Genomic DNA, 72089 nt, shown 5'->3' on the forward strand with positions numbered 1-72089 from the left:
TTGAGTATATTTTATAAGGTTTGGATTAAATCCCTTTATAAATGTGTATATGTAGCTATGTTAAATAAAGTTGGTTTTCATAGCTGATAGTTTCTTACCGAGATTTTTGTCTCACGTTTTTAAATGTTTTAATATTTTTAGGTGAGAAAGTACAGGATATAGAGAAGGTTACCGACCGTTTAGGCGGGGTTTGGAAGTTGGCTGCTTATTGTGAGAATTATGGTTAGAACTTTGGTAGTTCAATTGTAATATAATGGCGTTGGATAATTTGGAGACTCTTAAGTATTGATTATGATCTTTCTATTTCACGCCCGATGTCGATTGAGGTCGTTTAGGGTCGGGTGTGACATCTCATCCCCCCTCATTTAAATCGTACGAGAGTTCAATCAGCAAATCCACACTTGGGATGATCCACCATGGATTATCTAGATAACTTTCTCGGTATATGGGTTCTCTTTAATCCAAATGCCCCTTTTCATAATTCGCAATCGCGTATCCCGCAACCACATATTGCTTCGATTTTACAAGATCCTTTGAGAAAGCCTAATTTGGAGGTGCAGGACAAGTCATTTGCGAAGGTCCTTGCTGGGAATCTGGATCCGACTCCTTGCTCGTCTGCTGTGATTTCTGATATTGGTTGTCTTCGGTCAGTTCGAATTTCTCAATCTGCCTATGATAGGCGTGCGGCCCTTTGCTCCTCATCTCTGATTGGCAGGTTAATCTTAAACAAAGGAGATGCACCATGGACGGTTCTTTCTCTTAAGGAAACTTTAACAAAGGTTTGGGGTTTGAAGGATTCTTGGCGACTGATATCTATTGGGAGTGGCTTTTTTCATGTGGTTTTGGGATCCCAGGAGATCAAGAATCAGTTGCTAGCGCGGGGCATTATCAATACTAAGCCAAGTACTTTCCGTTTACAACCCTGGGTTCCGGACTTTGACTCTTATGCTGAGAAGTCTACAAATGCTCATGTTTGGGTTAGATTATATTCTCTTCCGTGGGAGTATTGGGATCCTCAAATTCTTTCGGATATTTCAAAGGGTATTGGAGAGCTTATATGATTTAATAATACTACTCTTGAAGGTGAGTTTGGTCATTATGCTAGAATGTTAATTGATGTGGATTTGATGAATGAGCTTCCTGTTAAAATGGGTATTGAGAGAGAAGGAAAACAAATTTGGATAGATGTGGTGTATGAGAGATTACCAAGCTTCTATAAAGTTTGTTCAAACATTGGCCACATGGCTTATGACTGCAGGAAAAATAAAAAACCATTGGAAAAGGTTATAGAGGCTCCGGTTATTGAAAGAAAATGTACAATGGTTTCACAGGAGAGGAAGTTTGTGAAAAAATCCTAATGCAATTCAGACCGAGGTGCTTATTCAGCATGCCACTTCACGGATTGTTTCTGAGCTTAGGCCTCTTGCTGATACTGGTTGCGTGGCGGAGGTTGTTCTACTTGGTAGCCTGCAGCTTAGGAAGGAGGATGAATACAGTTGTGATGAAACTGATAGGCCAGATTCACCTGGAATGGACAATATTCTCACTAGATATGAGGGAGCTAATTCAGCATCTGAATCATCATCTCGTACTAAATCCTGGGCTGATATGGCGGAGGAGGATGACAATAGCTAGAACACAGTTAGCACTAAGAAAGTAAGGCAGAGGGAAAAAATTATGACAACAACGGAGAATTTGCCAGCTCGAAACACACGAGCGAGTAAACCTCCGGTCCGTTTTAAATGATCTTTCTTTACTGGAATTGTAGGAGTATTCTTAATAGGGATACTCAGGGTTACTTGCATCGTTTGTGTTCTCTTCATAAACCAGATTTTCTTTGTTTAGCTGAGCATATGGTGGAGTTCAGTTTTGTTAATGAGGCCTTCTAGAGAAGGCTTGGTTTGTCTTTAATTGCTATGAACAATAAGGAGCTTCCAACTCTATGGGTTTTTGTAAAGATTAATTCTTCCATGCTTATCAATATTTGTTTCAGACATGAACAGTTTGTTATTTTGGGTTTGTCTAATTTAAATACTTTTGCATGCTTTGTTTATGGGAGCGTTTGGGCAAATAGATGTGCCACTATGTTTGTTGATATTTTGGCTCATCAAAATAGGTTGAATGGGTATTGGGTGCTTCTTGGAGATTTTAATTCTGTCCTTGGATCTCACGAGAAATCGGGACGGGCTCCTGCTTTGCATCCTTATAGGGAGTTTCGTGATTTTATTGATTCTGGTTCTTTTGTTGATGGTCCTACTCATGGGGCCTTTTTTACTTGGTCTAATGGCAGGTCTGGCTCTACGCGGGTTGAATGTCGTCTAGATAGAGTTTTATTATCTGCTTTATTCTCGGACTTTTGGGAATCGATTTGCAGTTTGGCTTTACAGCGACATCACTTTGACCATTACCCTTTGATGTTTAGCTGCTCCAAGGGGAATCGCCCTATCTCTAGATTTAGATTTCAGTCTATATGGATTCTGCATCCGGGGATTAGGGAGGTGATTGCTGATTTTTGGAATCTAGCTTACCTCATATGCAAGCTTCATGCGATAAACTCAGGCGACTTCGGTCGGTGCTTCGTCACTGGAATAAAATGGTTTTTGGTAACATTGATATGTGTCTCACTGATGCTGAGACAGATTTGGCCCGTGTGTAGGCAGAAATCTCTAAGAATGGGTTTACTCCTGAACTACATCATGAGGAGATGAATGCTCATGCACACTTGGATAATATTTTGCATAGAAAGGAGGCTTTTTTGCGTGACAAGAGCATAGTTAGATGGCTTAAGGAGGGAGATCGAAATAACAGCTTCTTCCATCGTGTTGGGGTTTAGTGTCCTATAGTCAATTGTTGCGGGAGACAAACTTATTGTAAATGAATTGTTCTTTATATCATTTGTTTTAATGAGATATATGTTTTATAACTATATAAAGGCAATCCCTTTTAAGCACTGAATAAAGTCTAATAAAAGGAAATCTGTAAGTTTGTTTAAAGTGATTATAAAGTGTTTATACAAGCATGAAGTGAGACAAAACTTTATAATAAACTAATAAACTTAAAACCACCCCAAGTCAAGTGATATGTTTAGGATTGATATATCACGGTTGAGACTTGTATGTAACAATGTCTTCTGTCCGACAGAAAGCTGATCTCACAAGCTTCATATATATAGATATCTGGACAATTACATAGATCCGGTGAAACGTTGTTCATTAGGATTGAGGATCCGATTTGAGATAACAGGATGGGTAGATTCATCCTTGTCAACTGTTCATCTCATTGGTATTACTAGGTATAACTAATCCTCAGATTCAAAAGAATGTTAATTGGTCATCCTGAATTACTGAATGTGAGACTTTGATCCTGCCGTCCCACGATCCTTAATAGAGATGACTCTGGGGTGTGAACTGCAAAGGTTGGGTGTCACAGGAAGTAATGTCAGGGTAGTTATACATTGGATTGAGCATTTATCACTCCCGATTAATGGGAGATACATCCAAGGATCGCTTGTGGAAGACTCGACTCTAAACCCTTGCAAGGTGATAGCTTAAGAGTAGAAATACAGATTTCACTTAACCTATCTTTTTGAGTTGACTCGGCCAAGAACAAGTAAAACGAACGTCTCGCTATATGTGACTTGACATTACCCATAGTCATCAGATTCAGTTCAAGGATGTAGTTGATAAAGGATTGTATTATACCGTAACTAATACGGAAGGGTTAACGACAGAATCAACCTGTCTTCTTAACGGACTATGGGGGAATGATTACAGACTTGCCAATAACATACTCAGTACATCATTCCGTTATGCAAGGATTAAATATAATTCTTGAAGAAATTAATTTAATAGTTGCATACGGCCAGAAGTAGTAAGAACCTAATGGATCACACATAAGACTTGGAACCAAAAGAGAGATGGATATGATTAATAGATGGAAGCCCAATTGAGCCCAGTAAGGCCCAAATATATGGAGGGGGGCGAAATTTGTATATAGAGATAAGGAATTGATTTTATTCCATTAATCCTAATTTGATTGGGATTATGAATTAAATTAATTAAGAGATAATTAAATTAGGAGTTTTAATTGGATTAATATACTCCTATTATTATCCAATTAGGTTATTTATTATTATCCTAAATATATTAGATATATAGTGAGATAATAATTAGGAATCCTTTTCCGAATTGGATTCCTATTAAGTAACCTATTCCTATCTAACTAGGGTTTAGATTCAAGCAACTATATATACCCCCTCCCATGTGAATTTCGACCAAGCCTCTAACCTCCCCCTATAGTGATTTTCGAAATTACTAATTAGAGAGAGAAAAAGAATTCCCATCCCCTAGTTCGTGGACAAGAATTCATACGGCATTCCATCGATTGATTAATCTTATTCATCCCTCTTTCTCTTTGATCTTGTGTTGGTTAATTAGAGGCAATCTATTTTGGTTGCATCTCATAAGGGTTGATTTCATCTTAACCTCTCCGTGTTAAACTTTGTGGTTGGAATCTCGGAGAATAATTGTGGGCGCTTCTTTAACAATGGTAGATTGTTCATCGAAAGGTATTCCTTCTTATCCCTCTTTATATGAAATAACGATTAACGGATCCTATGGTTAAAAGGAAATAGGCTAAAAATTTTATATTTCCGCTGCTATACCTTAGCCCTAATTTCCTTCACATCGTATGGCATCTATTCGAGTTGTTGCCTCTGGGATTTCAGTGCTTCAAATTGAGGATGAGCTGGTCTTTAATCCGAATCAAATTGGGACACATATTGCTGAATTTTATTCAAGTCTTTTTAAAAATGATGAGGTCTTTCCGCAGAATTATGATCTAGTTTATAAGGTTGTTCCACATCTTGTCTCTGACTTGGATAATGATTTTCCTACTCGTTGCCCGGATATGAATGAAGTTCGTATGGCAGTCTTTGCAATGGATAGCAGTAGTTCTCCTGGACCTGATGGGTTTTCTAGGGTCTTTTTTTAGTCTTTCTGGGATATTGTTAGTGCTGATGTGTTTACTGTTGTCAAAAGCTTTTTTATGAGTGGCATGATACATCATGGCCTGTGCTCTAGTATTATGGTCCTTATCCCGAAGGTGGAGGGTGCGACATCTCTTGATCAATATAGGCCTATTGTAATGAGCAACTTTAGTTATAAAATAATTGCAAAAATTTTGGCTGATAGACTCACTTCTATTCCATCTCGCATTATTTCTCAGAATCAATTTGGATTTATTCTTGGACGAAGTATTCACCAATGCATTTCGCTTGCTTCTGAAGGCACTAATATGCTTCATAAAAAGTGTTTTGGAGGGAACTTAGCCTTGAAGGTTGACATCAGAAAAGCTTTTGACACTTTAAATTGGAATTTTTACGGTTTTGGTTTCTCTATTCAATTCAGAGACTGGATTCTAAATGTTTTATCTACATCTCGGATTTTAATATTGAACAATGGAGCCATTAGTGGATATTTCAGATGTTCAAGAGGGGGTCGACAAGGCGATCCGATGTCTCCTATATTGTTTGGTATTGCCGAGGACTTTCTTAGCCATTGGTTGCTTCACCTCGTCGACACTGGGCGACTTGCTCCGATGCAATATACTTCTGCAAAGGTGTTTCCGACTCATTTATTTTATGCTGATGACATTCTTCTCTTCTGCAAGGCCTCTTCGGGTAATCTAGCTGTTATTAAGGGTGTATTTGAGCTGTATGGATCTATCTCGGGTCAGTGTGTTAGTTGGAACAAATCTCAATTATTTCTGGGCTCCTTTGTTTCTTCTAGACGTGGAAATTGTCTTGCTGATATTATTGGTATTCATGAAGGGTCTGTTCCATTTCGCTATCTTGGAGTCCCTTTGTTTTTTGGTTTACCAAAGACACGACATCTGACTAGTTTAATGGACAGGGTGCTTGCTCACTTTGCTAAATGGAAAGGGCATTGTTTGTCTATGGCTGGTAGAGTGACTCTGGTAAATTCTGTAATTACTGGTAACTTCATTCACTCTTTTATCATTTATAAGTGGCCCTCTGAACTGCTTACACATATGACTAGGCATATGAGGAATTTTATTTGGTCTGGGTCCATTAATTGCAAGAAGCTTGTCACTGTCCCTTAGAAAATTTATTGTCAAAACTTCAAGGATGGAGGTCTTGGAATCAAGAATCTGTCTATTATAAACAAGGCGTTGAATGGAAAGATGGCTTGGGGTCTTCTTCAGGAAAAGTCTCTCTGCTTTAACTTACTTAGAACTCTTTTTCTCAATAAAGCGGGACAGTCACGGCATTATATCATGAATTCTTCTATTAGGGGCTCGATAAAATCCATTTATTCTAAAGTTGAGCATCACTATTTTTGGTGGATTGGTCAGCACTCTGAACTTAATTTTTGGAATGGGGCTTGGATGTGTCCTTCGCTGACTGCACAGGTTGGCCTATCTGCTAGTCAACAGCGCCGTTGTTTTGATTTGGTGGAGGATTATTTGGATGGTAATAATTGGCATAATCTGCCCGTGTTATGTGGAGAATAGATTGCGGAATATTAAGCGGGGTAGGGACGATGTTGATATATGTGTTTGGAAGCCTGCTACGAGTGGGGTTCTAACTGTTAAGCTCATGTATGCTTGGCTTAGATCTCCTCCTACTCAATAGCCTTGGAGTCATTTTTTAAGGTGTCAAAGTGTTCCTCCTGCACACTCGCTTATTGAATGGCGGGCTTATCTTGGGTATTTTCCAGCACATGATCAGCTTCATTTACGCGGATGTCAATTTGTTTCTCATTGCAGTTTGTGCTCGTTAGATACTGAAACATTGGACCACCTTTTTGTCTCCTGTCGGTTTTCCAAATTTATTTGGCATGGTATTAGCTCATTGTTTGGAAGACGAATTAACACGGACTCGACTCTTAGGAATCTGGTTGATTATGTTGTTATTCAATGTTTCAGTACTCAAATCGCTGATTTATGGGCGGCAGCAATTATTAATACGATTTGGGCTTTATGGCTTGCTCGTAATAGGTCCATTTTTGAGGATGCGATGGTTGATACTTCTGTCACGTTGAGACAGATTTGGGGAGTTGTTCGTGAATCTGCTCACACTGGATGGGGTCCGTTTGGAATTCGCTGGTTGAACTTCAAATCTTAGGTGAGCTCGGGATTGAAAAGCGTCTTCCTAAGGCTCCGCACATTACTCCGATTTTTTGGCAACCACCTCCGATCTAGAGTTCTTAGGTAACTTCAATAAGAGAATCAATTGGAGCAGTGAAGAAGGCTGAAAAATAGGGGGGAAATGGGGAGAAAAGAAGAGCCTCGTACTGCTGAAATGATGAGTATATATGGAATTATAAATTTACTTCAAGGATCTGATTACCTTTTTCAGATTTACGTTGCTAATTTAATAAAGAATATCGTGAGAACAATCTTTTTAATGTAATGAAATCTGAAGGACTAAATACCTTGAATTTTATAACTGGATGGATTGGTAATCATGACATTTTGCAGGGAAATAAGTATTTCACCTCTTGAAATGTAACTATTTTATTCTGAATTAGAACTAAATGCGTATAAGCTTAGACTAGAATAACATTGTTATCATGAACTGAACCAATAAGTCATATATTCTTATATATATGAGTGGTTAGTAAAAGAGGGATTGGATTAAGATCAATACTGATGCGTCTGTCATGGGTGCTCCTGGTCCTGGGTGTTGCGGAGGTATTTATCACTCGCATACTGGCATGTGCCTTGGTGCGTTTGCCTTTCCGATTGAAAGTTCCTTTGCTTATCTTGCTGAACTATCTGCTGCTGTTTACGCCATTGACATGGCTATCAGCAAAGGTTGATGGAAAATTTAAAGCGACTCAATGTATGTTGTGCAGATGTTCAAATCTAAATCTTGTTCGGTTCCTTGGTTGCTTAGACAAAAATGGTTCAATTGTTTAAATCATATCAATTCTGTGGCTTTTGTGGTGTCTCATATTTTTTGTGAAGGAAATCATATTGCGGACTCGCTTGCAAATTATGGACGAACGGCAACAACATCGACTTGGTGGGATGTTGTCCTGGATTTTTGTGGATCGGTCTTTTTTCATGAACGTGTAGGACGTTGCGTTTATCGCTTTTCCTAATTCTTTGGCTTCATTTTATTCTTTATTCTTTTTGTATTATGGTATTTATTTACTCTTTTAATAAATTTGGTTCGGGAATTTTTTGGGTCTGTGGTGGGGGTGCCAGCATACCTAGGATGTTCGCTGCTTACCCTTTCTCGCTAACCAATCTTTAATAAAAAAAAATCCACACTTGGGATCCAAACGAGTCAGTCTAGTTTTCAAACTATTCGAGTTCGGTTCAGTCAAAGCTCGGTTAAAATTCGGATCGATTGGGATCGGCTCGAAAGCACATGAGCAGACTCGAGAGTTTATATATATATATATATATCATTGATTTTTATTTTTTTATTTAAATCATTTTAATTTTGTAATTTTTATTAGTTTTTTTTAATTAGTAACCATACATAAATATTTGGTTCAAAATTCAATTTGGCCTTTAGCTCTAGCCTATAAAAATATGTGTTGTTTGAAAATCAAAATACACAATACCAAGTCACTAACCCTAATCAACAAAACTCCAAATTACAACCTATGACAGCTTTCGTTGTTCAATTTATACAATGATTATTGATTAGAGTGGAAGATTTTTAGTTTCTTATCTGGGTATAGTGTATTTGGTTATGGGAATACATTTTTATGAATATGGTATTTCCATGTCAATTCTTCACCAATTCTATTCGAATTTTAGGTGTAGAATCACACTAAGTTTTATGTATACATCTTTTAAGTTGTTTTAGTGCTAATTTGTTGAAAGAAGAATAACGCTTAATTTGTTGAAATCTAGAATTTTAAATTTTTAGGAAATCTAGATTTTTGTTCAATTTTTTTTGGAAATCTAGAATATATATAATATATGAAAATTAATATTATAATAATAAATGATTTATAGAAAGAAAAAAATTTGAGTTGAAAATAAAGTGATAGTTGGATAAAAATTACTATAGCAACAACATAAATAGAATTAATAAAATATATTTTGATGGGACTTGGTTTCTGAATTTATGACATTTTATTTATTCTCTATTTTTCGAATAAAAATAAAATATATTTTTATGAGAATATATTTTAATTATTAAACACTTGTTTGTTTGATTCATTTGTTTTATTTACTATTTGCTCAAAGATATTAATTAATTGCAAACATGAGTAGAACTAACTCGATTCGTTGTCCTATCCATATTTAATTTTTCTATTTTTGGAGTCTGACTCTTCCGCTGTAACAAAAAATAGATGTTAAATAATTTCCCTTTTAAAATAGTTATATCGTACTCATTATCAAATGTTTCATATCTTATGAAACAGTAAAAAAAGTTTTTTAAAAAACTAAATAGAAATTAAACTACAACAGTATTTTTATTTATTTTATATTAAGTTTAATTAAAATAATAATATGTATAAAAAATAAAATTATAGGTTAAATTACACTCATGTTTCCTAATCTTTGCTTTTATTTTTATTATAACCTCTGAACTTTAAAATCAAATATTATGACTTTTGGACTTTTTACTTTATTAATATAATGGTTTCTTCTAACATTGATCAAGATGGCATCTTCAATAGACGATAATTCTTCAGTGTAAAGCTGATGAAAATCATATTCTAAAAAACTTTAGTTCTTAAACTTTTTAATTTTAATATCATCTAGATGTTGTTGGATTAAGGGAGAAAAATTAGTCTTTTTAAAATAAAAAAATCGGTTATTTATAAGGGGAAAGTTTTGAAAACTGTGATTTGGAAAATTGAAAATTAAAATTCTTTAAGAAATGTGGTTCTAAACAACTTTAGTTCTTGAAACTCTCCATTTTGATATTGTCAATAGTCATTTTGACTTGATAAACGTTAAATTGAAGCATTATGTTAGTAAAATACAAAGTTCAAAGGTCATAATGTCAAGTTTTGAAGTTGAGGGATATAATAACAATAAATACAAAGTTCAAGGGTCATGAATGTGTTACCATATTAGACGGACAGGAACGCCTAGAGAGTTAGAAGCCATCAGATTCATTCAATAGGGATATTGCATTTCCTCTAACATGTGGACCAATATGAAGATCTCCACACCCTACTCGGATTAAATCCCACTAGATTTGCATAAAATCAACGAAGTCCAGAACGGGTAGGATCCAACTTGCTTAAAATATCTTATGAGGTCTTTTATGACGGTAATTCCCTGTATATGTGCCTAAATATCACACAATCAAGGTACATACTCATATTCTCTTCAATTACTCTCAAATCGCTCAACAATCCATCCTACACATAATTGACTTAGGCATCAGGATGGGGTCGCCTATCAAGGGCCTATCTCTGACCATCTTTTTTTATCTTATTTCAGGCATCAGAAAGATCTTGTTAGTCATTAGAGTGTTAGTATACATAATCCATAATATCAAATTGCTACGATGAGCGTGGACGGAAAAGAAAATGACCATGACTCAATAACAAAACAAAAACTGCATCCCTGCTTCCTCCCAATAATTGGGCCTTTTATGTGATGCCAACAATGATCCCATCCCCCTCATTCAAATCACACTAGAGACCAATCAGCAAGACCGTAATGACATAGGTTCTTTTAAGCTTGCTGATAGAGAATTCATAAACTTAATCACCAGGTAACATGGTGTAGTAGGCCACCAATGAGCAGACGACAATGGTGGCTGAGCTAAAGGATAAGTTGGGTGCAGCTGAATAAGATATCTCATTAGCAAAAAAACACAATTCCTCATCTTGTTCTACTAGGAATAAAACAGACCATGATTGTTCGGTTCGTAGAAACATATCTCAAGAGTACATCAGGGACAATGCAAGTGGAAGACCTTGTAATAAATGCCCCCTACTCCAAAAAGTCGTAGAAAAAAATATTTGTTGTTCTCGTCTTCATATAGTGAGCGCAGCTAAAAGGAATATTTCGAGGACGACCACTCTCCTTATGGCCTGTAACAGAAAGATGGGGAATAAGCAAAAACCCTTATCCGAAAGAAGAAATATGATGAACTATCCCTCTCTCCCGCTGCATCGGACCATAAACATGGGACATAGAGGACCTCAAGTGAATCTGAATCTCCCCACCACCATAAAAAGCAGCCAATAGATCTAATTTCATTGAAAGACCTGGTCGGGTAAAGAAAACTTTAGCTAATGGGTCCTATAAAAATCGACAGGCAAGACCCCAAAGGGTTTCCCCTAATAGCGAAGAACCTAAAATATAACATAGAACGAATCCATGTCGGATCTCTAGGGAGAATTTCGAAGCTCTTTAAGAATGGAACCATGTTCCTTGATACCTGAGTGATAATGTCCGCCCTGAAACATGAAGGACTAAACAAGAGATATTCCCTAGAAAAGAGGGCTTAAGAGGAATAAAAGCCCGCCTCCAAGATATATATGCATACAGATAGCGTCTTGAGTATTCCCTCTTACGATCCGCCACATGACACATAACAGGAATACGATGTCGTCTCGTAAGAGCTCCACTTATGACCCGCCATAGTTGAAGATACGGTGTCGTGCCACGGATTCTTATAGACACCCGCCTAAGAGGGGATTCGCATCATATGGCAATCCGCCTCTAGATGAAACAGGTGATTATATGGCGTAACTCGCTATCGTTTAACTAGCATTAATGATAGCTCAGAACCTGCCAAAGCTTGGAGGTTAGAGGATGGAGTTAAACTACATTGAAAGAGCATTACTCTTCATTAAAAGGATATTAAAGAGAAGGTTATTACAGTTCTCACTCAAACCTGTATAAATACCCTTGTAACATGACAAGAAAGGTACACTGACACACTCTTCTTAGCTTTGCTTTGTCATTACAGTTTATTCTCTTAAGAAGTTTACTGACTTAGGCATCGGAGTGCCCCCGGCCGATCCCAACAGTGGCCTCACAGGGATGTTGGTCCCGTGTGATTAGTTCCAAGGGGGGGGGGGGGGGGTTAGGAACTAATATAACTTTTTCGCTAATTAATCTTGCTGACTTAATAATTTTGGTGAGTCTATTAACTCAGCTTTGGTCAGCTTGGCCGATCTTAATGTAAGACAGCTTTAGTCAGATGCTGACTAAGACTGTTTCACTTGAGAGTTGGGAATTGAAACTTTTGTGGTCAGCTTCCAACTCAGCACTCCAATTTACTCAGTGTCAGCGTCAAACAGTTTATATGCTGAGTAAATATAACAAGCAATACATTCACATATATATATTTGAGAGAGTTAGAAATTACTCAGTATCACTTATCCTGGTTCGGCCTCTCCGCCTATGTCCAGTCCCCAGAATCCTCCGGGCTTTTAGAATCCAATACTGAGCTCTTTAAAGGTAGAGCACAAACCGATTACAGGCAGTTGAATATGCAAGAGTACCTTCCTCTATTCGTCTACTCAACTCCTACTAAGCGCTACAACCCAGCACTTAGATTTCTCTACCACTAAGTACTTAATACCAAGTACTCAGCACACACACTCTCAATATTACAATTGATCACAAACTTGTTCCTTTTAAGATAAAGAACACTTTAGATGATTACAGACAATCAATCTAGCATTTACGCAAAGAATAGAAGGTTGGTGTAAGCTTTCTTTCTTGTTTTTGAGTGCTTTGAATTTGTATCTTTCTCACTTGTGATTTTCTGTAAATCGGCAATCTTCCAAATGATATCTTTGTCCCTTTTATAGTTGAAATGTGAGGAACAAATCATTTGAAATTGATTTGTCCGTTGAGTCCAAAACGGCTCTTTTGGGGGGACAAACTTCTGGTCAGCTTCAGATGTGCAGGCCAATCCTGTCTTCTGAATTCTTCAGACGTCAGACTTGTCTTCTTCCTACAGACTTTGTCTTCTTGCGACAGTTTGTCTTATTACATCGAACAGTTGACCCATGCATCTTGGAATTTGGCTTTTGCGTAATTCAAGGCTTCTATTATTGGTGCAGACAGTTGTCGAATTTGTCTTTTAGCTAACGGATCATTCATGCTGTCCTGAAGATCACTCAGCTTCACTTTAATAATCATTGTCTTTGATTTTCACCAAATTTCATACTGAAGTCTTTTTCCACTCAGCTTCCATGGTCAGCTTCGTTCTGTAGGATCTATTTCTTGAAGCAGACTTCTTTCGTGCTGAGCTTCGTTTCACTCAGCTTCTTTGATCAGCTTCATTCTGAAGCTGTTGTTCTGAAGATGACTTATCTTCTCTTATGCTGAGTTGCTCTTCACTCAGCTTATGTTGTGTTCTCATGCTGACTTTGTCCTGTCTTAATCTTTATTTCTTTTTGCATTTATATTTATACTCAATATTGAACAAACGGATTAGTATAATTAAATCAAAGCACTTAAATTTAATTGTCTCTTAATCATGGATTAAACTTAAATGATTTTGTCAAATCAAAATCTTGCGGAAAGGTGTTTCAACAAGGGACGCTTTGCGGTGTTGCTAAATCTACACAATATCACTGAGATGACCCCCCCCCCCCCCACTCAAGGAATCATATACCCCTCTTTAGAGAGATATAATAGGACTGATGACCCAATGACCTATGTCAAAAATTATCGAAGAGCCTTGGAAACCACCAAAGCTATCGATGTGGTCATATGTTGTCTCTTCCCCACCATTTTAAGAGAGGTGGCACCATACTAGTATGAACAAAATGTCCAACGAGTTCACCCAACAATTCATCATCTCTACTCATGAGAGTAAAACTATATAATATCTCAATTACCTTATATACACTACAAAAAACATAGGCTTTACCGACGGAATATATCTTCTGTAGCAGCAGTTTTTTCTGTCGCTATAGACTTTAGCGACGGTTTTCAAAACCATCTCAGAACCGCTGCTACAACAGGCGTTGCTACTCTAGCGACGGTTTATATGAGCCGTCGGGGTAAGTTTCTATAGGAACGGTTAGATTCTGGCGGTTTTGCGATGATTTTCTGACGATTTTTCGACGGTCTTGCGACGGATTTGAATTTTCACACAAACGGTTTTGTTACGTTTTACTGACGGTTTTGTGTTTAGATGCGTTTAAAACCTCCTCCAGACCCCTTTTTTTAATTATTTTTATTTTATATATAATATTTTTATATTTTTATAATAAAATATAATTATAAAATATCTTTAATGAATCAAATCAACTAAATTTTTTATCCGAAAATTATAAATACACTTTCATATATTATGTAACGGAGTCGATTTTCATTTCTTATACTATATATCCAAAATTGTCAAATTGATAGAACTACTACAACAATTATCAAAACTAATTCACTATAAAGTAAATCTGTCAATACAAATAAGTTCTTGTCAAATTTAATAGCAAGATCACCAACTGATAGGCGTTTGTGCTGATCTGAAAGCTGCGTAATTTCTTCTTCAACAACCTCCTTCAAGGATGGACCTTGATTGTCCTCTTTTGGCTCTTCCAATATCTGATTATCAGGTAATATGGCACAACAAAGAAATAATTCAACATGTTGGGTTTGTTGAACAAACCTAAAATGCAGAGCTCCTCATAGGCAACCCAAAGTATAGGATCTATATAGTCATTTGAGATAAGTTCACAGCAACAAAAGTAATGGAAGTCACAAGCACCTGATATCCATGAGAAAGATGACCTCCATAATTCTATCATGAGCTTTCAACAATGCAGTGTCTACATTTGAAAATTCGACAGACACAGAAAGCGACTGCACATTCAGTGCAACAAAAAAAGTGAATAACGAGTTTATTATGGTAAATATGCTAACAAATTAATGCAACCACTTTCTTTCTTTAGGACACTGCTCGGGCTGCATTTCGCTCTTTCTCCAAGTATAAGTAACTCTTAAAAAGTTCCACAAGTGACAGTAAGAAAACGTGTATCTACCTCCCCACTTTGCAGGATCCAACCAAAATGCTTCGAGTGCATGCTTCTGAAACAAGGTATCTGCCATGTCAATATACCTGAAATTGGAAGTTGCATATATAGGGAGTTCAAAAATAAATTATACAAATGTCAATTGTAAGAACCAATAGATTATTGTTTAGTTCAGATGGTCAATACGTCACCTTATACAAATTCAGATAGCCAAAAGATAGCAAGTTAAGAGGATTAACGAGACAAACTGTAAGTTCATAAAAGAAAAAAAAGCTTACCAAGTCACAAATTGCATAATGGCTTAGCAAGAACCGCAAAGGATGTAACTACATGCCCTATCCAGATACCTAATCCATTAACAATGTGTAAATGTTAAGTCATGTCAGGAAATTGCAGCAGATTCCCCCTCAAGCCGAATGATTTCACCGATTAGGGTGTCATGTCCAACACGGACCAGTTCATACATAGCAGCGCCAGAAATGCCATCCGCAACCACGACTGTTCCAGATAAATATCAAATCAAGTTGTCTTGGTGAAAGAAAATGAATGAAAATGAAACAAAATATAGAGCTGATAGCTATCAGTTGCATTCTAATTCATTTTGCAACATTGATACTTAGAAACAAAATGAATGGCTAAATTGACTAGTGTTGATATAGGAAATTCACAATGGAAGTACATTCTGAATTTAGTTCTAAGACTGAGTTTTACAAGAAAAGAGGAAAGCCATGACTACTTATTATACATACCATGAAGCAAATGTTTTTGAGCTCTAGCAAAGGAGTGCTCTGTTTTTCTTTAGTATCGGCTATTTTCTCAGTTGTCCAGGATGTGATAATGTGCCACATAATAGGCTCTTCATGGAAACAAAGGCATGACACGAAGAAACAAAGAACTAAATTAAGTAGAATTATGTCACCTTGATTTCCAAGGGAATTAAAAATTGTAAGTTGAGGAAAAGATGATCAAAACAAAATTCACAATATTCAGTGAGGAAAGAAAATATGAAATGCCACAACCAAATTATCAGAAATATTTAACCACAAATCATGTCACTTGTGACATTGCTTTTAATTTTTGGGTTACAATGTGATATTTCTTTTTACCATGAACGACCAACAGGATACCATGAACTACGTACCAACTTGTTATTTCCCAAGGCAAGGAAGATCTTCATCTTAAAATCTCATAATAGAAAAGGAACAGTAGCGCTAACCTCAAGTAGATGAAGTTTAGAAGCATGACTGAGAAGAACAAAAGCGAATTCGCCTATTTGTGCCAGAGACATTCCAGCCTACATCATTAATATGCCGTGAGTCCGAAAAAATGGTACTTAATTGCCATGCCAAGTAAAAGGATATTCAAATTCAGCAAGCATATCATATTAGCAAGGAAATTCAGTAAAGGAAAACATAAAAAAGGACATGATAGTTATGGAGTAGACCTGGAGGAACTGAAAAAGGGATCAGAACCCTTGCCTCCTCATCCGATCACTTCAACGGAACCCTAAAACCTGCCGACCAAACAAATGCAATAAAATTGCTAAGGTTTAGAGAATTAGAACTTGCCTTAAATTAGTCAAAACCAGTCCATAATGATATGTTGAAGAAAAGAACAGAATGAAGAAGAATTATAGGCGATAGAGATTGGAGAGCAAATCATAGATCACACGAGTAAATTGCCCCTCACACAGACTAATCAATGATGTGAAGTCACTTTGTAATGGAAGATTGGTAGAGGATTTGTGAAATCGCCGGAAGATTTGTGAAGCATACAAGATGAAGTCGTGAATTTGAGGAAGATGGAAAACGTGAAATCCGAAAGTGTGATAACACACAAACCTAATGAATCAGATTTTGGGCTTTTTTCCTTATAAGTTTTGAGGCTATTTAGCTATTGGGCTTCTAAGAGTTGAGCAAACTGTTATTTGGAGGTTTTAGTAGTGACGCTTTTTGTAAGTGCATTTAAAAAACTGTTGGTATAGATGTATTTTTTTTGTAGTGATAGGAGCCAATAGAGTCGCTCAAATTTTGGGTGGAACAGTTTTAGAGTGTAAACCTTCAAATTTGGAATCTTAGTGTTGATGCAGCAGTATATGTCATGACATCCAACTACAAAAATGAAGCATTGTCCTAAAAACTTACTACTCGGCATCCCACAACCTTCCTAGACCTAATGCGGCGAACTAGGAATTTTGTCAAATAGGATAGTCATAAACTAAATCCCTTTCTAAAAAGATTTAGTTCTAAAGACCATTTAACTCCATAGCAAAACTCTAAACACCATTGACGAGGATATAGAGACAGAGATCACCGCATGCTAAAAGAGAAGTTTGAAATGAACTTTATACCCCTCAACACTCCCAAAAAAGAGGTCCTTTATTGGATAAAAAATAATAAGCAAAACATCGACTATTGAAGAAGTCTATTCGATAAAGCAATAGAGCCTATTGCAACTTCCACAAGGGGGAAGGACATAGCATAAAGGACTGCAGACAGCTAGCCATTGAGCTATATAAACTTTCCGAAAGAGGGATATTGGATCACTTCTTAAAAAAGGAAGCAAAGACACATGCAACGGAGAGGAAAATATCTCCAATAAAAGAAAGAGCACCTCATGAGGTAATTAATGTCATCATCAGAGGACTCCTGATGGATCATATGACAAAGAGAAAAAAGGCATATGACGATAGACAATGACTGCGGGATTCTACATTTGAATTCTCATTCAGTCAATTAAAAAGCACGCCAAGATAGTCCTATGAAGACACCTTAGTCGTAGACATGGTGATCGAAAACTTCACAGTCCAAAGGGTCTTGGTTGACATGAATAGCTCAGCCAATATCATCACCCATAAGGCATACAAGGCTTTAAAAACTGATGCAAACAGAATGTTGCCCACCCTCTCCCCATTGGTCGGAATAAACGGCCACACGTGTTGAAACACAATTTCCACACTGATTTTGATTATGACAAAAATATTAAAAGAAATTAATATTCTCATAGTTAGTAAAACATTATAATTAAATGTTGATTTATTTGGACTAATGTTTCTGTTAAGTATATGTTTGATTATATGAAATTAAAAAAGGAATATACATAAAGGCATTGAAATTGGATCAAAGGTCCAAGGACCAAACTCAACCCAGTAACTGGAAGGATCTAGAAGCAAAGCCTATGCCACAGGAATACTTATTTCAGAAGAAAGAGATCAAGGCATAAAAGACAAGATCAACGTTGACTCTGGACCACTAACACTGCACCTCCATATAAAAAAAGAAGTACAAGGAGCAGACGGCATGTCCCCTGATCAACTTGGAATCTTTACCTCATTTGTGTAGACAGTTAGACTGCCTCTCTTAAGATCCAAAAGCATGCTGTCTCCTGGACGCTACGGAACAGAGAAGCTCAATGATTGGTTGAGTGCACCGCGCAATGTTATCAAACTTGGACCAGACCGTCCGGTTCGACCGGTTGAACAAAGAACTGACAGGATCTCCGGTCCGAATTAAACTGGTTTGTTATATTTACAACAAACCGTACAAAACCATAATCAAACCGGAAATCGGCGGTTAGACCGCAAATCGATATGACTCCGGTTTGATAGAAAGAATTTCATGCACACAAGATTAGTGCGTGAACAGCTTCCCACTACGCAAGTGATTGTTCCTATGAGTGTTGACCCATTATATATAGCAATTATTTTAGATTGGTTTCCCATTCTTTCGATGTGGGATCTTTTTTTATACTCTCCATAGCAAATCTCATCTCCTTAGTTTACTTTTTCCTTTTTCAGTTCTTTATTTTTTCTTTTTTCACATAATTCTTACCTTCTTATTATTTTTTTCTTTTATAGCACTTAACTTCTTATTCTTAGTTTTTTAGAAAACAAAAAAAAATCTTATTATTAGTATACCATATTATATATTAGATTATATAATTTATAAAAATAATTTAAAATGATATGTATATATATTTAATATATATAAATATTATTTATTTATTTATTACATCATGCGGTCCGACCAATCCGAGCCATCTGATCCGATCAAATGACCCATGATCCAATTATAAATCTAGTTTGATGTCCGGTCCGGATCTGATAACATTGGCACTGAGTACTGAGAATGAAAGCGACAGAAGAGAGCCTTTCCCTCCAACGATTATTTTGAAATTCGAATTGACATGCCTCAAAGTGTCAATATAAAAGCCCCATAATCTGCTCATTTTGGACTTGATCATCAATGCTGAAATCTAGAGAGAATTATCCTTGAAGTTCCAAAAGCAAAAGCAAAAGCTCATACACATTTATTGTATTCATTCGTGTAATAACTTATAGTTTTGCATTGTGTTATGAGTAAGAACAAACTTATCAATAGCTTAAGAAGATCAGAAGCTCTTATGTTCACTTTGGTTATAAGTGAATAGCAATAGAGGTAGATAGATAGTTGAGTGTTGAGTGTAAATGATGGTACTTTGCAGAGCCTCTATATCTATTGTAAGGGTTTGTGCTCTACCTGTTGGAAAGAGTTCACTAGTGGATTAAAACCCAAAAGACGGTATTCTGAGGACTGGATGTAGGCAGGAGGCTGAACCAGTCTGAATCGATGTGTAACTATTTTTCTAACCCTTTCCTTCTAACATATTTATACTGCTTGCTTTTGTATTTAAATCTATAACTTGTGCTTCTGACTATTATACTCAATAGCGTGTTTAACTAACTTACACAGAGGCCCTTCCAGTTAAGTGGCCTAGTGTTTAAAACATTCAGAAGCATAATCAAGCTTTGTTCCTGACTAACGCAGCAAACAAAGTTTGCCTCTGATTTCGAGTTTACCTTGTGCTATTGAACTAAATTTTGTGAGAAATTTATTAAAAGTTTAAATTTATCCAATAGTTCCATTCACCCTCCCCCCCTCTTTTTAGAACTAGATTCTATATCACAATGGACCAACAACACGGTCCTCTTACTAGGCAACATTAAATTACGGGTGGAAGTTGGAGATGAACATTCTGAATGGAAAACTAAAACAGAGTTCCTCGTGGTAGACATCACTCTCCCATACAATGCCATCATCGGCAAACCCTTGTTTTCGGAATCCGATGATGTTATCTCTTCTATGTGATGCTTAGCATGGAAAATACTTGTTGAATAAGAAATGGAGACAGGTTAAGGAAATCAGAATATTGCCAAAGAGACATATGTTGCCTCACTCTAAATGAAACCCAATGATGAGGAGATCCGGGAAAAGGAAAGAGAATGAGTCGAACTAGTTGGAGAAATCGAAACTGTTTGGCTGGCCAAGGGAAGGTCGGAAAAAGTGGCAGGTGAACTCCAAGTAGAGTCAAAAGAGAATATAATTGAAACTTTAAAACAAAATATCTCAGCATTATAGCCAATTCATGTGCCCCGAGCATTATTTCTTTTACTCGAGTGTAGAAGTACTCAACGGTCTCTCACCATACGATCACTAATGAATATGATTCACAACTGATAGGCTTGTGTTAAATTAAGAACGAGTTAAATAAGGAAATAACATCACTCCTTATTAAAAAAAATCATGATCTACATACACATAGTAAGCATATACCTAGCCATATTAGTATAGATATGTTTATTACTACTATAAGATTCTTTTTTAAGGGTTATAGTGCCTTTGTGTCAAGGCCTCCCAATATATCTTTTGCACCTCTTGCTATCGTTTGGGAGAATAATGGCCCTTCATCACATGGTAGTGACACTGTTAGCTTTCACACGTTAACAACAAGATCGACCTTAATAAGAATCGATATGTTGATGATAACATTATAATCCAATGTTATATCCACCACCATGAACTTTGATTTAACTATTTGTCGTCATTTATCATCTTCAAACTCAATAGAAAGCACTATGGTTCCAATAATTGGTACCTCGATGTTCGATGGTCCCGCCAAAGGAAAATTATTCTCATGTATTAGCTTATAAAGTATCTTCATTTTCTTTAAGACTTGCAACGTTAATAAATTTACTGAACTTCATGTGTCTATCATGATCCTGCAAAATATGAACTTATTAATGATGGCATAAATGACAAAGCCTTATTTTGCGAAACTCGAAATGATGGCTGCATATAAAAGTTTTCATCCATTTTTCCTTTCATCTTCTTACTTGAAAGAGACTCAAATGAGGATCATATCCCTTAACAAATGACATTTATTTCCCTATTGTATCTTGGGCAATCAGAATTTTCCATCCAAGATTTATAATTCCTCAGATTATGCTACTCATCCTCACACTATAAGGATCATATCCTTACCTTTGGTCCCTAACTAAGGAGACATTCTCTCGATTGAAGTGATTTACATTCAGTTGTTGAATGTCTATGTTTTTTGTAAAACTTATGGAATTTCTCCTTAGGGACTGATTCAACCGCTCTTCGAGTCTTTCCTTCATTTTTGTACTCAACTTTTGTTTGCTGCCCAATATTACGAACAACATGAGTGTGAGCCTCTATATAATGAGCATTCTCAAATAAATGTATTACTTTTGCCTCAAACCTATCAAGTCTTTATTCATCCCACATATGGATTTCAATTATTTTGTCTTTTACGACTTGATCCATTAGCATAATGTCTCTGTTTATAAGGTTCCATTCTATCATCGACTTGTTTTCCTTTCCTCTTTCGACTAGTGTACCTACGAAGAAAACTCTGATCCATAGCCATCAACTCCGCAAAAGTTCTTAATGAATCCATGCAACATTTCTACTTCATATATTCACAAGTTGTTCATTTTTTTAAGGTTGTGGCAACCTTTAAGTTTAAGTATTTTACAAAAGAGGCCATATGATGAAACCTTGTAAGATAATCTTTGAGAGGCTCTGGAACCCTTTTTCTGACATTATGAAGATCAATACTTATCCTCCGAGTCTTCATTTTCCCATAAATCGAGTTATAAATATGTCCTTTAAATGTTAGGATGAATCTATAAATCCCACAACTAGCTCTGTGTGCCACTCGTAAGCCACACCTAATAGGGTGGTGGGAAAATATTATACATCATAGCATCTTATTGAGTGTACAATTTCATTATGCTCATGAAATTTGTACAGTGGTCGTTTATATCCTCTATACCATAATAGTGAGGCAAATAATGATTTTTCCAATGAGGTGGAAAAGGAGTGTCAATGATGAGTTATGAGAGGAGTGCGTGAGATGTATATAGTAGCCCATTATTCCATCGAGCACCCTTTTATCCAGAAAGCATTGGAATAATAATTCATTATATTCTCATGTCAAAGTTTTTTTAGTGCCATCTTTGGGTTCAGCATTATTTACGGCTTGTTTTTCTTTCTTATGCCAAGTGATATACTTCTCTAGAAAAGCATTATTGTTGGCACTCTAATAAAAGCTTTTAGGCCTATCCCTTCTCTATTATTTCTTAGCTCAATGGAGGATGTCTTGTACTTTGTTGGGTAAGCACATAGCTATTGATTTTCCTGTTGTAATTACAATAAAGTCTATTGTGTATTTTTTAATGTGGCGAGTAACATTGCATTAGGATCTGTAACAAAGTTTTGATTTGTATCGAACTTCTCATTTGTATCATCCTCGAGATTATGGATTTTGAGGTCTTGATCGTTATGGTTTGAGATCCCTTCTTCTCCTCCCAATGTGGGATATAAATGCCTTTTAGATCCTCAAGTCGAGGAGTGGATGCTCCGGGTAGTTAGTCATCCATGATTTTGGAAAATGTCTCAAGTTGTTTGGGCTGGAGATTTAGAGTTCGTGGAGTAGGTTTCACGCTCACCAACCTAAATGTTGAGTTTGGTCCAACCTCCAAGTTGACTTATTTATTGGATCTCTATTGACATGCACTGGGGTGGCCCTCTTGGGTACACTCTTATGCCAAATTCATTAACCAATCAAAATATAAAAGTGGAAGGTCGCATAATAAAGGTATAAAAGTAGATATTACCCATTTATAAGTTGTCACAAGTTTGAAAGTACCATTCTACCTCTGGACTAAACGGTGGGTGGTTCTCTTCATGTTGGATCTTATGGGGTTCTCCTTATTTTTGGGTTTCTTAGAGTTGGACGGGCCTTAAAAATGGATTGGGCCTGTTGAGCGATTTCTGCAAGTGTACGGTTTCGCTTGTAGTAATAAAAAGATATCGAACCCACAAAGAACGCTTTTTAACGAAAACTTATTTTAATTCAGTTTGATTCACGTTTTAGGTTTATAATATGGAAAATGGGTTAATACACATATTTGCCCTTGTATTATTACGGAAAAACAGATATACCCTTATATCAAATAAATCCACAAAACTATCCCTATATTTTTCACAAACCTACAATTATATCCTAATCTAACAGATTTGTGTTGTGGCATAAACGGTAGAATTTTAAATAAATAATTTAATTTTTATTTATTTTCTTAGCCAATCAATTTATTACAGCTCACTCCTTTGACCATCTTCCCTCCCTACCCTCTTTCTCTCATCCCTTCTTTAATACTGTGTCTCTTCTCTATTTTTATCATCCAAATCCATGGGTGTGGCAATAAAATCCAGCACTTCCTTGCAATTTTTCATTTGTAGATTTCAAACCCCCCAAAAAATAAAAACTAATTTGTAGTGTTTTGTAAATTATCAAAACCATATCATCATCTTATTCACTTCATTGTGCCTTCAATCATGATTCTTGGTGCCTCACACCCGTATGCCCCTTTCTATCTCCTTCTTCCCCCAAATCTCACTCTCTCTCTATTTCTATAAATCCCTCACTCTCCCTTCTTCTCTCTCTCACCTGTAGTTCCTTTTTCTTCTTCCTCCTCTTCTTCGATTCTCTGTTCCTTTTCTTCCATTTCAATGGCCGCTTCTGGTTTTGAAAGCTTCGAGAAATGCCTTGAGCTTCAATTTTTTGGGGATGATCCGGAAGGAGGATGTTAATTGGGGCTTTGTATTCTTGATTTTGATTATCTGGTGAAAGTTATAAATGATGTACAATGTACTGTTTGTGTTTTGGCTGTTAATAACCAGTAATTTGATGCGTAGGAGAGAAAGAGGGGAGAGAGGGGAGATGGTCAAGGAGTAGGTGTAATAAAATGATTGGATAAGAAAATAAATAAAAATTAAATTACACATTTAGAATTCTACCGTTTATGCCACATCACATTTCTGTTAGATTAGGATATAATTGTAGGTTTGTGAAAAATATAGGGATAGTTTTGTGAATTTATTTAATATAAGGGTATATCTGTTTTTTCGTAATAATACAGGGGCAAATATGTATATTAACCCTATGGAAAATCGTTTAATGGAATTGGATTTTGAGATTGAATTAATAAGAATCAGATTAGAATATATGTAGAATGTTAGAAATCAATCCTATCTTGAGATTAAAGTACAAGATAGAAACATTTAGCGGTTAAAGTAAGAGAAGAGTTGTACTCGTTTGCATTAAGCAAAGATACCAACTTTAAACTTTGTAAAAATTATAAGTATGTAATAAGAGTAAATTCCTTCAATTAAAAGGCTTTGAACCGTAGAGAATCCCCCTGATGTTGAGTAGATTTCTACCTTGACCAAGTTTATACTTATTTTCGATAAGCCGACCTAACGATCATATCGTCCGTAAGAATGAACTTGCCCAAGTGTCCAACAAAGTTTCCTTGTAAAGATATGAATTTGACTACGTTTTAATGAAAACACCAAAACTTTACTTCGGATCATTTACCAAAGTAACTACATAAGAATTTATTGAATTGCATGAACTTTTATTAGATAAAGTGTAAATTGATACAAGTTTACAGAGAACAAAAGGCATGGAAGCATTCAAGAGGAATTAGTGAGTTCTAGGTCGTCAATCCTTTCCTCAAACCTCGTTAGAGTTTGTCAGGCTCCGGGGTCGAATCCGCTACTTGATCTTCTCGCTGAATCTTCGGAATAGAGATGATGTTTCTTCTACCGAACTGTAAACTAGTCTTCGAACAGATCTTAATCTAAATCTAATTGCTACTGTGTTTGTAGGTAATCTAAGAACAATTTGTGTACATCAGATTGCTTTTACAGAAATGAAATCTAATCTCTGACTCATTTATGAGTCAGAGTTTCTGCATAAATTCTGCACTAATCTTAATTAATCTAACTCTTGTTGAACTCTGAAATCAACTCTTTATTTATAGATGTTGAAGAGTTGTATTGAAGGGTCGTGTCCGCTGCGAAGAGTCATTTCTATCCACCCAAACAGACGCGTTTCTTGGAATTTAAACATGTGAAATTAGTTCTGGATCTGCTGCTGATCCTATCGAGATTACGAAATCTCTACCGTGATAAGGGGAGCAATTTTTGTGCTTCAAAACGAACAGGCAAAGTGCCTAAAAAAGGCGTGTCGCGATCGAGATTTGGGAATCTCGGTCGCGACCCAGAATCTCTACCGAGATTCTAGAATCTCTGCAAGATTCGGGATGTTCCTCCCGGTTCTGACTCCGTTCCCGTCTTCCTCGTATCGGTGTGCTGAATTCTTCGTCTTTTTGGCTCGTAACTTAGGGTTTTTCCTTCGTTTTTGATCCGTTTTCGCTCCTATTCGGATTTTACCAAATATTTAGGTACCTTGCATGAAAGAAACATATTCAGACGTAAAAGTAATCTAAATAGATACAAATAGCACGATTTCATAGCAAAACTGATGTAAATATTAATGATATTTTAGGTATATTTTGGGCTTAACAGGACCTCTATTTAGACTTGGCCTGAAACATTATATATATATATATATATATAGGAGAGATCAGGTGTGACACATTTCTTATGGTGTGACAAACCTTATACCGTTGGACTCGTCTTAATTAGACGGTTATTTCAAGATCCCAGAAGCTCAGGTAAAAAAAATTCCGGTGAATAGAATCCGGCGATTTGTTTTTCTGTGAGAAAAAATATCCAATTTTTTTTTAAAAAATTCCAGAAAATCAAAAACATTATCCTGAGAAACTTTAATTCTTGACTCAAAGTGAGATTTCTTACGGTTTAGTCTCAAATCAACGGAATCCGTCGATTAAGTGGGCGTTTTCCGGTGAGAAAACAGAAAGTACCCAGAAAATTCTCAAAAAATTCCAGAAAATGTAAAACATAATTTTGAGAAACTTTAATTCTTGGGTCGAAGCATGATTTCTTACGGTTTAGTCCCAATAAAACAATTTCCTTAATTTTATCCATTTTACATGCTTCAACAATTTATTGGGTCAAAACCGTAAGAAATCTCGTTTTGAGCCAAGAATTTTTTGATAATTTTCTGGGCACTTTTTGGTGTTACCTTTCAGCACTATGTGTTGCAATATTTTGTTGGAACAATATAACAATTCTGTTGGAACAATATAAATATTATGTTGGAACAATATAACTATTCTGTTGGAAGAATATAAGAATTAGAATTATTTTCTAAATAATATAACTAATATAAATTTGAAGATACTATATTAAATACTAAGAAACAAAAATGAAATTGAAGACATAAATAATAAAATTGATTTGGAACAATTTGTAAACTGATTTATTATGTTGGAACAATATAAGTATTATGCTGAAATAATAGAACTATTTTATTGAAAAAATTGGTACGTTGATTTATTCTGTTGGAACAATATAAGTATTATGTTGGAACAAATGGTACACTGATTTGGAACAATTTCATACACTGTCGGAACAATGTAAGTATGACAAAAAAATATGCCCAGAAAATTATCAAAAAATTTCAAAATATGTAAAACATCATTTTAAGAAACTTTAATTCTTGGCTCAAAACGAGATTCCTTACGATTTTGACCCAACAAATTGTTGAAGCATTTAAAATGGATAAAATTAAGAAACAAGTTTTATTGAGACTAAACCGTAAGAAATCTCTCTTCATCCCAAGAATTAAAGTTTCTAAGAATAATGTTTTACATTTTCTGGAATTTTTTGAGAATTTTCTGGACATTTTTTCCGTCAAAAAACGCACACCCGGATTCCGTTCACCGGAATTTTTTTTACTTGAGCTTCAGGGATCTTAAAATGACCGTCTAATTTAGACGATTCTAATAGTATAAAAATTTTCGAAAAACGAGGTTAGAAATGTCGGGAAAATCTATTTTAAAGAAAAGAAATAAAACAATTTTCTCTATCATCTCTTTTCTTTTATTTACAAATTTGTCACCTTGCCCTTTTCAATTATCATTAAAACTACGTAGTTTTGTTATGTCACACAATAAGCTAATTGTCACAGCCTAACCCCTTGTCATACTGGATCTCACCCATATATATATATATATATATATTAGCTGTGAAATACTGATACAAAAGAACAAATTAGAGTTATGCTTCCGAAATGGACATGGGAAATGCATAAAAACAATGAATTAGAGTTATGCTTGGACTTTATGGACTTTATGGGATTGAAGAGAAGCTTAAAGAAAACGCTTACAAAAAAGATCCTACATATATATTTTCCTATAGCTTTCTTATTCTGAACACTTCAGACCCAAACCCCTTTCACTCTTACGTTTACACACATTTTTCTAAGCTATACAACACTTTTGAGACCATTATTCGTAAAAAAAAAAGTAATGTTTTTTTACGCTTTTCAGAATTGCTTTTAGTTTTTTTTAACAATAAAAAAAAGTAATGTTTAGTTATGTTTATAAAACAATATAAATTAGGTGTTTTGATGTAAATAGTAGTTGTTTAAAAATTCATATTTATAGTTTTTTTTTTCGTAAAAAAGTTTTGGTATTTATTCAATGTTGACAAGTTACATTTCCAACATTGACCATCCATGATTTATTAATATGAGGTGTTCAAATGTTTTATTAGTGTTTTTTTCCGTGTCTTTATCTAAAAAAAATAATACTTTATATATAAATTTAACGAAGTTTTCTAACGATTAATGAATACTCAAATCACTTTTCAACTTTCCCAAATCTAAATCTATTTTTTCTTGGACAAATGAATTATATACATCACTAGTCGAAAACCTGTGCGATGCACGGGATACGAAACTTTTATATAATTTAGATAAATAAATAAATTGATATATTTACTTTTAAGTAATTTTATATCATGCTATGAATTTTTTTATATTATGTATATTTGAAATTAATATATATTTTTTATTGATAATTCAAATTAAATTAATTTTGAAAACAAATGATTAATTTTTTATAGAATTTTAATTAAAAGTAAATGATTTATTTATTTTTACAAAATTCAATGTTTTGTACTTTTTAATAATTTTAATACATTTTCATATTTTGGAATTTTATGAAACAATAATAAAAAAAATTAAGAAATATAATGAAAAACTAAAAGTTGAATTAAAATACAATTAAAATTAAATATTACATTTACGATACAAAAGAATTACAATATATGTTAAACAAAAATTGAATTAATACAATTAAAATTAAATATTATATCTACGATATAAAAAAAATTACAATCTATGTTAAAGTGGAAGCAACATCAATATATTATGCTACAAACTATTACAATCAATACTTTTCTAATGTTGCATATGAAGAAAATTTATCAATTCAATATGTTACATATAAAAAAATGAAAGTCATAAGAATTAGTCACAAATTCATCTTTATGATAATCATCTAGCTTGATGGAATTTCATGATCACCAAATATTCGAATTCAATTATTCATTCTGCTACAATAACCCAATATATCCAATTGAATCAGCTTAAGGTGATGATTTCTCATATTTTCATATCGTAATATCTCATCAAGACATTCAATCAATTTGTTCTTCATTCTTTCACTATATAAAATATCAGTCAGCTCGCGGATATCACTTATTTTATTTCATTAATATTTTCTAATAATTATATATTCTTGAATTTTGTAAGCAAGAAAAACAAATAAAAGAATAGAAAACAAAAATGAATGGACAAAAAAGATAATTATGAGAGAACTATCTTCCTCTCGTTTTTTTTCGAAAATAAAAGAGAATGTCAAGATATAAGCATATAAAGAGGGGAGTGAAAATATTTTTGTCCATTAATTAAAATTTTATTTTTTCTTAATGAAGTATTAAGTCTATTCAGTAATAAAAAACGTTTTATAATTAATATGTGAAATTAATTCTATTAATTAGAATCATTATGCTCAATATTTGAGAATTTGAAGAGATTCAAATAATAATAATTTTTAATTAATATTTTTCAACAACTTGTCCTATGACCATGTTTCATTTTCATATGTTAAAAACTCTTGAAATACTAACAATTTTGTGCAAACCATAATATAATAGTTAGAAACTATATAAGACAATATTGCAAAATCAATTATCTCAATATCTCATAATTAATGTACATTTTTAGGATTTTGATATTCAAAATTTATTTTTGTTTACCTTCATTTTGACTTCGTATCTAGCATAATCTAAATTCTTCAAGAATAAACATCTTATCAAATGCATTAGACGCTTACAATCTCTTTGTCTAGAGAACTGGAAAAAAATAACTTCTTGATAATAATAATAATAATATAACATAATTTATAATTGAAATAAACTTCCTCATAAGTATAATATTTCAATACCTCTTTAATATTTTATTCAATATGTCTTAAACTTCAATGAACAACTATTATGTGAAATTTTATATCTATTTGTACCAAAATACATAAAAATAAAAAAATACAATCCATATCAGTTAGATAAACTCAAACTAAAAAAATATCAACAGGTTTCGATTAGAAAAATTAATCTAACTTCAATTAAAGTTAAAAATTGAGTTTATATAAAACCGAAAATCTAAATTTAGTTAGAGTTAACAATCGAAACGATAACACTTAGCAACATATACTAAAAAAGAATGCAAATATATAAAATCTTTATTTTAGTCATTTTGAAAAAAAAAAGACAAATAAAAAAGAAAACATGGATAAGGTAGCGAGAGGTATGGAACCTTAGTAACGACATAAATGGAATTTCATCTCTGAAAGATGAAACTATAACAACTATTGTTTAATAAAAATAAAACAATAACACAATTGTGAACAAAAATAACTACAACATATGAAAAAAAAAATCGAATAATTACCTTGAGAAACGTAAGAATTTATTGTAATTTTTGACACTTTTATATTTCTCAATTTTAGTTGTCCATGCATCTTCTATTTCTATCGGATTTCTTCAATTGGAGATACGAGTTTGGAAAAAAAAAGACAAATAAAAAAGAAAAACATGGATAAGGTAGCGATAGGTATAGAACCTGGGTAACGGCAGAAATGGATCTGAAAGATGAAATTATAACAACTATTGTTTAATAAAAATAAAACAACAACACAATTAAGGAAAAAATAAATACAACATATGAAAAAAAAACGAATAATTACCTTCAGAAATATAATAGCGGAATACTATCTATTATGCTTTATATAGAAGTTTATTTGTGACTTTTGGATTTACTTTGTCTTGTGTTTTTTCATCTTCCCGTAACTCTTACTTTGTTTTATTATTTTAATTAATGGGCTAATAATTATTTAATTTATTATAAATATAAATCTATTATTTTTATTAATTAAATCTTTTTAAGCTTGATTTTTTACTACGTTGACAACTCATAAAAAAATGCCTCTAAAACACTTCTCCTTATTTCTCTCTGCTTCCGCTATTATATATAAGGTCTGTTTGGTTCAGCTGTTAGCTAATAGCTGTTGCGGTTGCTGTTAGCTGTTAGCTGTTTGCAGTTGCAGTAAGCTGTTAGCTGTTTGTTATTAGCTGTTTAATTACTAGTGTTTGGTAAAATTATATTGAACTATTGCTGTTCGGATTTAAAATGTCTAAAATGGACATATTTTAAATTAATCAACGATGAAATTATAAAAGAAAAAATGTGAAAAAATGCACATAACGTTTACAACTAGGAATAATTTTACTATTAATGTCTAAAATAGTGCAATTTTACCCATAACGCTGGCAACTCAGAACAATTTTACCCCTAACATTGGCAAGTTGGGTCGATTTCAGATATTATTATAAAACATAGATATTTTATTTCTTATTATACACCAATTGCACATACCAGTGGTTCTAAAAAAGAGATTTCAATTTTTTTTATTTAATAATAAAATTGAAAATTAATATTTATAAATTCAATTAAATATTGGAGTTTTTTTTGTTCAACTCGTACAAAAGATAATATTTTTTTTTATTTTCTTAAAAAAAAATCACGTCTAATCATATGTTTGTGATATGTTACTAACGATGATAAAATCGTGCACATGTGAAGTGTAGATGACAATATTCATGACCAAGAAGACAATTTGATAAATTATTTCTCAAATTGACCAAACTTGTCAATGTTATGGGTAAAATTGCTTTTGACTGCCAAAATTAGAGGTATAATTGAACCATTTTGGACGTTAAGGGTAAAATTGCTCCTAGCTATAAATGTTGGGGGTATTTTTACACCTTATCCTATTATAAAATAAAAAAATATGTTACACAAATTAATAAAAATAATCTATATAAAAAATAAAAAATTTATTGAATGCAACAAAACCTTGTTTTCCGGTAATTATATTGTGGAAATATAAATAATGTTAAAGAATAAACATATTTTGTGGAAATAAGAAGGATAATTCTGTCAATAACAACTAACTACAAACAGCTGTTTATGAAAAGCTCCAAATAGGAGCTTTTCGTGAAACGCTCCAAAACGCTGCAGTTTCCAGAGAAAATGTTAAACGCTGCGGTTAGATAAACCTAATCAAACGCTATATTTTCTGCGGTTTGGAGTGAAACGCTAAACGTTCCTCAGAAAAGCTGAAACAAACACCCTCATAGTATAGATTGCTAATAAAGGTAGAAAAAAAACAGTTGAACTACATAAAATTTTATTCTTGTATTGCATGCCTAACCTTTTTTGTTTCCCTATCAAACTTTAATAAATAATTGATACAATTTTGACGTATCAAACTTATTAATAAATAATTGATCCAATTCCCAACATTTTATAATATATTTAATTTTTTTTCAAATTAAGTTATGGAGTTGTTGAATTTGTTTCCATCAACTATTCGGTTATTCTATTTGAAAGTGATCCAATATTTTATTAGTGGTTAATCAAACCTAAGATTTATAAAGATAACAAAATACTCTTATATAAAATAAATTTAAATTTAAATAATAAATATGTTTTTATTAATTTTTATATTTTTCAAATTTTCTCTCTTTACACTATAGATGTGGTGAAAATGTTTTGTTGATGGAGAAATATCATAATATATCTTAAAAAGTATAAAAAATAATTAATTTAATAAATAAATTAGGGATTTTGTATTTTTTATTATTGTTTTTTTTGTAGTCTGTGTTCATATATTTTATCGAATCTCTCTATCCGTTTGAATTGTATTTATTTTCTACTATTCTGTCGTTTATACTATTTTCCAATTTAGCAAGAGCAGAAACGGTTTATCTTATCCGTGGATCAATAAATCTACGTGGTTGCAACAAAACAAAGGACTCAGATCCAAATGTTCGGAGTGGCCTAAATGGTGAAATTTGGATTGCATCTATTTTTATGCGGATTTCGATTTATGAGAAATATATGTTTCATTGTTGTTTTGTGTTTTTTTATACCTTTATGGCCTTTTTTGCTCTATGTAGTCATTTTATTCTCTTTGTAGATTTTGTAAAGTTTGATTCCTTACTTTTGTTTTTTTATTGTATCTAATAAAGTTATAAGCATTTTCTATCAAAAATAAATAAATAAATAAATTAGGGATTAAATAATTATATAACTTAAAAAAATAATATTTTCTGATAAATAATTATTTAAGGAAAAATATATATTAGAAAAAAAAAATAGAGTATTTAAGGAAAAAAAGAAAGGAGACAACTCATACATAACATAAATGAGATTGAGTGCATTGGATATAATTCCTATCAAAACCGGACTCGCCGACTCGGACAGAATGAGTTCTGAGTCAAAAGTATTACGTAACTCGCAACGAGGTTTTTTTTTTTTTTTCCTTTTTTTTTCTTCTTAATTACAGGGCAAGTAAAAGAGAGGCCGTTGTTCTCTTCTTATTAGGGCACTCTTTCTTTCTCAATATTCACACTCGACATTACCAATATAACCATATCAATGGCGGTTATTAAACCCTAACGAGGTACTTTCATTCCCTGCTTGTGCGTAAATACAGAGAAAAATCTGTCTATGAAGTGTATAATTTCACGATTTTTTTAATTTTTTTAGATTTTTTGAACTATTTAGTGAGGAAGTGTCAGAAAAGTTGGGGTCTATGATTAGAAACGTCATTTGGTTCCATAGAATCTGCAGAAACCACAAGTTTTGGTGTAGTTTGATAATTTTTTCCTGATTCTTATCCTGGAATTCGCTTTTCTGGATAATCAATTGCGATTGTTAATATTTTTTCTGTTGCATAGGGATCTGCATGCAGAGTAGATCTGTCTCAGGTCGACGCCTGGGTTGAAATTTTTAGGGTAAAGTGAAATTGGGGTTTTTGAAATGTTGGAACTCTAGGGATTGTTTGTGGGCGAGTTTTCGGTTGTGCTTGATCTTAAATCTTTTTGGATTATATAATGGAGCCTACCGAGGTCAAAAAGAGGGGTAGAGGTCGACCAAAGAAACGGAGGCGAGAAGGGGATGAACCTGAGAAGAAGCAGGAAGTGGCTTTGAAGAAGCAGGACGTGGCTTTGAGGAAGCAGGCGTTAGAGATGAGATGGAAACCACTTGTGGGTAGATATGTATTGAAAGAGTTTAATGGTCCTGGGGTTTTTCTGGGGAAAATAGTGAGCTATGATAGTGGATTATATAGGGTAGAATATGAGGATGGAGACTGTGAGGATATGGATAGTAGTGAAATACGGCCGTTACTTTTAGGTGAGGACTATTTGGATGATGATTTGAGTGCGAGGAGTAAGAAATTAGATCAATTAGTGTTTGAAAAGAGTCTAAAGAACAAGAAGGATTTGAAGAAGGGAGCTGCTGATTTGAAGAATGAGGCGGATAGGTTTGAAACTTCTGCATTGACTGAGTTGAGTGGTGAAGCAGCAGCTGAGAATGATGGAGCAGAAGGTGAGAGTGATGCAGATTCTTCAAGTGATTCATGTGAGCAAGTACAACATGGGGATTTGGAACTGAAGGTGGATGTCCCAATCATTCCTCCCCTGCAATTGCCTCCATCATCGGGGAATGTAGGTATTCCGGAGGATTGTGTTTCTCATCTTTTCTCTGTATATGGATTTTTGAGGTCATTCAATATTTGTCTCTACCTAAGTCCATTTACACTAGATGATTTGGTTGGGGCCATAAACTGCCAAGTTCAAAACACGCTGGTGGATGCCATTCATGTTGCTTTAATGCGTGCATTGAGAGGTCATCTGCAGACACTTTCTTCAGATGTTTCAGAGCTTGCATCAAAATGCTTGAGGTAGTCATTTTCTTTTTTTTGCATGTTAGAGCTATAAAAGCGAGTGTATAATATTATTTGCTCTATGATTGTATTATGCATACATATATATGCATTATTTGTTTATTTTCAAATTCATGTTTCTTGCTAACTTTTTAAAATTCTGATCTATACTCTATGTGCAGGTGCATTGATTGGTACTTGCTTGATTCACATACATGGCCTGTTTATTTGGTTCATTATTTCACAATAATGGGTTATGTAGAGAGACCAGAGTGGAAAGGGTTTTATGATGATCTGTTCAAGAGGGAATATTATTCCTTATCTGTGAATAGGAAGTTGATGATCCTGCAAATTCTCTGTGATGATGCCTTGGACTGTCGAGAGCTAAGAGCAGAAATTGATGCCCGTGAAGAATCAGAAGTTGGTATAGATTCTGATGCACTTCCAAACAATCTCTGTGAAAATGGGCCAAGAAGGGTTCATCCCAGATATTCCAAAACTTCAGCTTGCAAAGACAGGGAGGCTATGGAAATCAATGCAGAAACCCAAGGAAGCAAGTCTTCTTGTGGTTCAAAGTACTTGGGTTCCAAAGGGTGTGAAGGGGAGGGAATTCCTCCTGATGTTGGTGCGGATGGGAATAGTGATGAATGCAGACTTTGTGGCATGGATGGAACTTTGCTTTGTTGTGACGGTTGCCCATCTGCATATCATTCCAGATGTATTGGTGTTTGCAAAATGTATATACCTGAAGGGCCATGGTATTGTCCAGAGTGCACGATTAGCAAGTTGGGACCTACTAATGTTGTTGGAACTTCGCTTAAAGGAGCACAACTATTTGGTGTTGACTTATATGAGCAAGTCTTCTTGGGTACATGCAATCACTTACTGGTGTATGTTTTAACCTTCTATTTTGGTTTATTTGTTAATTATTTTGATTTCTTAAATCAATTCAACATGTTTAGTTTAGTATGAATGTTAGGAAACATGCCTTGTGGTGGTTAAGTTGTTCTTCAGTTCCAGTCTTTTTGTGATGATTGATTACCCATTGTCTCCATTCAAAGTTATGGTTCCCTGGCATATTTACTCTTGCTTACTCTTTTACTTCATGGCAAACTTTTTGCAGGCTCAAATCTTCTATTGGCACAGAACCATGTCTGCGATACTACAATCAGAAAGATATTCTGAAGGTCCTGCAAGTGCTTTCCTCCTCTGTGCAACATAGATCTTCCTACTTGGAGATATGCAAGGCAATTGCAGATTATTGGAAAATTCCACAAAGTGCCTTCTCCCCTTTTGAGCTAACGGGAAGAGGTTTATGCATATCGAAGGATGAAAAGTCCGCTTCTTTATCAACGCCATCTAACTGCAACCTCAAAGACACTTATGCTGGTGAAGCTGAGACATCAATCGGTCTAAATGTGAATAATGTAGATATTGTGCCAGTTTCTTGTCCTGATGCCTCTGCCAGTGCAACAATTCAAGCCGACCCTTGCGGCACCTTAAATAATGATAATGCAACAAACACAAAAAGTTGCCATATCATGAATGTGAAGTTACCTGAGCAGATTAAAGTGGAGTCTACTGGTTCCGTTAACCAGCAAATTGATCCATCAGAGATATCTCACCATAGCTCTATCGATAGATCAAGTGTGATGACTACTTCCACCTCAGCTAATAGTGATGGATATCATATTGTCCAACAGAATGCTAAATCTATCCCAGCAATTCCATTTTCCCAAAGCAAGGAAGGCAATTATGTGGGCTTTGGAAGGGCTGAGAAAAATTTGAAGGCTAATTTTATGTATGCCGGAACCTTTTTTAAGCCTTATTGCTACATAAATCACTATGTGCATGGGGATTTTTCTGCATCAGCTGCAGCTAATCTAGCTGTTCTATTATCTGAGGAAAGTCGTGTTTCCGAAACTCAGAGATCAAGCAATGGTAGGAAGGTTGTGTCTGACATTTCATTGCAAGTAAAAGCATTTTCAACTGTAGCCTCTCGTTTTTTCTGGCCAAGTGCAGAAAAGAAACTTGTTGAGGTACCGAGGGAGAGATGTGGGTGGTGCCATTCATGTAAGCTCGCTTCTAGCACCAAAAGGGGTTGCATGCTAAATTCAGCTGTTTCGACTGCCACTAAAGGTGCCATGAAGATCCTCAATGGACTTCGTCCTGTCACAAGTGGTGAGGGGAGTCTTTCTAGCATCTCAACTTACATTCTGTACATGGGCGAGGTTTTGTGCGGTCTCACAGTTGGTCCATTTGCGAGCCTTAGTTATAGAAAACAGTGGTGTAAAAGAGTAGAAGATGCTTCAACTTTTGGTGCATTAAAGGGCCCCTTGCTTGAAGTAAGTTCTTTTGCTTCTACACAATACTTATGAAGTGGTTTCAATTTTGCACATCTAGTAGAGCATAGGAGCTCCATGTCATTATAGAGTTTCTTGTGTTTTAGCTATTTTCTTTGTATATTTATTATAATTTCTTATCATGTGGTTATGTTAATATTTCTTTTGAAATCTGTTGTGACTAATTTGTGTTAAATTGGGCACTATATATATTCACCATTTTACTTCCTTTAACCCTATATTTTAGTATTCTGTCTTTTTACTCTGCACACCTTGTTGCTATTGCCTGTCGGTTCACTTGGATTTGTTTTTGGAACAGAATATACTTATCCTAACTCTTTTTTATAGAATATTGAGTGGTTTGGTTTCTGAGTAATATACTGTCACTGCAAATATGTACTGTGCCTAAATACTCTTAAGCTCGGAAGTAAAGTGGTGTACGTATTATAATTCTAGAACAAAGCAGTAACTTAGTCATAGTTTCATGATTAGATGAGTAACTTTGTCAACTTTGCCTAGTTGTGTTTGTTTTATGACATCTTACTTCTGTGTTGGTTGAACTTCAAATTCATGATGTGCATATTTTCTTTTATATACACTCTTTAACACAGGCTCATGTCAAGAAGCTTCGCTTCATATGTCTTCATCTTCCATTTTATATTTGTATAGTTGAATGCTGAAGTAGAAAACTTCTTCATGGACTCTCAAATTGTGCTTGTCACTTTAACTTGGAGGCTATGCTTTTTGTCTTTTTAAATTGAATAGAAACATTAAGCTATTCTTGCAGCCGCTGAAAAGTAAAATATAATACCAATAGAATTCAGTTCTTTTAACAGACATTTATTTCTTTTATTTTGGTTTTCTTGGAAAGTTGCTCGAAGATTAGAAAAATTTCAAATGTGAGCATTTTCTTGCGCTTGCGTTATCTGTCCCTTAATTTATTTCTCAAGATAACTGGCTCTTACTAAAATTAGCAATGCAAAATTCATTTTGTTGGATGTTCGGAAGAAGGAACTGAGTGAATTTGATAAATTTAAATTTTCCTCTTCATCCTGATAAGAAAGTGTTGGGCTGGAGGTTGAGTTCTGTCTGAAAATATTACTAGTTGCAGATATTGAATAAGTGGCATATAAAGATTACTTGATCACATCAATTCTAAATGCAATGCAGTGTCAAATTAAAAATTGCTATATTATATCTACTTGTGTCATCTTTCTTTTTCCTCAGGAAAATGCTATATCTAAACTAAAGAACTGTTGCTGCTATTTTGTTGTTTAATTATTTCTTATGTTTTCACTCTTATTTACATTTCATTGACATCGTGTCATGATACTTTTTTACAGCTTGAGGAAAACATCCGGGTAGTTGCCCTTTCATCAGAATGGGCTAAGGCAACAGATGAGTGGTTGGATGATTCTCCTGCAACTGTAAGTGCTGCAAGCAACGTTGGGACCGCACAAAAACGCGGGCCAGGTGGAAAGCGACATAGGAAACAATCAGGTCTACCTGACATGAGCGCTAAGAGTTCCAACGAGAAAAGCTTTGTCTGGTGGCGAGGGGGGAAGCTATTGAAGCTTGTATTCCACAAAGCAATTTTGCCTCAGTTAGTGGTTAGAAGGGCAGCTCGTCAAGGTAATATTGTTACCCCTCACAAGCCCCTTTCTTTTAGTAGGATTCTATTTTGTCACCATTGTAAAATCTTTGGATTGTGAAGCTCCACTGGTGGCTTATGTTGCACAGAAACTTTTATTTTGAAGAGTTTCCACATTTCAGAAACCTTTAGGAAACGAAACTCTCAAAAACTTGTACTAAATGTTTCGGGTCATGATTTAAGAAAGTTGGAGACTCGTTTCTCAAAATTTTGAACTCATGCAATGCCTTTTTAGAAGGAGATGGCTCATTAACTGATCTCTTAACCATGTGTCAATCACATCTCATTAAATCCCCTTTTCTTTCTAAATCATCTTCTTCAAGCTTTTTGATAAGAGGATACTGATATGGGTGATATAGATCAGATATGAGACTTATAAGGGAATGGTATTGGATCAATTAACACACAGGCCCAAGATAGAGCAAATTTGTTCTAGCAAGCAGAAGAGGAAAGATGGCAGGCTGTGATAGCTGGAGTTAGTCATTGGGGTGTGTGAGAATGGGACGGAGGCTGATTAGTTATTCAGGAGAAAGGTAGCAGTAGGGGTATCTTTTGGAGAGGAATTATCTTTTTGGTCTCTTAGCTGTTGCTGAGAGAAGGGATTCGTCCCTGGGGCTGTTACAGCTTTAGACTTGGATATTTCTTTTGTTTTCCTTTGAGATGTGTAGTTCTTTTCTTTGTTGTTCTGCCCATTATTAATATTACTATCATTTTCTTCTCTGTATTCGCGTTTCTTTTGTAGTTTTCTGTGTTGTGAGTGTCGGCTGTGGTTTCTATCACTTTCGAAGTGAGAAAACTTTCTTTTCATATCATGTAACTCGCAAGTAATTTAAATGACATCCTTATAATTTTAAAGTTTACAAGTATACCCCTATTCTTTTATTATTCACGCATGTTTCCCATGTTTTTATCTCCTGTATTTGTTACAAATACTGTTTCTATGTATCCATTTCCAAACCAGTTTAGTTTCCATGCAACATAGTTGTTGACACCCTTGCATCTATTTATATAGCTACAAATTTAGTCAAGGAAAATTTCAACTTTATGAGTTTCTCATCAGGTGGTTCAAGGAAGATTTCTGGTGTTTGTTATGTTGATGATCCTGTACTTCCTAAAAGAAGCAGACAAATGGTTTGGAGAGCTGCAGTGGAGATGAGTAAGAACGCATCACAGCTAGCACTTCAGGTTTGATTTAATTCTTCATACATTAAATAATGATAGCTTATTGATCACTTCCCTCTTTATTAGTATAGTCTTCTATAATTTTTTGGCTGTTTAAGTCTTGAAAATGCAATCGGATTCTGCATCAGGTTAGATACCTTGATCTTCATGTGAGATGGAGTGACCTTGTTCGTCCTGAGCAGAATCTACAAGAAGGAAAAGGTCCTGAGACTGAAGCCTCATTTTTCAGAAATGCTGTTATCTGTGATAAGAGAAGTCTGGAAAATAGAATTAGGTATGGAGTTGCTTTTGGTAATCAAAAGCATCTCCCTTCCCGCATCATGAAGAATATAATTGAAAAAGAACAAATTGAAGACGGGAAGGAGAAATACTGGTTTTCTGAAACATATGTTCCTTTATATTTGATCAAAGAGTATGAAGAAAAATCTGAGAAGGCAATTTTTCCATTAGCTAAGAAGCCCTTGAGCGAATTATCTGAGTTTCAGAGAAGGCAACTAAAAGCTTCCCGCAAAGACATTTTCTTGTATCTTACATACAAGAGAGAGAACCTGGAGAGGTGCTTGTGCGCATCATGCCAACGTGATGTTTTAATAAGGTACTGTTTTTATATCACTTCATTCTACCTTTCCTTCTATTCGATGCCAACTTGCTATATAAGCTTATTATCATTTTCTGTGGTGTGATCTTCAGGGATACAGTTAAATGCCGTGTCTGCCAAGGTATGCTTCATAACCGCTTTCTTCTTCATCTTCTTAAGCAATGGATATGGCAAGGCTTTCCATATAAAAAGAAAATCATATGTACATGTGTTTGTGCAAATAATGTAGTTACAGAACTTCAGCTATAGGAAATCCATAAACAGCAACCTTTTAGGGGTTCCCTTCTACATGGCGGCTTTAATTAGTCAGCAACCTTTTAGGGGTTCCCTTCTACATGGCGGCTTTAATTAGTCAGGCCCACTAGTAAACACATTAACCCAACTAGGCAGGAAATCCCTCAAGGGCATCACTTTTATCTTAATTCTGGGCTTTAGTCTCCACAATCCTTATGAATGTGATAAATTCATTCTTTTGTTTGTAACTTCTTATTAGAATGGACCATCATATGCCCGCTTATCATTTTCATTGAGAAAACTCTTTGGGTGTGTATGCCATGGTATTGATCTGTTTATTTTGTAAGTTATACAGCCAGGTCTTAAATGCTCCCTTAACTGGAAATAGAAACTTTTGCTAAGCTGTGCTGTGCATTTATAACTAATTTGGCCAAAAACCCTAAAATACCTGACAAGCATTATTTGTTACCTGTATTTGTTGTGCTTAGGTGCTGTTTAATAGAATGAAATAGAATATCTATACCAAGGAATAGAATATGAGAGAATAGAATAGGTATTCTTTAGAAATAATTATTCCTATGCTTGGTTGATGGAATGGGAAAAGATGGAAGAGCTAATTTGTTGTTCAAAAGTCTCTCAAGTGTAAATTCTTATTTATTTTCAAAATTTAATTATTACCATAAATTATTCAAATATTTAATATATTATTTAAGAAAAAATGTGAAAAATGGCAAAACGGTAAAATGCGAAAAATATTAAAAAATGGTACAAATGTGAAAAAAGGGTAAAACACGAAAAATGAAAAACAACCGATAAAAACACAATGAAAAAATGTAAAACTTGAAAAAAATATAGAAACGCAAAATAAAACATGAAAAACAATAATAATCTTCGAATTGAATCTGTTAGGGTTTCTCTAGAATGTGTTTGTGGCGTCTTATACAATTTTTATATAAAAAAAATGATACGTTAATACTCAGAAAAAGAGAAAAACAATAAAAATGCGAAAAATGAAAAAAAAAACACGAAAAAAGCAAAAAACGGAAAAAAAACCCATGAAAAACTATAATAATATTCGAATTGAATCTGTTAGGGTTTCTCTAGAATGTGTTTGTGGCGTTTTATACAACTTTCATGCGAAAAAATATAAAAAAAAATTGTACAAATGAAAAACACACAAAACGGTTAAAATGCAAAAAAAAAAAACACGAAAAATGAAAAAAAAATACAAAAGCAAAAAACGAAAAGAAAAACCATGAAAACTATAATAATATTCGAATTGAATTTGTTAGGGTTTCTCTCTAGAATGTGTTTGTGGCGTTTTATACAATTTTCATGCGAAAAAATATAAAAAAAATTGTACAAATGTGAAAAACACAACGGTTAAAATGCAAAAAAAAAAACAATAAAAACACGAAAAATGAAAAAAAAAACCAAAAAAAACAAACATGAAAAACTATAAAAATATTCGAAATGAATCTGTTAGTGTTTTTTTAATTTTGATTCTCATTAGATGAAACTGATTTAACTATTTGCATTTGATGCTTTAAATTGATTGGATCATACTTACTATTTAGCTGTTTAATGAATAAATATACATGATCCTTTCTAATATGGTAATTAATACCAACACTACATACATACCATGAATTATACACCTATCATCATCATAACATACATAGCTGAAAATTTCCAAGTTTTACTGTTTTCACATTTTTGGCATTTTTAACGTTTTTCACATCGTAGACCTTTTTCTGTTTTTACTGTTTTCCAAGTTTTCCCCTTTTTTGCATTTTTACCTTGAAATGTTAAACAGATGATCACTATATATGAGAGTGTTAATTAAGGAATCCATATTCCACCAACCGTGGAATACAAATTCTATGGAATAGCTATTCCGTGAACCAAAAATTACTATCACCGTACAGTATTAAACTCATTCATCATTATTATTGAAAACACAAAGAGCTTTTAATCTAATATGGCATGTAAAGACATGTATATTTTGTGCATATATTACACTAGTTAAAATAATATTGATACATGTCAATGTTCGAAATATTGTAGATATTTAATTACTTTTAGTTTGCATATATTACATGAGCCATGGAATTTAGTAGTCATGGAATGGTTTATGAAAAACAAATATAAGATTTTAATGGGCAAGAATACTAATTAATTGTATTATAATAAATAAAAATATAGAACTAAATAAAAAGATAACATAATATAAAGTTAATAGGGAAAGAATATAATATGATTAATTTAATTATGATGTGTAGCTTAAATTGTATATATTTTGTAAACGTTAAGCTTAAATTCGTATTATTTTGTAAACGTTAAGCCTAAATTGATGCTATATTGTAAACGTTAAGCCTAAATTGATATTATCTTGTAAACGTTAAGCCTATATTGGTGCTATTTTGAACGTTAAGCTTAAATTGGTACTTCCCCAAAAACCTTAGGCCTATTTTGGTACCTTATCCCTTTTAAAAATCACTGTTTTTTAATCCTTTGGTTACTTTTCCCCTCAAATTTTATTTTCTTAAATCCTTCCAGAACGCTGCTGAACTTCAGGGCATATCCTTTTCGATAGTTAGTTAGCTGTTTTCAAGTTGAACATTCTTGAATGCTTATGCTAATTCATGCTCTGACGTTCTGTATGGTTGCACTAATGGATATTTGTTATGCCAGGTTATTGTCACAAGGACTGTGCAATAAATTCAGTTAAAATTAATGTGCAAGTTGAATTCACCTGCAAGAAGTGTTACAAGCCCAAAGTTGTTACTCTTGCAAAGATGGAATCTCCAATTACTCCCTTGGCTTCGCAAGGGCGAGAATCGCATACTGTTTCGACAGTCACCAAAAAGATCAAATTTAAACTTAGTAACCCATTAATATCTGCCAAGCCGCAGGAGAGTAGTTCTGAGGTAAAACTGGCCAATTTTCCACAGAAGAGTAGTTCTGAGATTAAACAGGTCACTCCTACTTCCAGTTCGACAGCAAAACCCCGAAAAAAAATTTGTAGTTGGGGTATCATATGGAAGAAGAAACCACCTGAAGACACTGGAATTGATTTCAGGAGTAAGAACATTCTTTTAAGAGGCGAATCATGGAGGATACAACCTACATGTAATCTCTGTAAAAAGGGATATAATTCTGAGCTGATTTACATTCACTGCGAAACGTGTAACTGTAAGTGTTCACATCCTAGGGATCATATCCCTTTTGAGAAAAAAAAAATTGTTTTCCTTAGTTTTCGTTTGTTGAACCAATGCATTTGGCTTCATGCAGTTTGGTTCCATGCTGAAGCACTAGAACTTCCTGAGGAGAAAATTCCTGATGTGATGGGCTTCAAGTGCTGCCGGTGTCGTCGGATAAGATCACCTGTATGTCCATATGGTGATAATCCCCAAGGTCAGAAGACATTTAGCAATAAAACAAGCGAGAGGAAAGTGAAGAAAGATAAAGATAAAACAGGGGCGAAATCTGATTCCAGCATGATTGCTGAATTTAAAGAGTGCAGGCCGAAGCCCTCGCCTCAAACTTATCATGTGGAGGAAGTTATTGCACGGGATGATGATCCTCTGCTTTTCTCTCTTTCAAGAGTTGAGCAAATTACAGAGGAAAATCCCAAGGTGGAGGTTGAATGGGATGATGGTCTTGCGCAGGGACTACATAAACTACCAGTCCGAAGACAAGGAAAACCTCAGTTAAATGCGGAAAGTACATTCGAGAACGATGATCATACTGAATTGGCGGTGCCTACTAATAGAAATGACCTTATAAACCCTGAACAGGAGTTATCTTCTCTGGTGGATTGGGATGCTTCCACTAATGTTCTTGAAAGTGAAGGACCATTGGACTATGACATTAACTACGAGGATATGGAGTTCGAACCTCAGACCTACTTCTCGTTTACAGAGTTGCTCGACTCTGATAATGGCGTTCAGTTAGAGGGACCTGATGCTTCAGCAAATGTTTTGGGATACTCCGAAAGCAAGTCCTGTGCAGTTTCACAAGATGGATTTCCGGAACTAGTGGTCGCTCCAGAATCATTGGTTACTCCCCAGCATTGTAAGATGTGTTCTCACTCAGAACCAATCCCTGATCTTTCATGTGGGGTTTGCAACTTGTTGATACACAGTCATTGTTCTCCTTGGATCGAGTCCTCGTCTCCGGAAGTCTCCTGGAAATGCGGTAGTTGTCGAGAATGGAGGTAGCTAAGGTTTTTGGGTAGTTATGTCGAAGGGATTCAACTGGGAATCCATACAGTTCGATACAGGCTGTGAACCAAACCAATTCCAACGTATATTTGGTGAAACAGGCAAGCATACCGTGCTGTGCATTAGAAGAGAGGAAGGCAATGAAGAACAAGTCTGCTTGACTTCCACGGCTGGTTCTTCTTTTACCAGCCGTGTCTTTGCCTCTAGGTTTTGTCCTCTTATGTACTGAAAATTCAGGGGTCGGGTGTTGTCTCGTGGTTGGTTCAGATAATTTGGTCTATGTAGACCAACCCAAACCGGGTCATTTTGGTGGAATATTAGAACTATCCTCACAGTCGTAGAAGATACATTAGCTAGGGGATAAGCAAGTTTTAGTTGTGCTTATCTGATTTACCTTGTATAGATTACATTATGTAGCACATTTTTCATGAGATCGGTCCTGAATTGCATGATTTTTACCTCGCTCTCTTTTAATTGTTTGACAAAATAGAAAATCGCAATATAAAGCAGAAGCTGTTTGGAATCTGGCAGCAGATTAACCTTCTTTCCAATTTATAATTTGAATCTGAAGAATGAGCAATTTTGCTTGCATAAAAATCAACTCATGTTGTATTAAAATCAGCATATTCTAAAATGATTTTTACCTCGTTCTCTTCTTTATAACACCTTTTGAAATTTTAGCGAGTCCTTGGGCAATAATTGTCCAAAATGACTATTGAAATCAATATAAAGTGATTTTATTGAAGGAAAACAAAATTTAGTAAAGTAAAACAGATTTCAGAGATTATGCATTTTACCCGTTATAAGTTAGAAAATTTAACTAATTTTTTAAAGCAAGGGATGAATTAAACAAAATCTAAATTCAGAATTCCCCTGTAATTACTCTTATTGGAAATATAACTATGCATTGACAATCAAATACAAACTATTACAACTCATTCTACTCCATGTAATATCTTACAATGCTCTGTCTCTCTCGGGTCTCATAACACAAACAAATCCAGTAAAAAAACTGGGTAAATAAAAATAAGGGGAAAAATGAAAAAATAATACCCTCACCCCAAGTGATTAAAAAAAAGAAAAGAGGAAAAAACTCACTAAGCACATTACAATTGTGCGAAAGAATTTCAAAATCCCGACCAACCCCCTGGAAAATTACACGAATTAAGTTTACCGCGATTAAGCTGACCCTTGATTCCGCCAGCCCTTGCATCATGAATATCCTGATCCACCTCTCCATTCGAGGGATTAGACGGGTAGGCCAGCTGTATAAATGAGGTTTACAAGCGTATAATGAACATATCTTGAAGCGTCAATCACCTTCAGATCAGATCGTTACAGCAAACCAGCCAACATAGCCCCAGGATCTGTCAAAGAGGCGACTGGACTAGTTGGTTGAGCTACTTGAGGTGCCGGTGGTGGTGGTGCAGGAGTAGTAGGTCCTCGGGTTGCGGTAGGAATGGAAACCAATTGTTCTTTTATGAACTCTTTCAGCCTGCACATGAAAAGGTCAGAATCATGCAGCATTTTAAGAAGTGTGGAGAGAAATCGATGGAGCCAGGATATTGTAACTACGTACTCGAATGTTAGAGTAGGGTCCCCTGAGGCGACTGTCATTCGCAACTGTGTTCTATCTGAGGGATCAGTTTCAACTCTTGCCTGAAAAGTTAAATTGAAAAAGGAAGTCAAACAGCAGTTAGAGAAATAGCAGGAATAAAATTGAAGGGGTCCCGTAATCCTCGCTAAACCGACTTGAATCTGTACTAGGTTTCAGATAAAGTCTGTGTTTTTCTTCAAACTCGCAATCCACCCCCACCCCCTCTTTCGTTGCTGACTATTGCGAATCTGTTGTCACCCCCCTCTTCCTTCAAGAAAAGTTTTATTTCGAGTGGCCACAGGCTGCTCGGTTTAGTGTCGCGAATTGGTATACAGTAGGTTGAGTTTTTAGTCCAGAAGTGAGCAAATTAAGTTCAATTTAGCAAGTTCCGCTCCATTTGATGGAGGTGGATCTGTAAATTGTGATCTGAGTGGAACATCTTGGAGTTCATATCACAATGTCAAATCCCAAATACTATCAGCGCAAATTCACGGCTATCCAAATGGAGCTTTCGATTGCATTTTAATGAAAAATCCAATGGAAAGAGACTCGACATGGAAACGAAGCAAAAGCCACGGTGTGAGGAGTACAAGTGTTCCCTACTCTCGATATTCACACTTCGCAGCAGTGGGGTACGTAGTGTCATACAGCCTTCTGAACCCAGCTCAAGTACCGCTTTAATGGGCGAACGACTGTCAATAGGTTTAGCCAGGGCATTTTATATCACGACTTCCTATTCATCATTTTTTAAAACGGGGACACAAATAGTTCATGGGATAAATTCGAGTTGTTTAGGCCCCTATGCATTTCATCCTTTCCAGAGGGAAAAGAAAAAATCAGACCACCACACAAAATCTTATCCTATCAAAGACTTAATTCTTACCAAACAAAGCATCGGCCTTGTACTCTCTGAGTAAAAAGTTGTACTGGCAACCAGGTTATTCGGATTTGGATCCTATGACAGAAAATTAAATGGTCAGCAGTTACTTTGCAACTCATAGAAAGGGGGGGAAAAGAGAGACAAACAAGTGACTTACAAGCCCAGGACAAACCATCAATCGGAAACTTGTAAATAGGTTTGCCATTTCTGCAAGAGGCAGCGGTCTTACTCCTCTAACCTGTGCAAACAAATAGAAAATGAAGTGTGCAAAATATCAATAAACACACAACAGCATAAGAATAACTCAAATCGATTGTAAACGTCAATAAGTCCTGCAGTTCACTATATTTTTTCAGTTGGAATGTCAAAGGTAGTTTACATATGTTATCCTGCGTTAAAAGTGATGAAAAACCTACATAAATTGTTAAATACAAATCATGACAGCTAACTTCTTTTTTCTATTCAGACTTCAATCGACTACAAAAATTAATATCATTCATTTTCATGGCATTCCCGACATCTTTCTACCTGCTGAACATGGTCTACACAAATAGGTGGTCAAACATTATCCACCAGTACTGGAGATGGTGTCATGCAATAAAGCAGCCTCTGAGAAAATGATATGTACTTTAAAATTTTCATATTTTCCAAACATAAGGAATAATATACGTACTACTTCTTGAAGCTTCAGAGGTGGCCCTGATAGCGACCTCCATTGAGGAAAGAACTCGTCTGCTGTCACTAATATGGGCTGAAAAAATTTGTTGAGAACAGCTGGAAGGCGAAGCTTGACATTGACCTATAAAAGAAGGTCCAAAAGTAAAGTATTAGATTCATAATTGCATTTTCACTTCGTGAAGATTGGTGACAAAGAAAACAAAAAATAAATATTTTGTCTGATAAGTACCAAATTATTCCCGGGCTTATAGGAAAAATCGAGAACTGCAACATCCCTGCTTGGGTGAACATTCAAGACTTCAAGTGGACATTGGACCTAATTAATTGATGAGGAAACCAAGAAAGTGGGGAACAGGATTAAAGGTCCAGATGCAAGAAATATCCAAAAAATAAAAATTAGCTAGAAGCATTCTAACCTGTGCCCGTGGAGGAATTGTGTCCGGTACTAATGAGAGTTCCATCTTTAAATGGGCAGGAGGTAATATTACAGCCTGAACAGAATTAAGTGGAGAAGTATTTTTGTTTCCCAGGAAGAGAACAAGACGCCCTTGTTGGGCCCGCCAGTCCGCTTTAATGCCAATCTGGAAAAAAATTGCAAGATTCAAAAGAATAGAAAGTCAAAAGATGCAACAGAAAAACCTGGCTTGAACCTGAAGAGAAAATAGTTAATCATAAATGTGCTGAATTAACCCATCAAGAAGCATAAATATACTACAAAAAAAAAAAGACGTAATACCTGAATATTTGGATCCTCGTATAAGACACCACTATCTTTCAAGCATAAAGCATAAAACCTTTCATTGGTATTTCCTATAGGCTGCAAACGAGGTACACAGAGAGCTCATGAGAAACAACAATATACACTATACAAATTCTGCAACGTCTCAATAGCAGAACAATCAAATTCATGGTTGTCAGGAACCACTTGAGCTAAAAGCTAAAGATGACAGTTAAAGACCCAATTCATATTAATATCTGACACACCCCCACACGCAAAATGCCAACTAGGCTTGAAAACCATGTCATAGAACCACTTGAACTAAAAGCTTAAGCTAGTAATTAAAGGCACATTTCATATTAACATCTGACACATACAAACACGAGATTGTCCACTGGACTTGAAGCGTGCACAACACAGGCCATATTACCATATCCTGCAATTTAATCAACAAATGAGGTTGCCAGGATTCGAACTTTTGATCACTTGGTCAAAGAGGCTCTGATACCATGTCAAGGAACCAATTGAACCAAAAGCTTAAGCTTATAGTTAAAGACCAAATGCATATTAAAGTCTGACAACGGTAGAGGATGGGAACAACATGATAAATTTGAGTAAAATGTATAGGAAAACTAAAGAAAAATAAATTATCTTTTAAGATAATTTTTCAAATATTATCAATAGTATGAGGGTGAGCCTTGGCGCAACGGTAAACGTTGTTGTCGTGTGACCAAGAGGTCACGGGTTCGAGTCTTAGGAGCGGCCTCTTGCCAAATAAATTGGCAGGGGAAGGCTTGCCCCCAGTACACCCTTGTGGTGGGACCCCTCCCCGGACCCTCGCTCAGCGGGGACGCGTAGTGCGACCGGGCCGCCCTTTTTTTTATTATTATTATCAATAGTATGTCAAGCAAAAGACACTAAAGAGTCATGCACAGAAGTGACTTAATGAGAATAATAATCTGGTAAGAGAAGGATAGGGAGTGCAATATAAATAGGAAAAACAGAACTCTTATCCAAAAGGCCTAGGTAAGTAAACCCAATTAACTGATCCTCACCAGTGAATGAGCTTAAACATAAATACAAAAAAACAAGTCGAACAGATACAGAAATATAGTACAGAACTTGTAGAACAGATCACCTGAACAGAATTTGTCTCTTCTCCAACAGGCACAATAGCTGCACCATCCACTGCATCTAGAACACCTTCAGCTCCAGGGACTGCATTTTGCTCAATAACAGCCCCTGGAGGACCTTCAATAGCCAGGGGGCCCAAAAGATCACCAATAATATCCGCTGAAGGAAGTTGAAGATCAACCTTGTTCAAAGTCCCATTTACATGTGCCAGTCCTCGTTCTCCTGAATTATGCTCCTGTCGACACAAATTCCAATATATCAAGTAAACAATCACGTCAGAAGTTCTGCAGGAGAAACAGGCATTCACACAAGGTAACAAGAACTAACTACATCGCTGCTCATGCTGGGCATCTTGACGAGGGTAAGCTGGCCAACTGTTGGAGGTGGCCCATTACTAGGAGGTTGGTCACTCACAACCAAAACATTTGATGTATGCTGCTGGGCCCGCAACTTTATAGCACTTTGCTCTGCGGTATCAATTTCTGCATCTTCAGCCTTTTTAATCAATGCAGACTGAATGCAGAAAGAGAAAACAAGTGTTAGTGTTAATTGTGTGCAAATCAATTCTAACTCAAAGTCTATGAAGATTTTTCTGATTGTAACTGCAGAGAAGTCTTTTTTTCAAACTAATATAGCCAAGTCACAGTACCCACCTGACGCTCAGGGAATTTAGGCATCTCAGCCAATATGTCCATTAAAGCTGCACCTTTCCTACTTAATGCAAAATACTCAACTGCTCGTTGCTGTATTTCAGCATCAATGCAACTCTCGTATCTATAAGAAAACAAGACTGTGTTAAGGTTCATAAGCAATCCGAGAAATGCCATCTCAAAACTAGAAAATCATAGAAGTCAAGTTTTCTCACTTGGTAAAGATTGCCCAGATTACTTTTTGCAGTTCTAGGTCAGGGGGTTGAGTGTGCATTAAGATCTTAGCATATGTTGAAAGAAGAATTGGAATGGTAGAAGTTCTGCAGATAAATTCGTCACTCTAAGATATAACAGCTGAATGGGGCAAAAACAAAAAACAATAAAGAATAAGGCAATCTTAAAGCGTCTTACGACACAGTAGGAAGCTTTTCATGTATCACACTGAATATTTCCTTTGGACTGCACCCAGGCCGTCTGGCAAGAAGGTGGCCAAACTCTCCAAGGAGATATGCACTAACCTGTAACACATGTTTTATTGCATAAACAAATTAACCATTTAAACCGTCTTTGTAGCATAGCTGCTCCCACCCTTTCCCTTTCTTCCTACGTTATATAATTTATAAGCACTATGACATTCAAGGTCTTCATGCTTCATACTCAAATACAAACCTTGACCATTGTCTCATGTATGGCAGGCTTGTCAAGATACTCTCTGGCTTTTGCTGCAGCATAAGGCTGAGAAAATATTTCATGTCTCAGTTGAAGGTTATCTGAAAGAAATCTTGTACATGATACAAAAATAATAATACCTGTAGGTCTTCATTGTTTGTAACAAACTGCACAACACGAAACCATATGTCATCACTAACAAAATCCCCTGCCTTGTCAATCAACTGTAGGATCACATCCACATACCTATGCGAGGTAAAATGACATCATATGCACAGAATAACGTTTTCTACAAACAGCAACTTCAACAGCAAAAACTACATGTTAAATTTGGTAAGCAAGATAACGTATATCAAGGTAAAATGGAAATACCCAGATGGATTATTCTCACTGAACCATCAATTCTATGATTTGGTTTCTAAAAATTGGTCATGTGCAAAATGAATAACGGGCAATCAACCATGACATTTATTAGATGTTAGCCTATACTATAGGCAGCAGAGTTACTAAATTGACTTATTTTGCTTTTGTGAATCTGCTGAGCTTCTTCCTATTTCAAAGCTCCTTAGACAGCACTCCTAGAGTACAATGAAAGAACATTTTTAGAGTTTTTATTATGAAACCTTGTGTTCCTTATAGGTATTTCCCAAAGACAGTGAATTTTTTTTTTATGTCAGCAACAGAAGGACTTGTTAATCTTGTAGCTGTCACATAAGAAATAGCAGGGATTTCATGCAAATCATGATTTTTTCAACCTTTCCAATATCTTGCACCAGGAAAATATTCTTACCAAGATAAATCAGGTGCGAACTTCTCTGCAAGAATAGCAGCTTTAAGAGATAATTCCTCACGCATTGCAAAATCTGCTGCACTAAGATACTGAATATAAGGTGAAAATCAGCGACATAAACATTGTATGCTTCACCTTGACAAAAACAAAATTCTTAATGGGTTATAAGAAAATTACATATATATCCCATGAAATTACAAGGGGTAAATTTCACCTATGCCACTTGAACTTATCTGTGTTTTCCACTTTAACCCCTGAACTTCACTTTGTCACATAAAAAGGCTTGAATTTACTCGAGTTGCAACTGAAGTATATTATTCGAAAGTGATTAAACGATTAGTTTCACCTAGATTTACAACCCAGTCAAACCAAATAAGTTGTTTATCTTTTTAATTCAATATGAAATTTCATATTTGTCATTGCCCAACTCTTTTCCACATTGCATCAGAAAAATTTGGTTTGTATGAGGACTGATGCAAGTCAAACTAACAGCCAATTATTACCACGTCAATATTTTATTTGGAATATGATGGATAGGTACTTTTTGGTTAAACTCTATTGAGTTTGAGCATTTTTATGTGACAAAGTAAAGTTCAGGGGCTAAAGTGGCACTGTGGAAGATAGGGATAAGTTTGAGGGCCATAGATAAAATCCACCCCTACTACAAGTAAATTCTTGCATAACAAGCGAACAACTAATAAACCCAGAATCAACAGCACCTGTAGTAGTTCTTCCACTATGTCCTTTGCATTTGAAACATCACACATACCATACAATAAATCAAGAGCCCGCCGACGAATGCTGGAGGAATTGGAAGTCAAAATGAGTAAATTCTGGACATATTTAAAATCACCTCATCTTTAAACCGTAGCAGATGGAAATAAGGGTGTTTGTTTTTCTCCTTAACCGACAAAAGAAAATATGTAAGGAGCTTCAAAAGAAGAGAACATAACATGGTTTATTTAGTAGACAGAATTTTCAGAGAACTACGACAGCATAAAAAAGGGAATTTTCAAACACTCGGAAACACTCAAGTTTAACCTGATATCTGGATCTTTAAGTGAGGTGATTATTTGAGCCTGATGTCTTTTGATGATATCTTGCACATCTGTAACCATCAACATCCGAGTCATATTTTCCTACATAAAAAACAATAGAGCCATGTAATGCCCAATCAAATAACGGCAAGATAGAGATGATCAGCCATAAGCAGACATAAAACTTCTACTTAACCAAGATAGAGATAATTACAGTCATAGTTTTTCCACAGCTTACCAAACCAAGATAACGTATGTTCGGTTCGCGAACAGCAATAAATTTTCCAAGCAGCGCAACACATTGAGACATCATCTCTTTCTCAGCATCAAGATGCATGACCTGAAACAAGGAAATTAAACGTCAAGCCCACATAACCTCGGCATGAGGAAAGGGCTAAAGTAAACACATTTTCCATCCATATTAGAGTAGATAGAAGAAATTTAAGACATGCTAAAATGAACAGGTGGGGAAGTTGGCCACCTGGAAACCCCAGAGATAAGAGAGAAAGGTTCCAAATATAAACAAATGTATTATTCTTACATTATTGTATGTTTAGGTGTAAAAATTAAATATTTATATTGATAATCATGATGTGATATTTCTCCTGATAGGAATCATCTCCTCAAGCTAAAACACATGGTAAACCGCAAAAACAAACTACAAATTCTTAAAATGTTTCAGAAACCTATGCTTAATTTTAGTAAGTTCAGCCAAACTGCCCAAGTAGTACTATTTCTACTGTTCCAAGAAGACATTTGAAAACCCATCCAAATCAAAGTGACACAAAATCATACTACGAACATCATTCTGTGAGACATAATTCAAATCCTAAAGAGCTTATTGAACAATATACTCACAAGAGCAAGGGCCTCAAAAAGAACAGCATGAGCTGCATTATTCTTATTTACATTCTTTACAACATCAGTTCCCATTAATATGCGCTGTAAAACCTGAAATCACGATTTAAGATTTCATGAGAATCAGAGATCCTATGGAACTATGAAAACAAATGCAATGAGTAAACTCGTACCTCAAACAACGATCTTCTTGTATTAGGATCTTCAACAGTTGGAAAATACTGAAGTGCTCTCATTGTTTTAACCTGTCCATTTAAAGGTTACATCAGCAAAAGAAATTAATCATATTACAAATAAAGACAATTATATCTCCTTAGCAACAAAGTTCATATGAAACTCCTTTTACTAAATTTGAATAGTAATACTAATAACAGAAAAAGCTAGAGGAAATACAAACCTGAAGCCAGGGAGATGGGATTCCATAATAAGTGTATTCTTGTGGAATATCCTGATTCCTTGCAAGTCGCTCCAATGTCTTGACACATTTTGGAAGACAGCTCGAGTATGCTTCATGGTGATTTGATACCAAAGCAACAAGAAGGCTCATAGAAGATGTCAAAACACCAAGATCACGTTCATCTAACAGTTGAGTCATTCGATCCGCCCTAAAACATTGGCAGAAGATAATTACAGCTGCCATATGCTGAAAAAAAGGCAAGGTTAGATTTCATTGCGAAAAATTCAAGCATACCAGCCATCAACATTGACAACATCTGGGTTTTTCCTATATAATCGCAGCAAGCATAATGCAGCCTTTTTTCTCACTAGTGGTCTGCAGCTACTCGAAATCTGAAACAAAAACCAGAGAAAAGGGGATGAGTATTAGGATCAATTGATTTCAATTTATGCCAATTCACAATTTTTTTGCAATCCTTACAAGTAACTTTTGAACATCTGCTGCTAATGATTCAGCAAATTCTCTCCCACCGATATTGCCAACCTGAAAAGATAGAATCAAAACCACAGTAAGGTCGATGCAAGGTTGGTGGTTTCTCTGATCCAGCAGGAAATTTTGAAAAGATTCTTGTTGTCATTGGAAATTTTTTTATTGATCTAAACAAAGAACAACAGGAACCATAATACACTACTCCAATATAAATTAGATAACTGTTGTTCTTACACATGAAATAGCGTTTAGCTGGCAACAGTAACAAGGATGCTAAAGTCAAAATATATTAATACTGTCAAATTCATTCCAAACATGCAAGATGTTAGAACCACTTCTGTTGCATTGACCTTTCAGTTGAGTTCAAAATTTCTCCAAAAACTTTTAATGGGGAAATTTCGTTCAGAATAAAGATTCAGACTGCGTAAAAGAGCTGAAAACTGAGATTACTGATGAAAAACCATTAGATATTAATGGGCTTGTCCATGCAAAGGTAAGACATGGCCTTCCTTTCCTCAACGCAACAAAATATCAAAACACCCCACTAAATAAACTTAGGGTTCTTTGTTGAAACCGAAAATGCAAAGACTTAGGGCAACCAAGGTAGTTCTCCTCCTTCCAATCTTCCTCCTGTTTTCCTCACATGTATAAATAATCAGAAAGTTGTTTTCCCATACACATAGGCATAACCTTCTAAGGCTATAATTCTTGGCCCATAAAAGATGCCAATCCTCAAGAGATCTCATAACTAAACATGCAAGTTGTCATATTCTAGTTGTCAAATTACTGAAGCCTTAATTCTGCTGCATTTTGGAAGAACGACTAAACAAGCATCTATGGACCAAAAATATGACCCCTCCATCCTCATTTTATGGAATATTGCTTAATTTCAATAATTAAAAAATAAATAAAAATTATCCCAAGCCAAAAAATCAAAGTTACCCTAGAAGATGCCACTGTCTACCACATAGCCTTCCAAGAATTAAATATGCTTCGCATAATGATATCACAAGCAGTCCATACCTGACACAGCTCATCTTGCCTGATCCTTAACACACATATCCACCAACGTTCATATGATAATTCGGAAATTTCTAATGTCAAAATTTGATACTCATACTCTGAATGTAAGGAATATTCCAATTCACATCCTCGAGAAGAATGCATACAAGAGTTGATAAAAGTAACAAATGCAAGTCCGGATCTTCATTTTTAATGAAGAAGGTCTACACAAAGGAGGTTGCTCAACCAAGGATTTCTTACCTGACTATAGCACAATGGTCATATCTAAAAGCCACAGTAGTGTGTATACATATAAGTTATCCACTTATCGTTCATGAATAACACAGCCATTTCATTAATTCCACTGGGAGTAGCATTCACAGCCATGTATGTCTAAAGTGTGGAAACATACAGTTTTGGTGTACAATGATACAGAAAAACCCTTTCTACGAACACCATATTAATACCGAATACTTTTAGATAAGAAAACGCATCATCTCTGTTGAAGGAGAGGAATATTGAAAGCCAACTTCAAAACTGAACAGTATGATTTCATGGTTTGAGAATCATATGAAAGATTTCTTGACAACATACCATAGTCAATGCCAGGCACTGAAAAGTTTCATTTCTACCAATAATGTCATTGCGCACGGTATTTATTGCTAATCTCAGAAAATCATGGTTCTCATTGAGCAAACATGAAGTCACTATGTAGCCAACCTGTACCAATAGTAAAATGTAAGCAAATAGCACAATTTAATTTAGAACACATGACTATATCTAAAGATGAAACTTCCAACAAGAGGGATTTAAACTATAACAATGACACAAATATCAAATCTTCAAAGTTCAGTGAGGCATCATTGATTTTTGATACTATGCCAATTTCATTTGGCATAAAAAGATTTCACTCGGATATCTCTCATAATGTTTATCATGAATTAATACCAGCAGAAACAATTATGTAAACTGGGGTACATAGCATGGATTATAGCAAACATTGTAAACAAGCTTAATAATTGTTTACATCAATCTAACTCATAGAAGCCAATAATCAACCACCGCATGTTTACAAATCAATGGAGGTCATCCAATACAAAGGAAAAGGTACCTGCTTCTCTGGGTATTTTGGTGCGGATATTAAGGACACAGCTTCCATGTGACCAAAATCTACATCATAACCCAGCATATAAATGTAAAGCATCTTCCAGACATATTTCTTCTTTTCATAAGGAGACAACCCCTGTGAAAACAAAGGAACCATAAATAAATGTTTTCTCAACCAGAAAACTTTACGAGTGTTTAAAAAAGGGAATAAGGGATCCATAGAAGAGAGAAGGAGAAAGATTGAAAAAAGTGTCTCCCCTCGAGGCTCTTTTGTTTCCAGGGGCTGGGCGAGAGAAAGATTGAAAAAAACAAATGTAAGTCTCCGATTACTCGCTACTCTGTAAATTATACAGACGGTTTATTGGCAAATAATAGGAAAACATAAAATTAGAGAATAAGCTAGCTAAAGAAATTCAAGAAATGGTTATGAGTAAGTGCTATAATGCTATGTGAAAATACATAATGATTCAACACAATCTTTTCACAAGGTTAAACTCTATAGTAATCCATCTCTTGGTGTGCATAGAAGCTAGCATTCCAAACTGCCATTTTTATCATAAGTCACCAATCTATCAAGCATAGAAAGAGTAGAATTTCATTCAAAAAAGCATAAAAAAGAGAGTAAAAAGATGAGATTAACTCCAAAATCTAATAAATTAAGAAATCTCAAAAAAAAAAAAAAAAAAAAACCCAGAAGATTAACCTGCATGGTAAAAAAAAGGTCATAACAACAAACTTCTCAAACTTAAGTCGTACAACTCCCCCACCTTAAATGAGTGAACTACCAGAACTGCTCTTCTGTTTTCCAGGGTATATGCCTTTAGTTCTTACCATTTCAAATTTCCAAGATCAGTTCAAATGCCCCGGCGAATTGATGTAAAAGTTGAGTTAAAAAAATTGTATTTCTAGGGATTAAAACTTGTGATTGAACTTAAAATATATGGAACTACAATGTAGTGAAAAGGTTTTATAATGAAGGAAATAGTAATCTACCTCATCAGGATATATGTCCATACATACATCCCCCTACTTGAGTAGAGCTACAGGTATAGATCAACAACCATGAAAGTGAAAATGCACAGCAGCACGAGCAAGATCAAAGCTCAGAAAAAGTATATACAGTCAAACAAAAGCATGCAAATTCTAAATTTGTGGTCATTGTAAACCCGCCACTTCCAATGAAGTAGCTTTTCTCTATAAATAAAACAGTAGCTCTTAGAAATCCAAGTTTTCGAACTTTTCAAGATCTAAGGAAAATTATAAAAAAAAAAAAAAAAGAAAGAAGCACATCACACTTGAGTTGGAGTCTTGGAGAATACAAATAAAAATGAGCTAGGAGCTATTATAATCTGCAGCCTCTCCATCAAAACCTAACACTTCGTTTTCTGTATTTTTTTTTCTTTCTTTCTTTCTTTTTTCCCTTGAGGGCGAGCCTTGGCGCAACGGTAAACGTTGTTGTCGTGTGATCAAGAGGTCACAGGTTCGAGTCTTAGGAGCGGCCTCTTGCCAAATAAATTGGCAGGGGAAGGCTTGCCCCCAGTACAACCTTGTGGTGGGACCCCTCCCCGGACCCTCGCTCAGCGGGGACGCGTAGTGCGACCGGGCCGCCCTTTTTTTTTCCCTTCTGAAGTGTCTATCATGGAGCAGAAAGTAAATTCTATAAATGCTAGACAAATATCATGGGGACAACAGCGTATGCTGAGTAAGTAGAAGGAAATTCACGACACTTATCTGAGAATGCAAGAAACCAAACTTCAATCGAAGTATGGTGGCCCGCACCAATAGTTCTACAACCTGAAGTTTTCCAACTAGTCCTTGAAGTTCCAAATCAAAATATGTCATTCATAATTCATATATATGGATGGGCCGACCATCAGTTCTTAACAACCTATAACTTCATAATAAACTTAGCCCCAAGTAACTCTCATGCCTACAAATAATCATGGCTTGAACCTATGTCTTAGCCTTTTGTTCGAAAAGATTATCTAGATTCTTACAGCACATTCCAAATGCTGGAACCATACAAGTCACTGAGACTGAACTGTGAAACACTCTAAATATCCATACTACATATCTAAGCTTAAGAGTACTAATAGAAGAAGGGTTGACAAAATTGCATTCATGTCATCAAGAAAGAATGAAAGTACATTACGTTCAAGCTGAAGTTAAACGCCAATCAGTTGCATAAAGTTTATTCAAACTCTTCCCTTTTACAGCATTTCCACTTGGCTACATTAAACTAATACTGATTAAACCCCCAAAAAAATCCTATAAAAAGCTAAAGTATCTCGTTGCATGAGCTCAGTAGAGTGAACAAAATTTTGCTTCCTTCTCTATAATCAGAAAACAGAAATAATAAGCAATGGAGCAACTTTCCCCTTCCTCGAGATCAAAACTATGAGAAAAGATGGACATATTTGTGCAAAACCACTGGACAAGGAAAATTAAACAGGCAAAATAAAACCCTAACCTTTTCATTTTTGAAGCGAGTACGGATGTTGCCAAGCTCTTTATCGACACGAAGCCTCTCCTGCTCTTTGTTTGGGCAATTACGAACATCGCTGATAAATACAGAAAGACCTCTCATGCCTGAAAGCGCCATTTTCTCTCAGATCCAGCAAGAGAGGTAGGCTTACTCTCTCTTCCAGCTCCAAATTCCGAAATCCTCTCTCTCACTTGCGAAACCAAAGCACAGAGAGATAATGAGATCCAAAGCGAAGATGTAGGGAGGGGTTTTCAATGGAGATCTGAATATAAGATGAAGCAGAACCAAATTGAGGAAGAGAATGCTATGATCTAGAGAGAGAAGAGATAGAGAAAAAATGTGTTGTGTTTAGAGAGAGAAAGAGAGGTGGACTGAGAGGAAATTTGGAAAAGCCGTCGAGGCTGTGCGGGAGACGACTTTTATTTTACTATTTAGCCCTTCAACTTTTATTCGTTTTTCATTCTAGAATTTTAATTTCCAAATAATTTCATTCTATATATTTAAAGGTAAAAAATAATCAACTAATTCCATTTGCATTTCAAATTTACATTTTTAGAACGTATGTCTGATATTAAAATATTTTTTAATTGAATTATATTCATATAGCTTAATATCGAAAATATACCGAAATTTATAATTGATTGATGGGTTAATACACATATTTGCCCTTGTGTTTTCTCGGAAAAACAGATTTGCCCTTAAATCAAATAAACCCACAAAACTATCCCTAAATTTTCCATAAACCTGCAATTATACCCTAATCTGACGGAGCTGCTAAACGGCGATGACATCAAACCTTCTTATCTCCAGAAAAACTTCAGAAAAGAACAACCAATCACAAACAAAAAATATGCACATTCAATTTCGATTAAAAGCAAGTTAGAAGAACAGATTGGTCAAAATTCATTTTCATAAACACTCAATCAACCTAATAAAATGGCGTCTAAACCTCCTAATTAATCCAAAAGCAATAGCAATAGAAAACAATAAGAAACCAAATGAATTTTGATTGTCGTCATCCAATTTTTTTGGAGACAAGAAGGTTTGATGTCATCACCGTTTAGCAGCTCCGTCAGATTAGGGTATAATTGCAGGTTTATGGAAAATTCAGGGATAGTTTTGTGGGTTTATTTGATTTAAGGGTAAATCTGTTTTTCCGCGAAAACATAAGGACAAATATGTGTATTAACCCTTGATTGATGGTAAATATGTCAAATTAAAATATCAAGATTCAATCAATAAAAATTGAAAAAAAAATCACATCCTAAAACAAAAATATCCAAAAAGAAATTTCATACATTCACAATCAAGAAGTATTATATTCTTTTTCGAATTCGTCTTGAAATGAGAAAGAAACGTCCGTTTTATTTTGGAAACATCCAATATCAAAATCACAACGAATTATATAATGTATTTTTATTGTATTATTGGCGGGTATTTTACCAAGTATGTTTATTAAATCAATTATTTTTATGCAATTTCTATTGAAACATATACTCGAATGTAGTTACAGAGTTTAAAATTGTTGTTTTCTCCTATATATCTTTCTAAGTTTATATTTAATCAGTATTTTCTCTTTCTAAGCGGAAGCATGTTGGAATTTAGGAGACGAATTTCAAAAAATTTTCCTAAACAAACAATCAGTGTGATCCAATCACTCTGATAAACAGTCAAACATCCGATGTCTGACATCAAATCCTTAACCAAGATCATTAAGTTCTTTAATAATCAAATTGATATTTATACTACGAGATTGGAATAAATACCTCTTGTAGATTCCAATCGGGTATTAAAGCTTTTCTAGCTGTGAAGCCTCTAGTCCGTCCACTAAATCGATTAGATCAAGCCTTACATAAATTCACCTTGCTCAAAGTTGAACATACTGATATCTTCCAATATCATATATTATATATACAAAACTTTATATAGTTTTTTTTTTTTGTATATATATTGGTATTCAATCCATACTAAGGTATGCACTATGACATACACGTGTCCTAGTGCATGTAACCTTTTTTTTATTTTTTAATTTAATAATAATAATAATAATAATTAATATTAAATATAATCTCTCTTTTAGATCTATCTCCTCTCTCTCTCTCTCTCTCTCTCTCGGCTAGGGTTCATGGTAAAGCGTGTTAGGGATAGATCTAGGGAGAGGGGGGCTGTGGCCGGCGAGGGGGGGTCGGATCTGGAGGGGATTTGCGGCAAGGAAGGGGGCGGTGGCCTGGTGGTTTGGGGCGAGAAGGGTGAGGCAAGTTTTGTTGGCGGCGAGCGTGCACCTGGTGTAGATCGGGGCGGGGCGCTTGGCGGGGTGGAGGCAGGGGAATCCAGGGGCGTCGGTAGGGATCTCGTGGGCATGGATGGTGCGTCGGCAGGGTTCTCGCGGGCGCCGTCCGTGCGGCTGGGGACGGATCTTTGCGATCCACAGGCGGCAGATTCGACAAGGTTGTCGCGGCTGGGTGCGGATCAATGGGAGATACGGGCGGCTGGGTTTTCTGATGCCGGGGGTAAGGCTCCCCCAATCTCGAGGGGAGAAGTGGGGCCGGGGGTGCCTGGCGCAGGGCTATACGCCGATAGTGCCGGGCACTGCCCAGGCGCTGCCGGCTCCTCGGTCGGGCAGTGGGCTGGGGCTGTCGGCGCAGTGCCTTGCGCGGGATCCTCTCCTCCGGGCTGTGAGGGGCAGGCAGGGGCTACGACGGGGAGGCAGGCTGCCTCAGGTCTGGATGTTTCTAATAATTCGGGAAGGGTGGGTGTTGTAGGAGTAGCTCATGGGAAGACGGTCTCCCCCAGACCTAGGGTTCAGATGAGCGAGATTGGTAAAAACTCTTGGAAGGACACGGTCATGGGGGTGGCTGAGGAAGAGCCGGTTTTAGAGGAAGTTTTAATGGTGGGAGATTCTGATGATATGTTCTCGGATTCTGATGAGGAAGATAATGGCCAGGAGGATCCTCTCTGTCCGGTCATTAGACTTTCCGCTGCAGAGAAGCGTGAGCTTAGAGAGAAGTGGAAGGTGTCTTTGATTGTTACTGTCCTGGGTAAGCGAATTAGTTTTAACTATTTTGCCCAAAGAATACAAGCGCAGTGGGCAAGGAAAGGTAAAGTCAGTATTACTGACCTGGAAAATGACTACTATGTCATTAAATTTACTAGGGTTGAGGATTATAATTCGGTTATCAAGGGAGGCCCATATATCATTTCCAATCATGTTTTGGCCTTAAGGCCTTGGGTTCCTAATTTTAATCCTCACGACTGTTCGGTTAACAGGATCTTGACTTGGGTAAGATTCCCGGGCCTTCCCATTGATTACTACAGTGAAAACTATCTGAGTAAAATAGGAGGTTTGGTTGGTAAGGTCCACCATGTGGACAAGACTACAATTGGGGCCATTAGGGGTAAGTTTGCTAGGGTATGTATAGATGTTGATCTGGCTAAACCTTTACTTTCTAAGTTCTGTGTTCAGGATAAAGTGTTCTTTATTGAGTATGAAGGTTTACATAACATCTGTTATGATTGTGGCATGTATGGTCATTCTCAGGAGGGTTGCCCTAAAAGGGAGAGGGTTGTTATAGAGAGGGTTGAGAGTAGTGTGCGGATTACTGGAGGGAACCAGGGGTATGAAGGGAACTTTGGTCCCTGGATGGTGGCAAAGAGGCCCGCTAGACGTAGGAATCAACCTGCAGTGGTTCACAATCGTCCTCCTGATATCAACACAAATTCTAAGTCCCTTTCTCCTAAAGCTACTGTTATTCCAAATGTCAAGGAGAAGCCTGTCCTCAAAGCTAGAAAGGAGGCTGGGGTTTCTTCAGTAGCCTTGCCTGGGTCCAGATTTGGGGCCCTGATGATTGAGGAAGTTCAAGAGTCAGACCAAGATGAGAATCATATGGATGAGAGTATTCCAGGATTAGAGTATGTAGATCCAGTCGAGAAGGTGGTTGAATCTGTGAACCCGCTTTTTATCTCTAAGGATGAAGCCCAGGGGGGGACCCTGACCCTTGCAGCTAGAAGGATGAAGAATTCAAATGAGGTTAGTATTCCTGTTCCTGGTATTGATCCTGGGATTGGGAAATCTATGGGAGTTAACAAAACTAATATGAAAAAGCTTAAAGGAAAACAAAAAAGTGGCCTTAACACTTTGGCGTTTCCAGATAAGAGGGGGCCCGGGGGTACCTCGGTAAGGCTCTCAGGAGCCCCTAGTAAATACCTAGCTTAGGGTAGGGGTGTGGTTAGTTGTCCTCCTTTCTATGGATGTGTTATTTTGGAATGTTAGGGGTGCGGCTAGCAAGGCTACCCGTATCCATATTAATGATCTTATTAAGCAGTTTAATCCATCTTGTTTTGCTCTTTTGGAAACTAAGATTAGTGGTGAGAAAGCAGATGAGGTGGTTAAGAAGTTTAAGAACTGGCACTGTGTTAGATCGGAGGCAACTGGCCGGGCTGGGGGGATTTGGCTTTTTTGGAGGCCAGATCGGATTCATTTTGATATTCTTAGCATGGATAAGCAGTTCATTCATTGTAAAGTGAGTATTTCCGGCAATACTCCCTTTTTTATTACCCTTGTGTATGCTGACCCTATATTGTCTAATCGAAAATGGCTCTGGGAGGTTCTCTATTCTATGAGTGTCAGCATTTCGGAGCCCTGGTTTGTGGCGGGTGACTTCAATGATATCGCCTTTATGAGTGATCAGAGAGGGGGATCCAATCATTATGTTAATCGCTGTCTGCATCACAAGAATAGTATGGATTTATGTGGGCTTTCCGATCTGGGGGCTTCTGGTCATAAATTCACTTGGAAGCGTAATAATACTTTTGTTCGATTGGACAAAGTCTACGCTAATGTTTTAGCTCTAACTTCCTTCCCCGAGTGCTCTGTGTTGAACCTCCCGTTCCGTCATTCGGATCATTGTCCTATTTTGTTTAGACTTTTGAGAGGTAAGCATCCTAGGGGTAAGAGATCGTTCCGGTATCAGTTGGCTTGGGAGTCCCATCCTAAGTTTAAAGAGTTCGTTCATGAGAGTTGGAGACCTCATTCGTATGTACTGCAAGCTGCTGAAGGGTTCAGGAATAAGGTGCAGGGGTGGAATAGGAATGTGTTTGGGCATATTATCAGAAGGAATAACAAGTTATTAAAGAGGATGGAGGGCATTCAACACAGGTTGGAGGGGAGGTTTGATCATAGCCTTGAGGGCCTCCTCAGAACCCTTCAGAAGGAGCTGGAGGCTGTGCTTAGGCAGGAGGAGTTCCTTTGGTTCCAGAAGTCTCGGAAGTCCTGGATTAGAGATGGGGATCATAATACCAAATACTTCCATCTCTCTACCCTGATCAGAAGGTAGAGAAATAGAATTGAGGCCATTAAGGATTCTAATGGTGATTGGGTTTATGAAGATGAGGTTATTCGGAACTTAGCCCTGGATTTCTACAGAGAGCTGTTCAAAGAGGAACCTGTTCTTTTGGAGAGGGCTCACTCTATTGCTACATTTCCTTTAATCAGTGAGGATTGTAGTCAGGAGGCCTTTCAACCTATTTCCCGAAAAGAGATTGACCAAGCTATCTTCAGCATTGGGGCTTCTAAAGCTCCTGGGATTGATGGTCTTCCGGCGGGCTTTTACCATAAGCATTGGGATGTAGTGAAGGAAGGCATCTATAATTTTGTCTTGGGGGTGTTCAGTGGTTCGAAGGATATTGAGCTGGTTAATAGAACCCTCCTGGTTCTGATTCCTAAGATTGATAAGCCTTCTTCCTTTTTGCATATGAGACCTATCAGTCTTTGTAATGTTCTTTACAAAACTGTTACAAAGATTGTGGCTAATAGAATCCGTGGCATTCTTCCTGCGATCATTTGTCAGAATCAGGGTAGCTTTGTGCCTGGTAGACAAATGATGGATAATGTGGTGATCGCCCAAGAGATGGTCCACACGATGAAGATTAGGAAGGGGAGGAAAGACATTGTGGCTCTGAAGCTGGATTTAGAGAAGGCCTATGATCGAATTAATTGGGATTTCTTGATGGAGAGCCTTGAGAGAGCTAGAATCCCGGACAGCTGGAGAAGTTTAATTAAGGTATGTATTTCTTCTCCTATGTTTCAAGTTATGGTCAATGGGGATATGTCGGAGGAATTTTCCCCGGGCAGAGGAATCCGTCAGGGGGATCCTATGAGCCCTTTCCTTTTTGTTATTGCTATGGAGAGGCTCTCTCACCTGATTCAGGATGCGATTGATAATGGGAGTTTCCACCCTGTGGCGATCAACAGCTTCTGTCCCCAGGTGACTCACTTATTCTTTGCAGATGATGTCCTTATCTTTCTTGAGGGTAATGAGGAGCAGTTGAGAGTCATTATGGATATTCTGGATTGTTTTTGTTCGGCCTCTGGGCAGAAGCTTAATATCCAGAAATCTAGGATGATGTGCTCTAAGAATATGAATCAGAGAGTCTGTAAGAGATTAAGTGATCTCTCAGGTATTCCTCTTACTGATTCTCTTGGGAAGTATCTGGGCGTTCCCCTCCATAGTGAGCGTGTGTCTAAAGGCTCCTTCAAAGAGACTTTGGATAAAGCTAATTCGAAGTGTGCCACTTGGAAAGCCAAGACTCTGTCTCTCGCTGGCCGCCTCACGTTAATTCAATCTGTTAATTGTGCTGCTCCCAATCACATCATGCAGGCTTGTAAGCTTCCGGATCCTGTGCTTAATGATCTTGACAAGATTAACCGTAGGTTCCTGTGGGGGGAAGCTGCGGAGGACAGGAAGATCCATCTTGTGCCTTGGAGTGAGGTTTGCCAGCCTAAAGATTCTGGGGGTCTGGGTATTAGGAAAGCAAAGGACAATAATAAAGTTTTATTAATGAAACTCCTTTGGCGTATGTGGCAAAACCCCTCCTCTCTTTGGGTTCGCCTCCTTTGTGGTAAGTATCGGAAAGACAAAATCTTCGGGGGCCCGAAAGAGAGAGTTGCTAATTGTTCCTTCCTCTGGAAAGGACTTAGTGCTGTGTTTGATGAGTTCTGCTTGGGAGTTGGCCTGGAGGTGGGGAATGGTAAGTCCATTAGTTTCTGGTTTGATAACTGGATTGGGGATAAACCGTTAATTGAGGTGTGTTCTTCCCCCCCGCTTAGTGATATACGCAACTGGATCTGGTCAAAGTTTGATACTTTCTTTAGCCTTGAGACTCTCCTTAGAATGCGGGGAGTGAAGGTGAGTAATCAAGAGGACGACTTGGATAGGCACTGTTGGGCGCTGACTAACAATGGAGTTTATTCTTGCAAATCGGCCTTTGAAGCTTTCTCTCTCTTTAGATCTGATCCTCCCTCGGATGTGTGGAATTCGATTTGGACCCTTAAAGTTCCTTTCCGTATTAGGAGTTTCCTGTGGCTGGGCGTTAAGGACAGGCTTCTTACTAATTCGGATAGGCACAGAAGGCACTTGGCTGATTCTGGAGCTTGCAGTAGATGCAGAGGCCATGTTGAGACTTTGTGCCATGCTCTTAGAGATTGCTCTAATAGTAAAGAGGTTTGGAGGAAAATTCTCCCACACCATATTTTCTCTTCCTTCATGGCACATTCTGAGGTCGACTGGTTCTCTGATGGTGTTAGAGGAAAGTTGCTTTCATACATGGAGCATGGTGACATTTTCTTTGCTATTATCTGTCACCAAGTTTGGAAATGGAGAAACGAGGAGATTTTTGGAGATAAAACTGTTTTTATGACAAACTTAGCTGATTTATTCTCGAAAAAACTTTTCTCTATTATCGATAGTTTCAAAGGAGAGTCCCTTGCCAGAGCCTCTCAGTGTTGTGATGTCCATCTCGTGGGATGGAGCAGGCCAAGAGAGGGGGTTGTGAAGCTGAATACTGATGGTTCCTGCCTCAGTAACGGTAAGATTGCGGCTGGAGGTGTGCTTAGAGATGTAGGGGGCGTCTGGCTTTCTGGGTTCTCCCAGAATTTAGGGTTGGGTTCTTCCTTTTCTGCGGAGCTCTGGGCTATTCTTACTGGAATCAATCTTGCTAAAAGGCTGGGTGTTAAGAGGCTCTCTGTGGAGTCTGATAATTTGGAAGCAATCAAAATGATTTCTGAGAATCATTCTATGGGTCTTAACAGTCGCAACCTCATCAAAGCTATTATAAGGCTTTGCTCCTCCTTTGAGTTCGTAGAGTTCAGACACATTTTTAGAGAGCAGAATCGTGTTGCTGATCGCTTGGCGGCGGCGGGCCATGAAGGGACGTTAGGCGTTACTACCCTTCCTGTTTCCCCTAGTTTCATCTCTCATCTTCTCTTAGAAGATAGGATTGAGGTTAGCTTCCCTAGGCTAATTCCTGGGTAGTTTGTTGTTATTCGTTTTTCTTTTCCTTTTCTACCAAAAAAAAAAATATTAAATATAATAATAATAAAAATAAATCTTATTATTATATATATAATAATTAATTATATTATATTATTATTATAAATATATATAATAATAATTAATTAACCACTTAATTAATTATTAGTATGTCCTTTCCGTTCCTCCTTCTTTTCTGTTACCTTCTCTTCTTGAGGATAGGATTGGGGTCAGTCTTCCTAGACTGATCTCGGGTTAGGTTTTTGTTTGTTTGTTTTTTTTTCTTCCCTTCTTACCAAAAAAAAAAAGTATGTCCTTTAACAAAATCTTAGAGGAGCTAATTTAAAACACCCCTAAATTCCAACAGTCAACACTTGACTATTGTATTCTGAAAAAGCCATCAACTTAAATTGAGCAAGAATAATTATTTATAATTTCCTCATTTCAATTGAATATCAAACAGTGTTAGAATGTTTTGTCAATCCCATTGACATATTCAATTGTGTTAATTAATTAATTAAAACACTTTTAATTAATCAATTTAACTAAAACTTGATAAAGACAACTTATAAGTGTGTGACTTTTTAGCTTCATCTTTAACTGCATTAGAGGCATAATACTAACTCTTAGTAAGTATGTCATGAATTCAATTCCTTGCACTAAAGTCCTTTCATTAAAAATCCCGATCTTGACTAGAGTCACAAAGTGTCAAACTCTAATCGTCAAAATACTAAGAAATATTGATTAAGTCTTTGATAAAATAAGACTCTTATCAAAGAACCATTCTTTGATACTTCTCTCATAAGGTGAGTCTTATTGTCTTGGCCAGGAACTCATTCCATCAAAAAACCAATCAATAACTATCTTAGGATTTATCTCTATTTACTTAGAGTAATGAATCCTCTATTAGCAAACTCTTGTTACACTACACAACTAACTATAGCGATTCACTGCCGGATTACCAGAATTAAGATCCTAGTACAAAGCAGGAACAAACTATAATTACCTGCGTAAGAACAACTAAGTTTCCCCAAGTTAAAGGACTATATGCACTATTATGACCTAGATAATAATTATGTTGACTAGGAGTAAACCTTTGTGCAATTATTATCTAACGTCACAGTTCGAACCATTCGCCTCTTCGAATGTCCACATATTTATTCTGATATCAACATATCAAACAAAATGAGATTTTCTGTTTCTGATTAATATCTCATACTAATCAAGAAAATAAATAGAGGTGATAGTCTAAGGATAGATGAGTGTCCAATTCATTATCCACCGACTATGAACATTTAAGATTATTATTTTACCAAAGAAATATATCTCATTATTATTAACTCTTAATAATATTATCTCTTTGTAAATAATCTTTGGACTAATATATATTCATTAAGTAATTAAACAATACAAATAATTACACATGAATACATATTTTATTAACTTTGGATACAAAATTCACACTGTAAAATATACAAAAGGAATGGCCTAGGGCATACAACACTTACAATCTCCCACTAGCACTAGAGCCATTCAGTACAATATTTAAGACCTATCTTCTCAAGATGATGGTCTAACTGTGACTGAGTCATTGGCTTAGTAAATGGATCAGCTGGATTATCAACTGATGCTATTTTCTGCACCGAGATATCTCCTCGTCCAACAATCTCTCTGATTAAGTGATACCGCCTAAGCACGTGTTTGAAGTTCTTGTGAGACCTTGGTTCCTTGGATTGTGCAATCGCTCCATTGTTATCACAATACAAAGGGATTGGACTAACAATAGAAGGAACCACACCAAGTTCGGTGATAAAGTTCTTCAACCACACTAATTCTTTAGCGGCACTTGAGGCAGCAATATATTCAGCCTCAGTAGTGGAATCAGCTACAGTATCTTGTTTAGAACTCTTCCAAACAACTGCAGCTCCATTACATGTAAACACATATCCTTAAGTGGATATAAGCTTCTCCTTATCTGATTGAAAGCTAGAATCTGTAAAGCTTTCAATTAATAGATCACCTCCTCCATATGTTAAGATCATATCTTTAGTTCTTCTCAAGTACTTAAAGATAGCCTTAACAGCAATCCAGTGAGCCATACCTGGATTTGATTGATATCTGCTTGTTAGACTGGCAGCAAATGCAATATCTGGTCTTGTACACAACATAGCATACATTAGACTTCCTATAGCAGAAGCATAAGGAATCTTGGCAATTTCTGCTCTCTCCACTGGAGTCTTGGGTGATTGCTCTGTGGAGAGTTGCAAACCATGTCTAACAGGTATCAATCCTCTTTTGGAGTCTTCCATTCTAAATCTCTTTAGAATTTTCTCCAAATAGAGTTTTTGAGATAGCCCTAATATTCTTTTAGCTCTATTTCTATAAAGCTTAATACCAAGAATATAGGCGGCTTCTCCCAAATCTTTCATAGAGAAGGTAGAGGATAACCAGACCTTAACATTAGTTAACATACCAATGTCATTCCCAATTAACAAAATATCATCAACATACAAGACAAGGAAAGTGATAGCTCTCCCACTAACCTTCTTGTAAACACATGGCTCATCAAGATTTTTGACAAACTCATAACCCTGTATGGCTTCATCAAATCTTTTATTCCAACTCCTTGAAGCTTGCTTAAGTCCATAAATGGATCTCTTAAGCTTACACACTTGAGAACTTTCCTTGGATATAAAACCCTTTGGTTGTTCCATATAGATTTCTTCTTCAAGAAATCCATTGAGAAATGCAGTTTTGACATCCATTTGCCAAATCTCAAAATCAAAGTGTGTTGCAATAGATAAGATTATTCGAATACTTTTAAACATAGCTACGGGTGAGAATGTTTCTTCAAAATCAATTCCCTCCCGTTGGCGATAACCTTTTGCCACAAGCCTTGCTTTATAAGTATCCACAATTCCTTCAGAATTCAGTTTGCGTTTGAATACCCACTTACAACCTATAGGAACAATTCCTTCAGGTGGAGTAACAAGTTCCCAAACTTCATTCTTATACATGGAATCCATCACACTTTGCATTGCTTCTAACCACTTAGAAGATTCAGTATCACATACTGCTTCTTCATAAGTAACTGGATCATCAGGATAGTCAGTACTACCAAAAACAAATAACTCTTGTTCGTGGTCAGTAATTAAACCATACCTATCAGGAGGATGTGAAACCCTTTCAGACCTCCTAAGAGTTGGAGTGATGATATCTGTTGTTTTGGTAGGCTCATCTGGCTGATCAATTTGTATTGGTTCAGCATGTTGGATTTCTTTATTAGATGATTCCTCATCCAATAAAATCTTTCTACCTTAATTTAACTAAAGTTTGATACAGACAACTTATAAGTGTGTGACTTTCTAGGTTCATCTTTAACTGGCATTAGAGGCAATTGCATGTAAAAATACAAAAAAGAAATTACTATACATATTAGAGTATTAGAGATTGCTCTAATAGTAAAGAGGTTTGGAGGAAAATTCTCCCACACCATATTTTCTCTTCCTTCATGGCACATTCTGAGGTCGACTGGTTCTCTGATGGTGTTAGAGGAAAGTTGCTTCCATACATGGAGCATGGTGACATTTTCTTTGCTATTATCTGTCACCAAGTTTGGAAATGGAGAAACGAGGAGATTTTTGGAGATAAAACTGTTTTTATGACAAACTTAGCTGATTTCTTCTCGAAAAAACTTTTCTCTATTATCGATAGTTTCAAAGGAGAGTCCCTTGCCAGAGCCTCTCAGTGTTGTGATGTCCATCTCGTGGGATGGAGCAGGCCAAGAGAGGGGGTTGTGAAGCTGAATACTGATGGTTCCTGCCTCAGTAACGGTAAGATTGCGGCTGGAGGTGTGCTTAGAGATGTAGGGGGCGTCTGGCTTTCTGGGTTCTCCCAGAATTTAGGGTTGGGTTCTTCCTTTTCTGCGGAGCTCTGGGCTATTCTTACTGGAATCAATCTTGCTAAAAGGCTGGGTGTTAAGAGGCTCTCTGTGGAGTCTGATAATTTGGAAGCAATCAAAATGATTTCTGAGAATCATTCTATGGGTCTTAACAGTCGCAACCTCATCAAAGCTATTATAAGGCTTTGCTCCTCCTTTGAGTTCGTAGAGTTCAGACACATTTTTAGAGAGCAGAATCGTGTTGCTGATCGCTTGGCGGCGGCGGGCCATGAAGGGACGTTAGGCGTTACTACCCTTCCTGTTTCCCCTAGTTTCATCTCTCATCTTCTCTTAGAAGATAGGATTGGGGTTAGCTTCCCTAGGCTAATTCCTGGGTAGTTTGTTGTTATTCATTTTTCTTTTCCTTTTCTACCAAAAAAAAAAAAAAAAATAACATACTTTAGCACTTAAAATTAACATATTAAATGTCTCTTGATTATTAATTTATTTGATAACATAACTTAAAAACTTTAGTTAGTGTGGAGAGTTTAAGCCAGCAGGTGGAGTTTGAAGTAGTGTAAAAAATGATGGTCTCACTTGTTAAGAGCATGATGATAGGCCTCGCCAAAAAATCGACTCTTGCTTTCTACCTACACATTATGAGAGATGTTGAATGGGGTTTTTCTTCCGTTAAATGCATGCTAATGGGGCAAGTATGTTTTTCATTGTGGTTTACCTTCATATTTTTCGTGGTCTATATTATTCGAGTTATAGCAGAACATTACTCTGTTTTGGATGCATTTTGTTACTT

The 72089-nt window shown here is 36.0% G+C and overlaps 2 protein-coding genes and 1 long non-coding RNA gene across 6 annotated transcripts; 1 reads left to right on the forward strand and 2 right to left on the reverse strand.

Moving 5' to 3' along the window:
* Positions 1 to 14348: 14348 nt before the first annotated feature.
* On the reverse strand, positions 14349 to 16799 carry LOC136224502 (uncharacterized). Of its 3 annotated transcripts, none has more exons than XR_010686466.1 (6): positions 16399 to 16799; positions 16171 to 16248; positions 15704 to 15810; positions 15233 to 15452; positions 14690 to 15040; positions 14349 to 14526 (listed from the first exon to the last, which is right to left on the reverse strand). It is a non-coding gene; the product is annotated as an uncharacterized lncRNA (long non-coding RNA). The 3 variants fall into 3 exon arrangements; XR_010686467.1 differs by having other exon boundaries at positions 14349 to 15040; positions 16399 to 16467; positions 16644 to 16792; XR_010686465.1 differs by having other exon boundaries at positions 14349 to 15040; positions 16399 to 16796.
* Positions 16800 to 33004: 16205 nt separating this feature from the next.
* LOC136223188 (DDT domain-containing protein PTM-like) lies at positions 33005 to 45059 on the forward strand. Its single transcript, XM_066011068.1, has 10 exons — positions 33005 to 33102; positions 33380 to 34386; positions 34551 to 35258; positions 35492 to 36713; positions 38054 to 38342; positions 39422 to 39546; positions 39672 to 40138; positions 40234 to 40262; positions 43070 to 43570; positions 43670 to 45059. Exons 2-10 carry the CDS (start codon positions 33536 to 33538, stop codon positions 44596 to 44598), a joined length of 5121 nt encoding a protein of 1706 aa, XP_065867140.1. The 5' UTR covers positions 33005 to 33102; positions 33380 to 33535; the 3' UTR covers positions 44599 to 45059.
* A 399-nt stretch (positions 45060 to 45458) lies between these two features.
* On the reverse strand, positions 45459 to 59490 carry LOC136221593 (AP-2 complex subunit alpha-1-like). Of its 2 annotated transcripts, none has more exons than XM_066008975.1 (27): positions 59078 to 59490; positions 56612 to 56743; positions 56095 to 56220; positions 54490 to 54552; positions 54304 to 54401; positions 54010 to 54217; positions 53786 to 53857; positions 53613 to 53705; positions 52993 to 53094; positions 52759 to 52856; positions 52437 to 52518; positions 51718 to 51806; positions 51068 to 51173; positions 50928 to 50993; positions 50670 to 50776; positions 50474 to 50578; positions 50262 to 50382; positions 49939 to 50121; positions 49613 to 49843; positions 48493 to 48573; positions 48173 to 48337; positions 47986 to 48072; positions 47752 to 47877; positions 47236 to 47316; positions 47082 to 47153; positions 46181 to 46260; positions 45459 to 46096 (listed from the first exon to the last, which is right to left on the reverse strand). In XM_066008975.1, exons 1-27 carry the CDS (start codon positions 59207 to 59209, stop codon positions 45937 to 45939), a joined length of 3066 nt encoding a protein of 1021 aa, XP_065865047.1. In that variant the 5' UTR covers positions 59210 to 59490; the 3' UTR covers positions 45459 to 45936. The 2 variants fall into 2 exon arrangements, with proteins under 2 accessions (XP_065865047.1, XP_065865046.1); XM_066008974.1 differs by having other exon boundaries at positions 49936 to 50121.
* Positions 59491 to 72089: the final 12599 nt, after the last annotated feature.

The sequence above is a fragment of the Euphorbia lathyris genome, chromosome 3 (assembly GCF_963576675.1).
Source record: "Euphorbia lathyris chromosome 3, ddEupLath1.1, whole genome shotgun sequence".
NCBI lineage: Eukaryota > Viridiplantae > Streptophyta > Magnoliopsida > Malpighiales > Euphorbiaceae > Euphorbia > Euphorbia lathyris.

What these genes read in the sequence shown, in the direction of transcription:
- LOC136223188 (XM_066011068.1), top strand. Translation starts at nt 33,536, where the DNA reads ATGGAGCCTACCGAGGTCAAAAAGAGGGGTAGAGGTCGACCAAAGAAA. An exon ending in ACATGCAATCACTTACTGGT is followed by an intron (nt 35,259 to 35,491) that starts GTATGTTTTAAC and finishes AACTTTTTGCAG; the next exon opens with GCTCAAATCTTCTATTGGCA. An exon ending in CAACGTGATGTTTTAATAAG is followed by an intron (nt 40,139 to 40,233) that starts GTACTGTTTTTA and finishes TGTGATCTTCAG; the next exon opens with GGATACAGTTAAATGCCGTG.
- LOC136221593 (XM_066008974.1), bottom strand. Translation starts at nt 59,209, where the DNA reads ATGGCGCTTTCAGGCATGAGAGGTCTTTCTGTATTTATCAGCGATGTT. An exon ending in AAGAGACAAATTCTGTTCAG is followed by an intron (nt 48,574 to 49,612) that starts GTGATCTGTTCT and finishes CCTCGTTTGCAG; the next exon opens with CCTATAGGAAATACCAATGA. An exon ending in TGATGGTTTGTCCTGGGCTT is followed by an intron (nt 47,154 to 47,235) that starts GTAAGTCACTTG and finishes TTTCTGTCATAG; the next exon opens with GATCCAAATCCGAATAACCT.